The sequence below is a fragment of the Symsagittifera roscoffensis genome, chromosome 3, assembly GCF_963678635.1.
Source record: "Symsagittifera roscoffensis chromosome 3, txSymRosc1.1, whole genome shotgun sequence".
Lineage (NCBI taxonomy): Eukaryota > Metazoa > Xenacoelomorpha > Acoela > Convolutidae > Symsagittifera > Symsagittifera roscoffensis.
In genome coordinates this window covers 23,925,137-23,997,225 of record NC_087064.1, presented here as the reverse complement: position 1 = coordinate 23,997,225, position 72,089 = coordinate 23,925,137, and the positions used below count along the sequence as shown (strand labels likewise).

Below are 72,089 nucleotides of genomic sequence, written 5' to 3'. Positions count from 1 at the left end.
AATTATTTCGAGCTAATTGATATCTGCTCTAGTGTGTTTTGCCGCGCTTTTGATTCCTACGTTTTTTATGCTAGTTTAACACTCAATTGTCGTTTTTGGTATTGGTTTTCCTGATAACAAACTTTACTTGATTTAATACGATTCGAGGCAAAAACCTTTAAAAAAATTTGCGGATCTTGTTTTTTTCCTATATTGAATAATGTTCAATTATCTTTAGTGCTCTCGTTATTTAGTACAGTTTGCCGTGCTATGTTTTTGTTGCATTGAAAGCTCCGTCTTACCTCTTTAAATTATGTTAATCAATTTTCGAAAAAAAAAATCCCGATAGAGGGCAAATTACACGATATTACCGGGCGATGTTCCAATCAATTTCAAAATCATGAAAAGCAGCTAGAGTCTGATTTATTTTTCCCGCAAATTTTGGTGCCCCAAAGCAAGCTAAGAGCTGATAAAGTGTTTTATCATATTTAAGCGCTGTTTGCTGAAGTTTGGATTCTTAATTTTTTTTTGATTTTGTGACTCTTGGCAAAAAGATATGACTATTTTCACTATTTAGATTCTTTTTCTATGCTAGACATTTTTATCTCTGATTTTTTAATAGTTTTCAAATTTCTTAGACCGAAAATTTTTTTTGTTTTTTTTTCATGCTAATCAATCAATTAGCCGAAGTTTCTTTTTTGTTGTTTGAAGTGGTATTGTGAACTGTGGTATTGTCAAGTGGTATTTCAAAAAACTGTTTGAAGTGGTATTGTGATGGTAATGATTTCTCGCGGATTTAACAGCAACGACAAATACCAGTGTTATGGCGTAATTTGAGCACAAATGTTAACAGTTTGCAAAAAGTGAGGCTCCTGACTGGACTCGAAACCTATACACTAAACTCACTGGCATAGTAACAGAAATTCACTGTGGTAATAAAGTAAGCTGATGAAATCTGCGAGCAAAGTACAAGAAAAAGTCTAGTTTCTAGTTGCAGTATCCCTTTCTAATCGCAAGGCTATTGCGACCGGGGACTAAAGTGTTTCCCGCCCGGGCTGAGGTGTTCGACTCATGATTCGACCGACACGGTCAAACAGAGTCCAATTTTCGTCGCAAACTAAGACAGTCGAACGAATACTATTGGCGAACAAAGTCGAATCATGGGTCGAATCATGAGTCGAACAGCGTCGATAGAGTCGAAGAGGGTCAAACCATGAGTCGAACAGAGTCGAATCATGAGTCGAACAGGGTCGAATCATGAGTCAAACAGGGTCGAATCAAGAGTCAAACGGGGTCGAATTATGGGTCAGACAGGGTCGAATCATGGGTCGAACAGGTTCGAATCATAAGTCGAACAGGGTCGAACCATGAGTCGAACATGGTCGAATCATGGGTCGAACAGGGTCAAATCATGAGTTGAACAGGGTCGAGAGAGACGAACAGGGTCGAATCATGAGTCGAACACAGTCGAATCATGAGTCGCACAAAGTCGCAACATAGTTAATTTGGGTCGCGAAAAGTTATAACGTTTCAATTATAAATTAAAAAAACATTCGGTGCAGCTGAGAAATGATGAAGCTCCGAGAACCTATGTCCAATTTCCTTCAATTTCATTATGCGTGTTTTGATTGCACTGAAGATATGGTCAATTTTAAGAACCCACGAAAGTAGAAGCAGCTATAGAGTCAAGTGTTAGGAAATCAAACAGCTTAAAATTAAAGTTTATAGCTTATCAAATTTTCTTACTGAAACTATAAGAGGCCATTCTTAGGGCACTCTGATTGCTATACAGAACATTTTTAGTCGTAATTGAGATACCAAAAAAAACATCTTCCAAAAAAGTCGAGAAAAGCTTGTTAGATTAATTCTATTTTCCAGACTGCTTTTAAGCTAAAGACTGGATATGATATCAAAACTCTGCGTTTCTTACAACAGTTTCTTTTCTGGGACCTAGTGTTAATTTTTCCATCAAATTTTTGCAGGATGTCAAATTTTCGTATGAAATTTTGTCGTTGGACAGTTGATGAAAACTACATAATAATTATAAAAATATTTTTTATCTTCTAAAGTTCATGCAAGCAAATTATGTTTTCAAGTGTTCTGTAACATCAAACTGATAAAACGCATCGGTTTTTCTGGACAAACAAATTGTTAATACTTTAAGTGAACTGGCCATGAAAGTTATCTGACTCAGTAAAGGATTGGATGTTTTACTGACCGACTTTTTCTATATCCTCAATGATAATCATTGGAAATAGTTTGAAATATTGAGTCGGATGTTTTTTCTTTTCCTGTGAATGCCAAGGCTAGTTTATCGAGCATATAACCAGGCCAAAATGCGTCCTTGTTTGGTGCTGATATAAATTGATCTCGCGTGTTGAGTCCTTTGCAAAATTGTACATATTCGTCGAATGTCATCCAGCAATCAGTCTTAGGCTTAATGAGCTTTGTGCCAGTTGATAGTTCCTCGACTCCGCCAAACGAAGAAGGCCTTTTCTGCTTGGGGTACAGATAATAAGGGTTGAAATGTTGGCCTAATCTTTTAGGCTTAGTTAACCGGTAATCTTCAGACTCGATATCTGAAGCTGTTTTAGGAGTGTAGTAATGACCGAGTTTTGACGCAGAATTTAAGTCGACATTTGACTCGGTTTTCAATTCGCTGATTTGACTCTGAGATTTTTTGGGCAAAACAAGCGAATCTTGAGAATCATCAAGATTGATAGTTGTTTGCTTAGTTGCTTGTAATTCAGCGGGAATTTCTTGACGTCTAGGAATTTTAACTATTCTGTTCAGTTGTGCTTCTGTTTTTTCACGCGGGTATAACAGTGCTCGTTCCAGTGCCTTTTCTGACATTATTATACCTTTTTCTTCAAACATTTCTTTGATTTTATTGAAATCTTCCCAACAACGTTTCCGGAAGGCTAAATGAACATCATTATTATTTGCTGCTTCCGAATTCAAAGACGTGAACGTCACTTCGCGATACCTTTTGGACTCAAGTTTTTCTAATTTAACTTTTTGGGTATTTTTTTCCATGTTGCTTGTTGTTTCAACATTTCCAGGATAAAAAGGCCAATTCTCACTGGCTAACTTTGAATCTGAAATTACCTTCAGCTTGCCTGTGTTTTCATAACTTGTTTTTGAAACTGGTTGAAGTTTCTTTGGCAACTTTTGATAAAGAGGTCGTAACACTTTTTCACGCTTTTCGACCTCCTCGTGATCTTTTTGAGTCGTAATTTTTCGATTTGCTTGTCGATTTGAATCATTGCTGAAAACCGACAGTTTTACGGATTGAATTGATTTTCTATGACTATTTTTTGACGTTCTAGAGTGGATATTTTTTAATGTTAATAACTCCATTTTGTACAGATTTGGGTCATCTTCGTAAGCCGCAAAAACTGCCACGTTTTTGTCGCCAATTGTCGCGCACTCAGTTTTCTTACTCCCCTTTCTTGGTTTATCATTTTGATAGCTTTTGATCCCCTCTGAGTTTTCGGTTTCTAAAAACTCATTATTCGATTGTCTGCTTTTGCAATTTGTATCTAATATCAGTTTTCGATGATTTAATCGAGGTTTTCTAACATCATTATCGCGTTTTCTGCTATTGAAGCCAGTTATTCTTTTTTGCTTTTCATTTGCTGATAATGCATTTCGCTTCGACATTAAATCTTTGTAACTCAATTTTCCTTTGCCTCTTTCGTCGAAAAAAGAAACAAAGTCGTGAACCTCGCTTTTTGAAACTCTTGCACCTATGTCATCCAGCAGGTTTTTTATATTATCAGAATCCAGTTCCAGCTTTTCTCGCGGTCAATTTTGGCAAACAGATCCACCCATCTTAAACTGTTCAGTTTCAAATACTGTTCCAAACTGTTGTACAACTCAGGAATTGGTCTTTCTATCGTCGGCAACTCTTCCTCCGAATCGGACTCGGCTTTTGTTAGTTTTCTTCTCGGCGTGTTTGCTGCATGGGTCGGAAATTTCCATTCCATAAAGCGTTGCGCAACAAGTGCTTGAAGTGGGTTTTTATCGGGCCGTCTTGCCATTTCTTCGTAATTGACGATGTTGTCAATATCTTTTCTGAGCTGCATCCTATTTTTGATCCATTTTTGGTAGTTTTCTTCTCGTTTCGCTTGCTCGATTTCAACGTTAAAGTTTGAAATTGATTTTTGCGCTACATTTTGGTGTTGTACACTTTGGCGGTTTATTGAAAAATTTTCCGAAGAGTTTTGGTCGACAAACTCCCGAATGTGATCCTCGCAGATGCCGTGCGAGCTTCCACTTTGAATTTGTTTTAACTTTGAGTCTTCAGTTTGGCTCGGCAGGTCGTCCCGGGCAAGGGCGGCTCTCGTTCGAACAATATTCGGTGCATTTGCTCCCCAGCATCGTCGGCTTATGTTGAACAGTTTTGTTTTCAGCAAGTTTGGCTTCTTGTAATAGCGCAGTTGTTCTGAAATCGGAAGATGTGAAATGTCTGAACCTTTTTCGGGCTCAAAGAGGGTTTTCAGTCCGGTTGAAATCCCATTGCGACCAGTGAATTTGGGCATTTCCATTCGTGTAGCGAAACGACATATTGAAAACAGTAACTGTCAATGTCAATTGTCATTCAAGATCGTTTCCAGACTAAGATTGAAACATAACTTGGCCAGAACTCACATATAAAAGGCAACTCTCACTAAAGATAAAAAAGTGGTTTAAATTTGTAATATAGCTCTTATATGATAACTAATTTTTTGAGCCTGCACCTTGTAAAAAAAAGTTTCGATTTAGGCTTACACGTGCTATCAGATAAATTCCTAGGGATTGGCGGATGGTTTATAAAAATATAATCAATTTGACGTTAGTTCCTATTTAGCTCCAAGTAATTTTTAGCTCCTTTTGTATAAATTTTGGAGAAAAAATCTGAAGATATGGTTTTAGATAGCATTTTTCAGCAAGCAGGATTAATTGTTAAACGTTTGATTATTTACCTTGATGAACAAGCAACAAAATTATGTTTTGTTTGCTGAAACATGTGGCAAAATGTGCCTTTTAAAACTGTACCTTCTATCGGTCGATGATTTTTATTGATTCACACAAATAGTACCAAAAGCATGCTTTCTTTTGTGTTTGTTTTTGTGCGCGTAAATCTCCACGATTATATAAAAAACGTTTTTCAAACACTTTAATTAATGAGTATTTTCTCGGCAAAATAACTCCGGAAGTTTGAAAATATAACGATAATTTATAATTTTCAACAAGCTTTATCATCGGTAACATCGGCCACAAAAAACTGCATAACTCAAAGCAAGCTGCAAAAATGGCCAGTATTTGTCCTTGAGACAAATTGCTCTTTTTAAAGGTCAGCCTTAATCAAGGCTGAACCAAATTAGAGCGAAAAGACGGTTAAAATTGGTTTTGGGGGGACCGAACCTGGTTACGGAGCATCCCATCAGGTTCGGTGCACATTTGAGTTCTAGAAAGGAAATGACCTAGTCGGGATTCGAACCGGCGCCGAACCCGCCGGGACGCACCACGTATACGTTTGGCTACTGTCCCTATATGCATTTACATTTTGGTTCAACTTTATATGCACTTATACTCTCGCTTACATTTGAGTGTATATGCATTTGTACTATTGTTTTATATTTGCGCTGCAACATCCTCCACCCCTAAACAAGGAAGAACGGGAGCGAGCTTTACGGTCGGGCGGGTCAGTTCGCTCGTAACGGTCTTTATGTCGGCGGATCGCGCGCATCCGTCCTTGCCATAGTGCAGTCTTAGAATACGTGCGAGTGGATAATGTCCACGTGGAGTGTCAGGCTCTATGACCCAAACCAAGTCGCCGGCTTTCAACTTAACGTCTGACTGGTTGTGCCACTTTGCCCTCCTATTGAGGGAAGGAACGTATTCCCGCATCCACCGTGTCCATATTGCGTTAGCGTATGATTGCGCTCTGGCGAACCGCTTCTTATGGTCGAAGTTTTCTTCGAAACTTAGCGACGGAAAACTCGCTGCGTGTTGACCAAGGATAAAATGATTCGGGGTCAGCGCCTCTAGATCTAGCGGATCGGAACTAACGGCTGTTATCGGTCTTGCGTTAAGTAATTGTTCAACTAGGCAGAGCGTTGTTCCTAGAACTTCCTCAGTTAATCTCCTGTTGCCTAATATATCGTACAACACTCGCTTAACACTTCTCACTAGCCGCTCCCAGGCGCCACCGTGATGAGGGGCACTGGGCGGGTTAAACTTCCACTTAATGTCTTTGTGGACGAAAACGGCCGGGGCGACTTTGTTCCAATTTTGGACACAGGATAGGAGCTCCTTTTGAGCACCGACAAAATTCGTGCCATTGTCAGAAAGAATGGTTTTGGGGGTACCTCGCCTTGCAATAAATCGCTCTACGCCCATGACGCAGGAACTAGTATCGAGAGATGGAACTAACTCGATGTGAACTGCTCGAGTCGTGAGGCAGGTAAATAGGAAACCCCATCTCTTTTCGGTACTGCGGCGTATTGGCACTTGAAACGGGCCAAAGTAATCAACACCTGTGTTGGTGAAGGGAGGCTGCTTGTAACCCAGTCTTTCAATCGGTAGGTCAGACATAATGGGCACAACTGTTTTTGCTTTGCGCTTACGGCATGTTATGCAAGTATTTTCGATGTTCCCAAGTAACCAGCGCAACTTCAGAACAATGTATTTCAACTGAACTACAGCACGCATGTAATCCAACCCCTGATGTGCATGTTGAAAGTGCATATGCCTAATCAACATATGAGCAACTCGGTGTCGACCATCCAGTATTATTGGATGTTTGCTATCAAAGTCGGTATCAACAAGACGGCTGATACGTCCAGTTGAACGCAGGATGCCAGCTGGGCCGATGAACGGAGAATATTTAGCAATCCGACTTTTCTTTGTTATCAGTTTATCGGACTGAAGTATTTTCACTTCGGCAGGAAATGATTCGGACTGAGCGAGATAAATGAGCTTCTGCTCGGCAATATCTAACTCGGACGGGTCGGTTATTTCAAGCGTTTTTGTACGGAAGTGTTTATGCGATGGTAGCACACGAAGCATAAACGCTAAAACACGTTTGTACTTTACAATTGAGCTGAATTTATCCCAATTTTTAAACAGACGGATCGACGGCGCTTTCTCAGATGAAGCATCAACAACAAACGTAGATGCAGTCTCAAGGCATGTATCAATGTCACAGAGTGGGCCTTTTAATTGGATCTTTTTGATGACATCAGTGTTCGGCTTGAATGGCCAATCACATGTCCTCAATATACTAGGGCCTCTAACCCAGCTGCTATCCTTGAGGGCTTCCGAAGAAATCCCTCGTGTTCCGGTATCAGCTGGGTTATCACCACTGAGTACATGATTCCATTGATCAATGGTGGTGGACTCCAAGATTTCACCAGTGCGGTTTCCAACAAACACAGGAAGTTTGTTGCACGAGTTAAGCCACTGGAGAACGGTGGTAGAATCAGTCCACATGAATACATTGCTTACTTTGAAAGTAAGCGCTTTCAAAATCTCTTCTTTGAGTCGAGTCGCAAGCAGAGCAGCCTGAAGCTCTAACTTGGGAATGGAGAGCATCTTCATAGGCGCTACACGGGCTTTCCCAAATACAAAAGCTAACTCAGTCTTTTGCGATTTAGCAAGTCGGGCTCGGAGAAACGATACGGCGCAAAAAACGTCCTGCGAACTATCACCGAACGTGTGAAGTTCACAGCGGTCGAACGGTTCGGTAAAGTAGCTACGAGGTATCGTCAGAGTACCTAATAGTGGAAGTCCTGAGTGCCAATCTAGAAATTGTTGTTTAATTTCCTCTGGGAGATCATCATCCCACTTTTGACCACTGATTCTCCATATGTCTTTTAGTAAAAGGCGCGCTTTCACAGTATATGGAGCTACCAGTCCTATTGGATCAAAAACTGAGGAAACAAAACTCAACACGGTGCGTTGAGTAATTGCTTCATCTAGTGGTCGATCAACACCTCTACTTACTACTAGGGTATCTTTTACATGATCCCACCTGAGACCAAGAACATGCGACGATTGGTCTGGACTCTTACAAATATCCTTAACTGACGGGTTGGACTCACGGTTGTCCGGATTAAGAGCGGTTGTAACTTCGGGTACATTGCTAACAAACTTTGTCAGGTTAAACCCACCTAATTTGAGCATTGCGACTAAGTCTTTACTTAGGCTAAGAGCGTCAGCGGTATTTTCGAACGAGTCAAGATAGTCGTCCATGTAAAACTTCTGGACAACGGCTGAAGCGGCTTCGGGGTATTCAGTTTGATTATCAGAAGCAGTTTTTTGTAGCGCGAAATTCGCACAAGTTGGCGAATCACGAGCGCCAAAAATATGACGGGTGTATTGGTGAACCACCACACTTGAAGTGGGGTCCTCCCGCCACAAAAAACGGAGAGACGGTTGATCTCGCGCAAGTACTCCAACTTGTAAGAACATACCTTCTATGTCCGCTGAGACGGCGTACTTGTGTTGACGGAACCTCAACAGTACAAAAATAAGATTTTGAAGGAGATCCGGGCCAACCAAGAGAGATCTATTTAAGGAAGTGCCATGAAATTTGGATGCTCCATTGAGCACACGGCGCACCTTGCCGGGTTTGTTCGGGTTCAAAGCCGGATGGTGTGGAAGATACCACTCACGTTCGGCTCGTGAGCTGGGATCGTGCGGGTTGACGGTTATGACATATCCTTTACTTATATCTTCTCTGATTGTTTCGGTATACTTCTCGCGAAGTAACGGATCTTTATCTAATCTTTTCTCTAACGACTTTAATTGGGCTAATGAAGAATAATAATTGTTAGGCAAGCTAACATCATTATCACTCCACAGCATCGGTACAGTGTAACGCTCACCATCGTGAACGGTTTCAGTTTTTAGGATCGACAAAGCACGCTTGTCTGCGGCGGAACGGGCATCTACTTGCTTGAACGCACCATACGACTCTAACTCATACCAAGTTTTGATTTGGTCGGTCAGAGAAGTATCGTCCGTAACGCAGTTAAAGGAAGAAGAATTTAAGGACGAACGATCAGGAGACGGACCACTAATGACCCAACCTATCGGAAGTCGGACGGCGCACGGTGAGTCAAGTTCATCTCCGAAGACATGTTCGAGGGGTCTTATCGCATGATAGAAGTCCTGTCCTATAACTATCTCAATATCTTTGTAATTATACGCAGTCGTCTTTAACGGGGCTAGTTGCGGGTATTTGACCTGCAATTCGGAAACGTTTATAACATCGGGTCTTATATACATGTTGTGCTTAACGAAAGCGACAAACGAAAACAAAAATTCACTTTCATTGGGCTTTGCGGAAACTTTCAAGTGAACTCGTTGAGTTTTAGATACCTTGGCTGAGTTAAAACCATCGGTCGTAACATTTACGGGCGTACCAACTAATTTCAGACGTTCAACGAGTGCCGCGGAAACCCAAGAATGAGTGGAACCGGTGTCACAAAGTGCTAGTGCATTCGAATTTTCCGAACCAGAGGACACATCTACCAACGCAACGGGAAGAATACCTTTTGCAGTTCCCTCACAAGGTTTAACACAAGCTGCGTTATTTGCAGAAGTAGTGTTTGTATTAGTTTGAGTCGATGGTGATCGGTCGGCCTCTTTGGGCGGGAAAACTTTCTCGGCTCCATGAAGAAGCACATTGTGAGTGCTCTCACAGTCCTGTTTTGGGCATTTTCTTGCCTTTTGGCACTTTCGGAAGGTATGGTTGCCTTGTAAACAAGAAAAACAGAGCTTTTGTTCTGCTACATATTTAGCCCTTTGTGTTGCGTTTTTCTCTTTGAACACGGAACAGTTCCAGAGTGCATGCTGCCCTTTGCATAGCGAGCATGGAGGAAACCTTGTCTTTTCTCTACTTTTCTCATCCTTAGAACTTACCTTAGTGTTACCTGCAAGCACTTTTGTAACTACTTTTTGTTTAACTGGTTCTTCAGACTTACCCTTAGAATTGATCGTTTTCAGCCTCTCATGACCCTCCGCTTTTTCTTTGAGCCATTCATTGAAATCTAGCAGAGTTGGTCTATGCCATTGGCGTCTTACGGTTTGCATCGACCATGCCTCCTTAAGGTTCGGGGGAAGCTTACTCACAGCCTGATTCAGTAAGTTAACACTTTTCAGGTCGTCGTTAAAAGAAAGAGACTTGAATACGGCAACAAGTCCAGAAATTGCAGAGGAAAATCCAATTACATTTTCCGAGTTATGCATTTTCAGCGGCGGAAAATTACTCAATTTATCTAGGTGAGCCCCTACTACAGCATGCGGCTGCCCGAATTTTCTTTGAAGAGTTGCTAATGCGTCTTTATATAGTACTCCGCTATAGCTATACTCAGCGATTGCGGATTTTGCTTTACCCACTACGAGCGTTTTCAGATAGGTAAGCTTTTCATCGTCACTGAGTATGGCTGAATCGACCGTCGATGTGAATTGCCCAAACCACTCATGCCAATTAAGTGGGTTGCCATCGAACTGGGTCAGCTTCCACTCAGGGAGATGATCTTTTCGGCTGTGCATGAGTATATTAACCAACTCTCGTGTCGAAAGTGGACGCTCGACGTCTGCACCAGGTGAATTACCGGGAGTTGGCTCTGTGTAATTCGAAGAGTTACCGTGACAATCAGGAACGAACGGTTGATTAGCTTGTGAAAAGTTCTCAGGCTGCGCAAAGAACACAGTCCCTCCACTTGTATAAGGAACAAAATTATTCGTAGGAACAATCGGAGTTACTGCGGAAAAAACAGTTGTCGAAGGAACGTAGTGCTGTTGAGTTGACATTAAAGGGGTAGCAACAGCTGGTCTCCACAAATTACTATAAGGATTGTAGTGGTCACTTGAAAAGTTATAACTACTAACGGGAACACCCATATGTTGTTGTGATGGGGCTACAGGTGCTTGGTAGCCAGCTACTACTGATCCTGCAGTGTGATGACTTAAAGAAACATGATTAACTGCTGTTGATGCAGGAACAAACGGTGTTACACCAGAAGGAACTTCTGCAGATGATGGCGGAGCAAAATAGTTTTCAGAAGTTACCGGGACTACTGAACCTGTGTTTGGATTGCCTAGCCCCGGATGAGTGGACAAAAAAGTTTGCTGAGGCAAATTATTGGAAACAGGTTGCATGACCTGCTGTAACCCTACTGGATTGTTAACGGAAACCTGCGATCGAACAAAATTCGACCAATTATGTTGTTGTCCGTGAATGTGGTTACTGTAATACAATCCCGGATCACTAGAAGCTGCCTGGCCATTATTCACTCCTGTAAAACTTGATGAGACCAAGTAATTTGTTGATGCAGGATAAGTTGCCTCAGGAGCTGTTGAACGAACGTGCTGCTCTTGATTGGGAACTACAACAGCATCAGGCTGATTGTGGTCGACAGATTCGACCCAGTGACGCGTACGATCCTTTTCGTCTATTGTTAGTTGTGGAGAGATTCGAGTTAAACCACTTTCCTCAGCATTCTCGCTGATTTCCGACAACTCATCTTCTAACTCAAGCCCTTTCAACTCAATTTCTGCCAGTTTTTTCCTATGTTCTTCAGCCAATTCTTCCAACTCTAAACTGCTTTGTTGTTCTAAAACATATTGTTTCATCTTGTTTTGCTGCTCTTTCAGTCTTAATGATACCTTTGCCTGCCTCTCAAGTTCCTCTTGTTGTTTCTTTAAAATCATTAAGTCGCGTTTTTTCTCAGAAAGTGTTTTCGACGGAGCGGCGGTATAACTAGATTTCTGAGAACCTGATTGCTGATGGCGGCTGCTTCGGTGCGACAACTTAGAGCGGGTATCTGTTTTATGCGACCGGGGTTTTTCACTTTTTTCAGAATGATGAGAAACTTTTGAGCTGCTATCTATTTTGTCCGGCTCTGTTACTGCCTCAAAACTTGTTTTATATGTGATAGCTTCCTGCAGAACTTTATCGTTGCTTTGAGTCAACTTATGAAGCCACATATCCTGTGCCGGTATCAATTCGTCGGGATTGGCACTTTTTGCAGCCATATCAATCAACTCAGTATTTATCTCGACCGCTTGTTCTATATAGTTCCTACATTTTTCAATATAAGTATCAATTTTTGAGCAACGACTCTGACTCTCTATGTATTCTAAAATTATTTCATGGCATTTATAAAGTTCGTTTTCGAGATTGCTACGTTTCTCAAACAACTTCTTAATTTTCTTCTGAAACTTAACTTCCATGCTTAATAATTTCAGAAATAAACGACTCTCAGAAAAACTGTATTTTCACTCAAGTAAATCCACAAATACTTTTACCTGGCGTTAAAGTCCAAGCTTAAACCGGGCTTTGTGAAACAAGTCTCTTTCACGCGCTTTTGAGACGGCGCGGATAGTGTACGGAGCGCGTGATCTAGAGAACTAGCTCCTAGAATGAATACCATACACTCAAGAGACCTATGCGACGGCTACGTTACGCTAAAGTACCAATGGGGTGGGGAAATTAAGTAGGTCGGTTGAACTCCAACAACGCACACGGAGTAAACCTGAGGATGAAAGAATTCAACGTAACTCACTTAATATCACCGTACCTGGCCACTTAACATTAGTGTCGCGCAACGAAGTCAATAATCGGACGAGCTGAAACGGCTTAGATTCACTTGAACCAATGGGGTGGGGAAATTAAGTAGGTCGGTTGAACTCCAACAACGCACACGGAGTAAACCTGAGGATGAAAGAATTCAACTTAACTCACTTAATATCACAGTACCTGACCACTTAACATTAGTGTCGCGCAACGAAGTCAATAATCGGACGGGCTGAAACGGCTTAGAATTACTTGAAGCGTACTGGCTTTCAGTTTCACCAATGTGGGTATGGGATCAGGCAAATTGGTTAAGTTCCAACAACACACGCGGAAAAAACCTGAGGATGAAAAAACTCAACTTAATTTGCCTGATATTACGCTACCAGACCACTTACTACAAGGTTGGTGTCATGTTACAGCACAGTTTCGCAGAATTATGGGGACGTTTTGAGGAATTTTTGGCAATTTTTTACTTTTTTCCCAAAATTTTTCGGAAAACTTTGGTCAGCAGGTTCGAGTCGTAAACCAATCCAAAAAACTAGTCCAGTACCTCTTGTCTATGTTCCGTTTTTCTGGATCAATATTCTGTTCAAAAAATATCCAAAAATTTTTGGTATCGAGAAAAAATTACCACTTGTAGCTTGCTTTGAGTTGGGATACACAATAAGACACCGTATGTAATTTTATTGCACAAAAAAGTTTATGAAAACTAGATGAGTCTTACAGTTTTTGACGGTTTTGGAGATTTTCGGCACCGGAAGAAGCTTGCACGAGTATGAACAGCTACCGCACGATACCTGTGTGAAGGTCTCCGTTTTACCAGAACAGCCTGAGAATCTAGCACTCGACACCTGTTTTTTAGGCCTCCGAAACCCCGATCTGGCCTCCGAAACTCTTGATCTCAAGCTGAACACTTGCTTTAAATGTCAATCGATTAGCTTCTAAAGCAGTTCGACGGCTGTCCAATTTGTAGGGGTGATGTTTTACTGCACCCGCAAAACGTAAATATAGTTGATAAATGTCTGTTACAGCAGGGCTGACTGTTATTGCAGAAATGTTATTGCAGGACTGTTCGTAATCCGTTGCCTAACTGTTGGTCTGAATTACTCCTGGTCGTATTTCAAAATTCAATCAATTATTGGGAACTTTCAGTCAAAAAAGAAGTCCCTTGTGGGGTGCCAAAATGTGCGCGTAAATCTCCACGATTATATAAAAAACGTTTTTCAAACACTTTAATTAATGAGTATTTTCTCGGCAAAATAACTCCGGAAGTTTGAAAATATAACGATAATTTATAATTTTCAACAAGCTTTATCATCGGTAACATCGGCCACAAAAAACTGCATAACTCAAAGCAAGCTGCAAAAATGGCCAGTATTTGTCCTTGAGACAAATTGCTCTTTTTAAAGGTCAGCCTTAATCAAGGCTGAACCAAATTAGAGCGAAAAGACGGTTAAAATTGGTTTTGGGGGGACCGAACCTGGTTACGGAGCATCCCATCAGGTTCGGTGCACATTTGAGTTCTAGAAAGGAAATGACCTAGTCGGGATTCGAACCGGCGCCGAACCCGCCGGGACGCACCACGTATACGTTTGGCTACTGTCCCTATATGCATTTACATTTTGGTTCAACTTTATATGCACTTATACTCTCGCTTACATTTGAGTGTATATGCATTTGTACTATTGTTTTATATTTGCGCTGCAACAGTTTTGTTTATCCTTAAAAAAACAAATGATAATTTTTTTGCTTGTTTTTATGGCGAGTCGTTGTTCACTCTCAGTTAGAAACGATATGATTTTTACATGGACTTAGTTAAGAAACTATTTATGAAGAAACTGTAACTGTACTTATTTTTTTACAAGACACAAAATTTCTTGAATTATCCATTATATACTAGGATTTTGAGCATTCAGATCAGCCTGTGAAGCATTGGTGGGTCTAACAAAAACATTTTCAGTCTCAAGTCTGGACTTACCTGCTTAGTTTTAAATGGTTGTGTTTTAGTTGATCCGGTTGTGGCGAAAGTTTGAAAACACAAATACTGGAGTTGTATTTTTCTTCGGTCTAAAATCAGTGGTCAGCATATCAACTTTAAACACATTTTTGACGGCATATCAAACATCTTGTTACCCTCAGCCTGAAATCTGAATAAAAAAAAAACAATTTTCCTAAAACAGATTAAGACAACTTGAAAAACAAAAATTTGGATTATTCAACGTTGTCGTGATTATATTGCTATTGTTCTCTGACGTAATTGACGAATACTTGTAGCCGGTAAACTTTTTTCCAATCAAAGTATAACTCATCATTGAAATTTTCCTTTTTGGTAACTTGAAGAGATTTCAATTTGTTAGTTTGGTCAAAAAAAGAACAAATAACGAGTGTTCTCTTTATTTCTTCTTTTGACTCACATGAGGTCAGGTTAGGGGCGGATTTAGGGGGGGGGGGCGAGGATTCGACCCCCTACCTATCCAAAGGGTCCCCCCTTTGTACTCTTTTGAGATATCCATTGTTGGTTTGACGACCCTAAAATTTTTCTAAAGGTGCCTTGGGTGCCAATATATACTAATTTTGAGGGAGGAGCGCGCGCCGAAAAAATGCTATTTTTTGGTCAAAATTTTCCAGAAAGTGCTTAAAAACGCCTTTTTTGGCCATTTTTTTTAAAACTTTGGCGGCGGCGCAGAAAACTAGGCCAAAACAAGGACTTTTTAGTGCTTTGGGAGAGCTCAAAAAATCAGTTTGGTCGACCTCAAAAAAAGGTCGACAAAATTTTCAAAAATCCGCCCCCCCTCGAGAAATTTTTAGATCCGCCCCTGGGTCAGCTAATCGCTCTCTGAACAAAATTTTTTGAGTCAATTAATATAGTACCGTGATAGAAGAAAATTAGAATTTTTTGCTGACATTGTTTATGCGTCATAATAAAAAGCTTCCAGTGTTATCTTGTATAATAAATGAAGGACACAAACATTATAGCCATGTTATCGGCCACAAGGAGCAATGATTGATACCGAGCATCGAGCTCAACGTTTGAGAAAAAAATGTTAGCTTCGCTTGACAAATAATCTGCGTCGCAAACAGCTTAATTATAGCCTAAGCTGCGCAGTTTTTTTCTATAGTAAAGCTGTTTGGGATTTTCTTTTTTTGACCTAGTAATTGTGAATCAAAGTTTTTTGGTCTCTGAATTGCTTGGAAAACTGCAAATTTTTCACGAAAATTTTCAGGCTAAAAAATTGATTTCCAAAGTTTTGCAAATCATTTCAAGCTCTGAAAAATACCTTTCAAAAATTTTTGAGTGTTTGAACTCACTAGCTTTCTTGAAAAAATTTAAGACCCTCCCAAGTAGACTCAATCTAAAAAAAATATTAAATTTATAAAATCTTAGCTCCTCAATACTTTGCTTGAAAACACATTTTTTTTCGAGTTGATTTTTTTCACTGAAAGATTTTGTAAACGCCGGTTTTCTTTTTTAAAGTGAACGAGCTTGAAAACTTTTTGCCAATTCGCGTAACAAACTTAAGTGAAATATAAAATTTCATTGCTTGATGAGCTTGCTCGTAAAAACATGAATTTTAGTAACCGATTTAGGAGCCAGAAACTTCTTGACTAACTCATTGTTTTGGTGGTTGATGAGCTTGCTTGTTTAGAAAAACTTGCTTAAGCATGCTATGAAATATATGAAGTATTTCGATATCTTACTGCTTGATCAAACTGATCATCAAAATTTTGCTTTTGCTAACCAATTTCCGCTATGAAAAATTTTGAAAGATTTTAGAATTTAATATCTCGATGGGCTTGCTTGAAAATTTTTCTTTTTTCCTAAACGTGTCATCCTTAGAAGTAGATTGAAAAGTTTCAGAGTTTCATCTCTCGATAAACTTGCTGGAAACCTAAGCTTTTCACGAACACAAAAATGGTGTGAAATGGTTCGAAAATTTTAAAAATGTCATCTATCAATGAGCTTGAATAAAATTTTTTGCTAACCTGTAGAGCTGTGATTTATCTTAAAAGATTTGAAAATGGGCTTGGTTTGCTCGAAAATTTAATTTTCTTGCGAAACCAATCGCACTCTGAAATCACATGAAATATTTCAAAGCTTCATTTCTTAATAGACTGGGCTTGCTAGAAAACTTCATTATTTTTAAACGAATCATGTTCTGGAGTAAATTAAAACGTTTCAAATTTCTGATAGTTTGGTCTAGCTTGAAAACTTGGTCTTGCTTTGTGAAACGAATCACGCTCTGAATTGACTTGAATTTTTTCAAGTTTTGACTTCGTGATGGACTGATTTTGCTTAAAAACTTGAATTTTTGCTAACCGAATTCAGAATTGAAATTTAGCATGAATATTTTCGAAGGTTTTTTGTTCAATAACTAAGTAGAAAAAGTGTAAGTCTTTGATAAGTAGGCTCAGCTTGAATAAACAATTTTATATATTCCAAAATTTTGCTGCTCAATGCTTTCCCCAAAAAACTTGAATTTTTTGCGAACCGATTATTTTGTTTGAAAGATAGTTTTTTTTTTCTAAGATAAACGCGTTTGAAAACAGGCTTAATAAGCTTCTGCAATAATAATTTGCGCAAAAAAACATCTGAAATACTTCAAAGTTTCATAGATTAATGAGCTTGCTCAAAAAATTTTTAGTAACCGATTAATGCCATAAAATTACATGAAAAAATGAGGTTACGTTGGCTGATGCACCTGCTAAGAAAAACATTTGCAAATCGATCTAAATTATGAAATAGCTGTGAAGATTTTCAAAAATCTTTGCTTGATCAGACTAATTACCAAAAATTGTTTTTGGTTTGGCGGGTTTGCACTATGCAACAATTTAGTAAAAAATTTCATATAGTAAACATGACTGCTCGTATATCAGGGCAAAGCCCCGAATGATCCGTCTGTCCCTTAATTCATATCAAATAGTATTTGGAAAAAGAAATTTATCAAAACCTATACGTTTTAGACAATATCAAAGTGTAAAAATTTGAGTCGAACGAAATTATTAGACCAATTGGCTAGCCTCAGTTCAATTTGAAACGATTTTGTTGAGCGAGATGTTTCGCCGGGCAAAAATAATTTGCGTTAAGCTCTCAGCATTTTGAATTAACTTTTCGAAGCGCGCATAATTTACTCCAGAACATGACAAAGTTGGCAATTTTCAAACCCCCATAATTTACAAAAAATAATCGGAGGTGAACCTAGGAAGTCGATATCTTCAATGAGGTATAACAAATTTTTGTTGAAAATTTTTCTTTCGATCCGTCAAAATTGACTGATTAAAAAAACACACCGAGCATAAATAATCCGTTTTGTTCAAAAGTCAATAGTCGGATAAAACTGGCAAAAAGCAGTTGGTTGGCAGTTTTTTTACAGGTAGCAGTAAACCGCGACGAAGGATTGTTTGCAAGGAAACTTACCTAGAAAACCATGCCTTAACATAATATAGGTTTGGTATAAAATTATTAACCCAACTAGAGGACAACAAAATCAGACTAGATATCTTGCGACACGTTTTCAAGTTTGCTGAGATGCACGAATTATCTTTTTTTTCCCTCGAACCCAAAGAATTGCTTTCTCTCTAATTTATGACCGGTGGTGCTAATTTTCTAATTTCCAGTTCCTGCAAAATGTTAACTTCTGATGTAATCACCTAATTTGATCATATATCCATTCAAAATCTCAAACTAATAATAGTTCTTTATCTCAAGGAAGTCTATAGACAACTTGCCTCAAAATTGAATTAGATTCTTGTACATAATTACCATGGCGAGCTTCATTAATAAAACTGCTTTTCAGAAAATCTCAAACTTGATATACCTCGCATTTTTTTTTAAATTCAAAATGAATAACTATTTTTGGTCTTTGTTTTCTTATTTATTAATTTCTTGTTTAAAGCGGCTGACTTGAGCTGAGTATATTCTAAATTATTACATGCAAATTTTGCGTTTGTTTTGATTTGGTGCAGCTTTTGTTGCACAGCAATGGCAATTTGTTGGCATATGTAGCTGCTTCATTGGTATCTAGTGTTAGAAAGTTTGCAGGGAATTGTGTTGCACATCTGAGGACGTGCGGCTTAAAATCTCTGGGTCGTAGATTAGCAAAAGAATGTTTTCCTTCTCAAGGCTTTTCTTAATTTCGTTTTTCTTAGAACTAGTTTTTTTGGTTTCGCCTCTGTGCTAGAAATTGGCTCTAAAACCTTCTAGTTACACAAACGGAACGGTTAATAATTTTTTCAGGCTCTAAAAACAATTTAAACATTTCCAAACGTTTTTTGTTTGCTCAAACGTTTGATTTCCAAAGTTTTGCAAATCATTTCAAGCTCTGAAAAATACCTTTCAAAAATTTTTGAGTGTTTGAACTCCTTAGTTTTCTTGAAAAAATTTAAGACCCTCCCAAGTAGACTCAATCTAAAAAAATTATTAAATTTATGAAATTTTAGCTCCTCAATAATTTGCTTGAAAACACATTTTTTTTTCGAGTTGATTTTTTTCACTAAAAAATTTTAAAATTTTGTAAACAACGGTTTTCTTTTTTAAAATGAACGAGCTTGAAAACTTTTTGCCAATTCGCGTTACAAACTTAAATGAAATATAAAGTTTCATTGCTTGATGAGCTTGCTCATAAAAACATGAATTTTAGTAACCAATTTTAGTAACCGAAGGAGCCAGAAACTTCTTGACTAACTCATTGTTTTGGTGGTTGACGAGCTTGCTTGTTTAGAAAAACTTGCTTAAGCATGCTATGCAATATATGAAGTATTTCGATATCTTACTGCTTGATCAAACTGATCATCAAAATTTTGCTTTTGCTAACCAATTTCCGCTATGAAAAATTTTGAAAGATTTTAGAATTTAATATCTCGATGGGCTTGCTTGAAAATTTTTCTTTTTTCCTAAACGTGTCATCCTTAGAAGTAGATTGAAAAGTTTCAAAGTTTCATCTCTCGATAAACTTGCTGGAGACCTAAGCTTTTCACGAACACAAAAATGGTGTGAAATGGTTCGAAAATTTTAAAAATGTCATCTATCAATGAGCTTGAATAAAATTTTTTGCTAACCTGTAGAGCTGGGATTTATCTTAAAAGATTTGAAAATGGGCTTGGTTTGCTCGAAAATTTAATTTTCTTGCGAAACCAATCGCACTCTGAAATCACATGAAATATTTCAAAGCTTCATTTCTTAATAGACTGGGCTTGCTAGAAAACTTCATTATTTTTAAACGAATCATGTTCTGGAGTAAATTAAAACGTTTCAAATTTCTGATAGTTTGGTCTAGCTTGAAAACTTGGTCTTGCTTTGTGAAACGAATCACGCTCTGAATTGACTTGAATTTTTTCAAGTTTTGACTTCGTGATGGACTGATTTTGCTTAAAAACTTGAATTTTTGCTAACCGAATTCAGAATTGAAATTTAGCATGAATATTTTCGAAGGTTTTTTGTTCAATAACTAAGTAGAAAAAGTGTAAGTCTTTGATAAGTAGGCTCAGCTTGAATAAACAATTTTATATATTCCAAAATTTTGCTGCTCAATGCTTTCCCCAAAAAACTTGAATTTTTTGCGAACCGATTATTTTGTTTGAAAGATAGTTTTTTTTTTCTAAGATAAACGCGTTTGAAAACAGGCTTAATAAGCTTCTGCAATAATAATTTGCGCAAAAAAACATCTGAAATACTTCAAAGTTTCATAGATTAATGAGCTTGCTCAAAAAATTTTTAGTAACCGATTAATGCCATAAAATTACATGAAAAAATGAGGTTACGTTGGCCGATGCACCTGCTAAGAAAAACATTTGCAAACCGATCTAAATTATGAAATAGCTGTGAAAATTTTCAAAAATTATTGCTTGATCAGACTAATTACCAAAAATTGATTTTGGTTCGGCGGGTTTGCACTATGAAACAATTTAATAAAAAATTTCATATAGTAAATATGACTGCTCGTATATCAGGGCAAAGCCCTGAATGATCCGTCTGTCCCTTAATTCATATCAAATAGTATTTGGAAAAAGAAATTAATCAAAACCTATACGTTTTAGACATATCAAAGTGTAAAAATTTGAGTCGAACGAAATTATTACGACCAATTGGCTAGCCTCAGTTCAATTTGAAACGATTTTGTTGTGCGAGATGTTTCGCCGGGCATAAATAATTTGCGTTAAGCTCTCTGCATTTTGAATTAACTTTTCAAAGCGCGCATAATTTACTCCAGAACATGGCAAAGTTGGCAATTTTCAAACCCCCATAATTTACAAAAAATAATCGGAGGTGAACCTAGGAAGTCGATATCTTCAATGAGGTATAACAAATTTTTGTTGAAAATTTTTCTTTCGATCCGTCAAAATTGACTGAATAAAAAAACACACCGAGCATAAATAATCCGTTTTGTTCGAAAGTCAATAGTCGGATAAAACTGGCAAAAAAGCAGTTGGTTGGCAGTTTTTTTACAGGTAGCAGTAAACCGCGACGATGGATTGTTTGCAAGGAAACTTACCTAAAAAACCATGCCCTTAACATAAAATAGGTTTGGTATAAAATTATTAACCCAACTAGAGGACAACAACATCAGACTAGATATCTTGCGACAAGTTTTGAAGTTTGCTGAGAGGCACGAATTATCTTTACTTCCCTCGAACCCAAAGAATTGCTTCCTCTCTAATTTATGACCGGTGGTGCTAAGTTTTTAATTTCCAGTTTCTGCAAATTGTTAACTTCTGATGTAATCACCTAATTTGGTATCTAGTGTTAGAAAATTTGCAGGGAATTGTTTCGCACATCTGAGGACGTGCGGCTTAAAATCTCCGGATCGTAGATTAGCAAAAGAAAGTTTTCATTCTCAAGGCTTTTCTCAATTTCGTTTTTCTTAGAAATAGTTTTTGTGGTTTTTTCACTAGGTCTTATAAAGCGCAGCTTCGCCTCTGTACTATAAATTGGCTCTAAATCCTTCTAGTTACACAAACGGAACTGTTAATATCGAAAAAAAACTTAATTTAATCTTCATCAAAACTTGTTTGAATCATTTTCAAAATGTTTTGTTTTCAAATTGAAAACACTGTAATATTCAAAATCAACCGTTTTTGTAAGAAATGAGGATTTTATTCGCTTAATTACGCAAATTGTTAATGAATAAATGATTTTTAAGTAGCCAACTTTATTAACGAAAAAAGTCAAAAATCATCAATAGCAGCCAAAAATGAAATTTTTCTTTGTCATTCGTCATCATCATCATAAAAAAACACCTTTTGTATACAGTATGTTTTTTTTCAAGTTTACTAATTTTGTCTCAACTCATTGAATTTAAAAAGATTGATGGACTTGATGTCTGAATCAAATTTGATTTTCCACGCTGAAAAAAGCTTATTCTAGTGAGTAAACTAATTTGGTAATTTTAATCTAACATTATCAATCCGATCTTGGACAGTGGGGGAAAAATTGCCGTCACGTTTTTTTTTTGTTTTTTTTTCTAGTTTCACTAGAAATTTTCTACTTTTTTAAATTCGAAATTAGGCAGCAAAAATTACCAGAATGGATTCAATGATATGTCCCATTAAGTTCACTTAAGCCGTGGTTGGAACGAAATCAAAGTATAAGATTTTCATTATAAGTTTAGAAAAGTTGGTCGGAAAAATTATTGAAGCAAGTTCAAAATTTTTAAGAAGTTTATTCCTTTTTTCTAGAAAATTGTATCGAATTTTTTCTTTGTCAAATCTAATTTTGAGCGAGTAATTGTTATGTGAAAATTCGTTTATTTTTTCAAAGTAACGTGCAATTTTAATGGTTTTGAAGCGAGTAAAGCAAGCTAGTGACGTTTGGTAATTGAAAAATGGTTTTTTCAAAAAATGAATTTATCTCCAGAAATTAATTTGCTGAGAATAGCTGCAAACAACATTAGGTGTTTTAGTAAATTGTAAGCGCTTGTCTTTTCTTTGATCACATCGTGTACAAAAATTGACACAAAAATCTTAGTTTCTTATTTAAGATCAAGACCAGGATTTTCTGTGCTACTCGTGTTTTACTATATGAATTTCGATGATATATCTATTGTTTTGATCAATATGGTAGAGTGGATGCAAACAACATCCCCAATATCCTCATTTCAGGTTTTTCTCATAAGTCGGAACAAAAAGAGAAACGTTGCACTGAGTTTTTTTGACCAAGAAGGTTCAATCAACGGAGATTTTTATAAACAAAAATAAGGTAATACGAGATACCTAATTGATTGAGTTTTCAGAACTAGTAGATATTGGGCGTTGAAAGGGACTGCAGAGAAGTTTTGAGTGTTCGAATGTTGTATTAAATATCAAAAGTGGGGCCCTTTGAATAGTAAGCAGGCTTAACCCCCCCCCCCCCCATTTTTTGCCCCTGACAATACTGTCATTGTTTTCAATGCATCAGAATTGATTTTTTTTCTATGTTGAGATCTTTTTCCCCAATCATCAATTGCGAACAATAAAAGAGGGGAAGAGCTTTGAAACTGAACAATGGCTGGGCGGAAGATTTTTGCAGTTCTAGTTTTTGCAGGACGTTTCAGTAGAGTTGTTTTTTGTGGAATGAAATATTCTCTACACAATAGTTCTTAAACCTTCCTCATATATCCTTTTATTCGCACCGCGAAAATTTCAATTTATTTAAAAATCAAAACTAATATGTTTTTTTTCCCGCTCTGTAATAGCTAGCAGCTATATGCATATAGTCTTGGACAAAATATTGAGTTTTATCATAGCACCTTTTTTTCTGGGTCAAATTTCTGTTCAATATTTAAACACCATTAGCAGCTGACTAAATGATTTTTCATCTTGAAAGGAAACAAACCATCAATCATCGAAAGATTTTAAAAGCATCAAATACCACTTTGTTCATATTTTCAGATGAATTAGAAAAAAAGAAAGTGAAATCCATTATAATATAAAACTGTCGTTTTTGCTTGAGGTCGCAATTCAAATAAGCGTTTTTTAAAATTCGTTTTTTTTTCTTGCCCACAGTACTCATCAGGAGTTACCGTAAAAATATAAGCAGAATTTGAAACTAGAAAAATCTGAATAGCTAAAACTTTGTTCGAGATCATTGATGTATTTAATTCAAAAACTTACGTTTTTTTCCTAGCATAATTATTAACTTTGATCCCCAAAAATAACTATTATTACAATTTGTCTGATATTTGGTTTTAACGGCAGAATTTCTTATCGATTCTTCTTTTTTGTCCTTTTGCGCAGACAAAATTTCCATTTGATCGAAGAATTTTAGAAAAAAGCATTCAAAGACGCTCCCTATCTCCTCATTGATTTTTGTAACTGATTCGGAAAAAAAACACGACAATTTTTTTAGCAGGTTTGTGTTTTCTTTAACCCGACTTTAAAAACCCGACTTTTCCTTTTAAAAAGTTAGCTTTAGCAATAGAAAAACTGCTTTATGTCTTTGCGTTTTGTTTTGTCTTATACTTAAGTTCTAAAGACCCTTGTTTTGATGGAAAATTATTCAGTGTTAAAAAATCAAAAAGTCTCAACGGTTCAGCCTCTCTCTGATTAAATGAAAAGAAGTCTGAAAAATCAAAACAATTAGGCCCCCTTTTCTGTACCTTTGATTTCCTAAACATATCAGGCGAGTATTTCTACTTGCAAAAGACTTAGAAACGCCGGACAAAAAGATCGGTAGGAAAAACGGATTCTTTTTGCTTTCTCTTTTAAAGTCTAATAGTAAAACTCCCATAAAGTCTCTAAAACAATTAAATATTTAATTTAGAGCATCTTTAGCCTGAAAATTATTATTAAAAATGAGGTTCAACAAACTACGTGTCGGCCTCATTAGATACTACTTCAAAACTATTTAAATGAACAAAGTCAGCATTCGATGTAGCCAATCAGAAATACTTCTGTAAAAAGAGATCGTCAGCGGTTAAAGACTTTGCTTCGAGTAGTTAATCGGTTTCGCGGGGGTTTGGATAAAATTAAGGGTAGCAAAAACCGGTAGTTTTCCGCTCCTAAGGCGTATTTTTTGGAATTCAGCAACATTAGTGAAATCTCTTTTCCGGCAACCAATGAAAACTTAACAACTGGTAAACGGCGTCCAAAGTATTCATTGCTCCAATTTTCGTAACGAAAGTAACGGAAGATGTGTGCTCGGGTTGCGTTTTTTTCTTCAGACAAATGTTGACTTTTAAACTAGCCATTTTTGACAGAAGTTTTTTATTTCATTCAAAGGTATTCTTGTCCTGAGCTTAAATTTGAAAAGATATTTTATCTGTGATAATTTTTTCACCCCACGATAATTAACCACCTATGTTTACATTCCCTACTTTATAACTTCGTAACAAGATAACCCCACAACAATTTAACCCCCTTTTAATGACAATAATTTGTTTCAAATTAACTTCTTTTATTAAGTTTTTTTACACTCATAGTAGTATTATAATGAGGTGTACTAATTCAGGCCAGAGAAGCCATTCTTAATTCACTTCATTATTTGTCGGTCAAAAATAATTGCATTTCGATTAGCTTAAGAAATAATCCCTCATTCACCTCATTCACGCGTTTAAAACAGAGATAACCTACATGGTGGTAATTGAAGGCAACAAAAAACGTTTGTGAGTTTTATAAAAAAAAACTCATACTGCCTATTTGTTTAACCATTGTCATACCATTCCATCAAATATAAAGTTTGAAGCGTCTTTCCATTTTATTTTATTTTCGAAAGACAAACAAATGATAGCGGTATCTAGCCACAAGTGTTATCTTACACGCAAAAACAAGACAACTAGTTTTGAAAAACATCAAGGATCTGAGCGATAGTAAAAACCCAATCATCGCAATCGCAACCGCATTTCATTCCATACCAGATGACAGTGCCACTCAACTAGCCCTACCAACCAAAGACAATTTAGCTTGCACCGCACAACGAGCGCGCGCAAGCAACGAGAAGAAGTCTCAGCAGTCTCCTCAGCAAACAGAAGTTTCGAAATACCCGATCTTTTCAAAAACTTTATAAGATTAATAAGAGTGGGCAAAATGATCGCAAAATGACATGGGCAAAATGATCAGAGGATTATTTTATTCGGCGACACTGAAATGCTACGTGTGCTTGAAAAATCCAACTTTTAGTTGGCTGACAAAAATTTGAAAGTCACCCCGAAATTATTTTATCAACTTTACTCGATACATTTAGTCTTTCAGGAATAGCCCCCGCTTGCATATATGCGTTACCGCCAAATAAAACAGAAAAAACCTAGCACCGTTTCTAAGAAGCCCTCAAAGTACTAGCCATTGATAGTAGACCTGAAAAAAAATTGCTGGATTTTGAGCAGGCCGTTCAGAAAAAGTCATGGCATACAAGCATTATGGCATACAAGTCCTAAGTTTCAATTTGATTCTAACAATTGGTAGTAAAAAAGGGTTATTTTGTAGTGGGGTTATCTAATTTTGGGGTTATATGAGAGGGGGTTAAGAAAAAGGGTTAAAAACACGGGATGATAAGCTTGAGAAACCATTTTTCGTGAAGTTATGGGGGTTTAAAAATAGCCAATTTTTTCGCGCTATTAACGCGTAAGTGGAGATTTAATCGGTCGTAGGAATCGTTCCAAATTGGTTGAAAGAAGCTTATTTGTCATAAATGATTTGTTACAAGGAGCGAAATCTATCCTTTTTGTACTTTATATGGCGTGTGGGGAATGATTTTCTCTAAAAATCTCAAAATTTAGAGAAAAAAAATTAATTTTATTTTATTACTTTTAATTTTTTTAATGTTATTACTGGTCCATAAACCTCAAAATGCAGTCGCAACATTCAGGGCTTCAGTTTGATACGAGCAGTGTCGTTTCAGTTTCTTTGCTAATTCAGCTAAGAAATAAGAATAAGAATTAAATGAAAAGTGTACATTGTCCTTTCAATATAAATAAAATTCATATTTTGTTTCAATCAGAACATACCATACCCACTTTCGTAAGAAAGTCATAAAATTACAGGGTGCGATTATAAATTATTGAAGTTAATTTAATAAAAACTTCGATCAGTTATATCACATAGCTTGAGGTCATTTGTATGTTAGTTTTGCATGTATTTGATAGATATAACTAGTGTATAAATGCACATGGTTCAGGCAGTTACTGAGGTAAATTAAACCATTTAAAAGATAGGTTTGAACTTAGGACTACTTTGGCAACAATTTGTTTGAGGCAAGCTACTTGGAACTAATAATACGCGCTCATTGGAGTTTCAAAGATATTCATCAATTAAATTGAGTTTAAGTTGTGAGTCTCAAAAATTTTCAGTTATTATTTTTTTCAAATTATCTCATTTCCTGTTTAGTGCAGTTGCGGAAAAAATTTGTACCAGTTGCGTGCAAAATTAGGTACCACAAATAATCATCGGAATGATTCATGTGATATATCATATCAAAGCCTTTTTATTCATGATTCGAATTACAATAAAAAACGTGTAAAAAAATTCTCTGCGTCTAGAAAAACTGATATGATAATTTTTTTGTGTCGAAAAAAATGGTTTGAAAACCGAACCGGTTTGGTCTAATATTTAACTGATAAAGCTTGTCAAAAGGCAGTTTGCAGCTTATTTAAGCTTGTCTATTTTTATCACTGAATGTGTTTCATTTTCTTAACAATTTTTAAAAGATTTTCTTGATGTTTTTTTTTCCAAAAACTGTTTTTCATTTGTCCTATTTTACTATGACTATCGAATAGAATGGATGAGCGCGGAGGGCTATGAGTCAGCGTAAATTTCACCGCCTCTTCTAACCCCCTGCCAATTTTACACCCCCTGCCCCTCCCCGCCCAGTTCAATGGTAAAAACTTGAGGGATGGGAGTGGGGGTAAACTGTAAACTGGGGTGGGGGAGGTGAACCAAAGGGCAATCAAAAAGCAGCCAGAAAAAAAGTTTGTGAATTCTAAACTTTGTGCCAGAGTTTGTGAATTGATTTTGTTTTTTTTTGTTTCATTTTGTTTATTAATTAGTTACAAATTTATCTTAAGTATGTCCTAGTTCTGCAGAAATAGGTAACAAGCTGAATAAGTAATTTTTATGCCGAAAAGAATAATTTATAAGGGGTTTTTGTGCAGAAAAACGAGCATAACTTTCTTCTACTTAAGTAAAGAAAAAAATAGAGAAAAAATGTACTACGTTTTTTTTGGTATGGAAAAGATTTGAAAACCATTATGATCCACCAAAAACTAGATTATGAAAGTAATTATAATCCATTAAAAATGAAATGATATTTAATATTTGGCATCTATAATCGACAATATTGTTCAATACTTTTGTCACTGAAAATCCATTATAATCGATACTTATCGGTGAACTCCAGTGCTAGACGCTTATTAAATCAATTGTACAGTCAATTTTTCTCTCTTTTTTGAATTTTTACCAGTTCTTATGTTTATTTTTTATTCTTCATTCCTTGGACCTTCAAGTGGCAGTCGGAACATTCAAGGCTATGCCTTAATATGAGCACTCTTGGTCACTTTTATACTTCCTTTTGTTTGATATTTTTGTAAATTTCTACTTTACGATGTTTTCAGAATATTATATATTTCAGTCTAAATAGTAAAATTAATTAGAGTTTAAGCTCAGTGGCTTGCGCAGAAATTTTTTGCGCAAAAAAAATTGAAAAGTTTGTTGACCTTTTTTCTAGGTCGACCAATTTAATTTTTTGAGTTCTCCGAAAAAAAGTACTATAAGGACTCTACGTCAAAAAAATTTTGCGCCCACAGGCAAACTTAAAAAAAAATCAGGCTGAAATGGACGTTTTGAGGGTTTTTAAATGTTTTTTGATCAAAAAACTGCGTTTTTGGCAATCTACCCCCCCCCCCCCCTCAAATTCATTTATATTGGCGCCGGAGGCCTTTAGAAAATTTTTCATATTAGTCAGCCAAAAATAGGGACGGGGACCCTTTGGAAAAGTTTGACAACCATAATTGAGTCGCCATCCTTCGCCACAGTCCCGCCACCCTTCGGTACAAAAACAGTACCCCCCACCCCCACCCCAAATCCTTCGCCACGCTACTGAGTGCGCTCATAACACGCTTATCTTTCCGCAGCACGCAAGGTAGCTTGCACGCAACACACAGCTTTTTTTGCAGAGTTTTACTATGTAATTCGCGGCTAACACGCAAGTGGATTACCGTGTTCACAGTAACATAAGCAATTTTAGTGCCCCGGGTTATGCTAAGATATCTGGCCTGAATTGAGGTCTTTCTGTTCATAAGGATTGTTTTATTGTCGCCGTAGCTAAGTACAAAAAGTATAATTCTTAACAATATGTTTCAGAGCAGGATACTTTTCACCACTTGTGAATATAGTGCCGGGTTTAAGAAGCTCCACTTTGGCACGCGTGTTCTAAAGGGAAGAGAAAATGCGGTGAACCTAGGCGAGTTGGTAAGCCATGAGGGGAACTAATAAAAAAGAAAGTCTAGTTCGCGCAGTAGAACCCATCTTTCCATTAACAAATTGTAAAGTAAAGATCCCCCCTGCTGATAAACTTGGTTTCAAAGTGCATAAATTTTTTCACAGTTTCATTGGTTTATACTTGATTGAACCAACAGGTCAATGGAAGTAGCATGCGTTAGAAAAATCCATCAACAGGGCGTTTGAAGAGTTTGAAATCTGGTCCGTTGCGAATTTGTGTTTTTACAAGCCTAAGAAACAAAGACTTAAAACACCGACGGAATGATGTCATAAAAGTGAAACAATCAAGCTGTCATAAAAAAACCTCTTCAATAGAACAGATTTTATGACCTTTTTAAGAAAAACGACAATAATCATAGCTTTTAATAAAAAAACAGGGTGTTTTCAAAACACGTTTTTATGTGCTCTTTGATAAAAAAGATTTCCGAGCAAATAAAAACCATATGGCTTACCAGCTTATTAAAGAAGCGCAATTTTATAGCAGTTTTTTTTATCGGCATTTTTGTTCAAAAACAATTGTTCCTACTAAAGCTTAGAATGCATAGCTATATAAGTAAGTAAACCTGTTGTCTGAATCTGAAGTTTATAAAAAAATATTTTCGCTCAATTTTTTTCAAAGTATATTTACCGAACAAGCCTACTTGGCAAACCTGTGAATCATTCCTAAATCGTTCTTTTTTCAGAAAAATTTAGAGTATTCCATTCCAGACAAGGTAAATAAAAACTATTGAAAAAATTCGCCTTATCTATAAAAGCATTCTTAAGTCGCGCCGCTTAGGTCACTTCTTAAGTCGCGCCGTCGGTCTTGTCTTAAGTCGCTTTGCTCAAGTCTTTTCTTAAGCCGCGGCGCTTAAGCCTTTTCTTAAGTCGCGCCACTTAGGTCGTTTCTTAAGTCGCGCCGTTGGTACTATCTTAAGCGGCGCGACTTAAGATAAGGCCGACGGCGCGACTTAACAAAATACCTAAGCGGCAACTTAAGAAAAGACTTAAGCGCCGCGGCTTAAGAAAAGACTGACGGCGCGACTTAAGTAGAAAATGACGGTGCGACTTAAGAAAAGAAGGAAATTTGTCAACGATTTCTGGTTGACCATCTTACAATATTTTTCTATTTATAGGTTTTTTATAAGATTTGTGGGTATTTTCTTGTTTTTCTTTTAACTGTCTTAAAAACTCTATTTTTTTTGAAATTTTGAAAAAACTGGCCAAAAAAAATTTGATTGCAATTTATTACCGTAAATACGAAAATAATTTAATTTTGAAAATTTAACGAGTCTAAACATTTTTAGACAGTGGTTTTAATACATGCATTTCAAACAAAAGTAGCCGAATTTTTTATTTTTTAAAATTCAATCTCTTATATAAAATAAGCGCTCTGAAATTTCTTGGGCACCATAAAACGCCCATTTTGACGGTTTGTGTGATATAGCTTAGGACGTGTTGTATGCGTTGTTCAGATAGTTGTTGCCAAGAACTTCCTTCGGTTCCCTCAGTTAGGACTAAACCAGACTAAGAGATTCCGTTATTGAACTTTGTGACAGAGGAGAATACTGTGTAAAATAAAACACCGTAGTTCTAAAATGCCGTATATATAATGCCGTGTAAGTATCAATGGGGGACTTTTTGGTGGAAGGGGGTTATTTCCCTGGGGGTATGGGGATCGCAGCGGACTCTCATCCTCCAGCCGACCCCCCATCCTCCTCATCCAACTGCTCCCCCCTCAAATCAATCCTTAACTACATCTCAGTAGTATAATATCTTACAAAAGAAAGAAGAGAAAGTAGATATTAAGATACTGAGCTTACAAAAACAGATTTTCTTTCCTTTTGTCAAGAGATGTTTAGTTGGTTGCTTGGAAAGTCGCAGAGATTGTTCCAGTAAGCAAATAAAGCTTGCAAAAACTATAGCCGACTGCTTCCTAGTGATGTTATGAACGCAATTATCCAATTAAAGTACCTTAAAAAAATAACATTTAAAAAATTACTAAATTCGATTTTTCAATTTTTTAGAGCCCATTTTTGTAAGATGACGTATAGTGCTAGTTCAATTTGTTTCAATTCCAACTGTCAATCATGTATCATTCTATCGGTGCCAATTGAATACCTGCAGGTACCGGCCAACGGCGTGTCTGTCACCTTTGGTGTGACCTCTAGCTCTCACTCTTGTGCTATACTTTGGAAGATTAAGTTATTTACATTTTGATTTGGATTCCGGAATTTACTATTGTCAAACCGACATTTCACATGGCGCAGTCAGCAGGTCCAAGTGATGGAAGAAGTCATTGGCCATAACTACATTCTGGCCATCGAAATGCAGTGAGAAGCCTATGCTGTGGGAATTTTGATATACACATTTTCAATGGGGGATGGTCGCCAAACACGAAAAAAAACCCTTAAAACTTCTATTTCGATGGATCACTTAGGCGGCTCAAATAACGGCCTTACCAGACGAGGTGGATGGCAAGAACCGATTGACATGTGAGAAAACGTTGATTTCAAATCTATACCTGTTGCTCGGGCGACACGATATCCCCGAGTAGACGAGGCACTAGAAGCGGAATTTAAGAAGGAGCGGAATGAAACTTATGAAACTTTCCAGTTACGGTCGAGGAAGCAACAATTAGCGAGGCGCTCGAGCAATTTTACCCGGTGCTCAACTGGTTGGCATCGAGGTGCATTTTTGGCACATTGGAAGACCGGATATTGGGGGACGTTCTCATTGTCAGTATGAATAATCGGGAAGCCCAGAACTAACTTTGCCGATCAACGAAGAGGAACTTTGTCGGCACCATCGGGAGGTGGTATACGAATCAAAGAGGAACCAGTTGGAATTATCCGAGGAGGATACCGGAACTCTCGTCACCGGTGGAGGGGATCGTACCCCAGGCGCAGGTTCGCAAGAGGAGGAGGACTGAAGCAGACAAGCAGGAAGTGTTACAACTGTGACCAACCACGATTTACCCCGGATCACATGACCAAGTGCCCAGCAAAGAATGTTACTTGCAATTATTGCATGAAAATTGGACACTATGAACGTACCTGCTGGGGAAAATAAGCAAGTAAAAGGGGACGAGAAGCAGTCAATCTCATTCAAGAACAGGACGATGGACCACTGGATTATGCCGATACACCGCAAGACGGCTCAACACAACACGGAATTTCGGTTGGCTGGGTAAATCAGCTCGCGGTGCCGGCACATTCACATTCTTGGGATTCGGATAGTTCTGGCGACTACTTGGTAATGGCAATTCGATCCAAAATGTCACTGAACTCAAGGTCGCGGGGGTGCAATTGTTTTTGAACATTAATGGAAAGACCACACGTGTATGAATAGACAGCGGATCACCCATCGCAATTTTCATCTTTGGCATTTCAGGAGCACCCTGGGTGCACAAAATGTCAAGTAGGAGAATCTGACAGTAACAAGTTCCGCGACTACGGAAATAACCCGCTTAAGATAATCGAGCGATGAACGTGCAACTTGAACCGAATGGATGGAAAACAGCGGCCAGAATAAAGATGATAGGACGCAACAGACTATCGATCATTGGAGGGGACCTAATGTAGAATTAAGGACTAAAATTGGTGCAACAACAACCAGAGGGCATGGTGATGGTGATAGACCAGGATGCGACCGGGGGCCCAGAGATTCAACTAAGCCCGCGGCAGGAATATTTCACTAAGCAACTTAGAAACCTCCTTTGCAGGGTAGGAAAGATTAGCAACTATAAAGCACTGGCAGATTTTTTGAGAGCTTTACTCCGGTGTAACAAAAAGGACAGTGGGTCCCAATCCCTTTGGAAGAAAAGATGGATAGGGAGATTACAAAATTACTGAAAAATTGGACGAATGTTCGGATAATTACTTTGTTTCACCGATCGTTATCACGGTCAGAAAGGACGGGTCGGTTAAATTAGCACTGGAAGCGAATTGAACAAACAAGTCCATAAAAACGAATATCAGATGTCAATTAAAGAGGAGTTAATTGACACCGTCTGACAAACCATCAGTGAAGGAAAGCCGGTGGAGATTTTTTTCACAAATGGATTTGACGTACGCGTATAAGCAATTTCCCTTAAGTGCGGATGCGAGCATTCAACGCAAGTTTTCACTAATCGGAAGAAAATTGAGCGGTACGCACCGTTTCAAGTCCGGGTTCTACGACCTTACAACGACGCTGGCGGAGTTTCAACGAATAATGGATAGCAATCTGTCGGAATTTCCTCAGGCTCACTCGTTCATCGATGATAAACAAAAGGCTCAGAAATTGATCATATAGCGACCGTAGAGAAGCCCCTACGGAAATTAGACAAAGAAAACCTGTCGCTAAAACTGACAAAAAGTAAATTTGCGCAAAAGAGCTGTGAATGCCTCGATCATAAGGTTACACTGACGGGCATCACACCGTTGGTGCGAAAAACCAAACCGATCGAAATGCTAAGCCTCAGTGAGCGTTATCGCAGCTGAAATTTTTTATGGGCTCCATAAACAGCTTACACAAGTCTTTGCCCGTGCTTGCTGAGACCTTCGCCCCACTGCGCTCACTACTAAGTCGAAAAAATGATAATATATGGACAACGGAATTCCTTACCTTCGGCATACGTCGGCGAAACTATTCCTCCGGTTGATCCTAATAATCTGATTATGTCGTTCAAATCTTCATAGATTAATGAGCTTGCTCAAAAAATTTTTAGTAACCGATTAATGCCATAAAATTACATGAAAAAATGAGGTTACGTTGGCTGATGCACCTGCTAAGAAAAACATTTGCAAATCGATCTAAATTATGAAATAGCTGTGAAGATTTTCAAAAATCTTTGCTTGATCAGACTAATTACCAAAAATTGTTTTTGGTTTGGCGGGTTTGCACTATGCAACAATTTAGTAAAAAATTTCATATAGTAAACATGACTGCTCGTATATCAGGGCAAAGCCCCGAATGATCCGTCTGTCCCTTAATTCATATCAAATAGTATTTGGAAAAAGAAATTAATCAAAACCTATACGTTTTAGACAATATCAAAGTGTAAAAATTTGAGTCGAACGAAATTATTAGACCAATTGGCTAGCCTCAGTTCAATTTGAAACGATTTTGTTGAGCGAGATGTTTCGCCGGGCAAAAATAATTTGCGTTAAGCTCTCAGCATTTTGAATTAACTTTTTGAAGCGCGCATAATTTACTCCAGAACATGACAAAGTTGGCAATTTTCAAACCCCCATAATTTACAAAAAATAATCGGAGGTGAACCTAGGAAGTCGATATCTTCAATGAGGTATAACAAATTTTTGTTGAAAATTTTTCTTTCGATCCGTCAAAATTGACTGATTAAAAAAACACACCGAGCATAAATAATCCGTTTTGTTCAAAAGTCAATAGTCGGATAAAACTGGCAAAAAGCAGTTGGTTGGCAGTTTTTTTACAGGTAGCAGTAAACCGCGACGAAGGATTGTTTGCAAGGAAACTTACCTAGAAAACCATGCCTTAACATAATATAGGTTTGGTATAAAATTATTAACCCAACTAGAGGACAACAAAATCAGACTAGATATCTTGCGACACGTTTTCAAGTTTGCTGAGATGCACGAATTATCTTTTTTTTCCCTCGAACCCAAAGAATTGCTTTCTCTCTAATTTATGACCGGTGGTGCTAATTTTCTAATTTCCAGTTCCTGCAAAATGTTAACTTCTGATGTAATCACCTAATTTGATCATATATCCATTCAAAATCTCAAACTAATAATAGTTCTTTATCTCAAGGAAGTCTATAGACAACTTGCCTCAAAATTGAATTAGATTCTTGTACATAATTACCATGGCGAGCTTCATTAATAAAACTGCTTTTCAGAAAATCTCAAACTTGATATACCTCGCATTTTTTTTAAAATTCAAAATGAATAACTATTTTTGGTCTTTGTTTTCTTATTTATTAATTTCTTGTTTAAAGCGGCTGACTTGAGCTGAGTATATTCTAAATTATTACATGCAAATTTTGCGTTTGTTTTGATTTGGTGCAGCTTTTGTTGCACAGCAATGGCAATTTGTTGGCATATGTAGCTGCTTCATTGGTATCTAGTGTTAGAAAGTTTGCAGGGAATTGTGTCGCACATCTGAGGACGTGCGGCTTAAAATCTCTGGGTCGTAGATTAGCAAAAGAATGTTTTCATTCTCAAGGCTTTTCTTAATTTCGTTTTTCTTAGAACTAGTTTTTTTGGTTTCGCCTCTGTGCTAGAAATTGGCTCTAAAACCTTCTAGTTACACAAACGGAACGGTTAATATTTTTTTCAGGCTCTAAAAACAATTTAAACATTTCCAAACGTTTTTTGTTTGCTCAAACGTTTGATTTCCAAAGTTTTGCAAATCATTTCAAGCTCTGAAAAATACCTTTCAAAAATTTTTGAGTGTTTGAACTCCTTAGTTTTCTTGAAAAAATTTAAGACCCTCCCAAGTAGACTCAATCTAAAAAAATTATTAAATTTATGAAATTTTAGCTCCTCAATAATTTGCTTGAAAACACATTTTTTTTCGAGTTGATTTTTTTCACTAAAAAATTTTAAAATTTTGTAAACAACGGTTTTCTTTTTTAAAATGAACGAGCTTGAAAACTTTTTGCCAATTCGCGTTACAAACTTAAATGAAATATAAAGTTTCATTGCTTGATGAGCTTGCTCATAAAAACATGAATTTTAGTAACCAATTTTAGTAACCGAAGGAGCCAGAAACTTCTTGACTAACTCATTGTTTTGGTGGTTGACGAGCTTGCTTGTTTAGAAAAACTTGCTTAAGCATGCTATGCAATATATGAAGTATTTCGATATCTTACTGCTTGATCAAACTGATCATCAAAATTTTGCTTTTGCTAACCAATTTCCGCTATGAAAAATTTTGAAAGATTTTAGAATTTAATATCTCGATGGGCTTGCTTGAAAATTTTTCTTTTTTCCTAAACGTGTCATCCTTAGAAGTAGATTGAAAAGTTTCAAAGTTTCATCTCTCGATAAACTTGCTGGAGACCTAAGCTTTTCACGAACACAAAAATGGTGTGAAATGGTTCGAAAATTTTAAAAATGTCATCTATCAATGAGCTTGAATAAAATTTTTTGCTAACCTGTAGAGCTGTGATTTATCTTAAAAGATTTGAAAATGGGCTTGGTTTGCTCGAAAATTTAATTTTCTTGCGAAACCAATCGCACTCTGAAATCACATGAAATATTTCAAAGCTTCATTTCTTAATAGACTGGGCTTGCTAGAAAACTTCATTATTTTTAAACGAATCATGTTCTGGAGTAAATTAAAACGTTTCAAATTTCTGATAGTTTGGTCTAGCTTGAAAACTTGGTCTTGCTTTGTAAAACAAATCACGCTCTGAATTGACTTGAATTTTTTCAAGTTTTGACTTCGTGATGGACTGATTTTGCTTAAAAACTTGAATTTTTGCTAACCGAATTCAGAATTGAAATTTAGCATGATTATTTTCGAAGGTTTTTTGTTCAATAACTAATTAGAAAAAGTGTAAGTCTTTGATGAGTATGCTCAGCTTGAATAAATACTTTTATATATTCCAAAATTTTGCTGCTCAATGCTTTGCCCAAAAACCTTGAATTTTTTGCGAACCGATTATTTTGTTTGAAAGATAGTTTTTTTTCTAAGATAAACGCGTTTGAAAACAGGCTGAATAAGCTTCTGCAATAACAATTCGCGCAAAAAACATCTGAAATACTTCAAAGTTTCATAGATTAATGAGCTTGCTCAAAAAATTCAAAAGTTTTAGGAACCGATTAATGCCATAAAATTACATGAAAAAATGAGGTTACGTTGGCCGATGCACCTGCTAAGAAAAACATTTGCAAACCGATCTAAATTATGAAATAGCTGTGAAAATTTTCAAAAATTATTGCTTGATCAGACTAATTACCAAAAATTGATTTTGGTTCGGCGGGTTTGCACTATGAAACAATTTAATAAAAAATTTCATATAGTAAATATGACTGCTCGTATATCAGGGCAAAGCCCTGAATGATCCGTCTGTCCCTTAATTCATATCAAATAGTATTTGGAAAAAGAAATTAATCAAAACCTATACGTTTTAGACATATCAAAGTGTAAAAATTTGAGTCGAACGAAATTATTACGACCAATTGGCTAGCCTCAGTTCAATTTGAAACGATTTTGTTCTGCGAGATGTTTCGCCGGGCATAAATAATTTGCGTTAAGCTCTCTGCATTTTGAATTAACTTTTCAAAGCGCGCATAATTTACTCCAGAACATGGCAAAGTTGCGATTTTCAAACCCCCATAATTTACAAAAAATAATCGGAGGTGAACCTAGGAAGTCGATATCTTCAATGAGGTATAACACATTTTTGTTGAAAATTTTTCTTTCGATCCGTCAAAATTGACTGAATAAAAAAACACACCGAGCATAAATAATCCGTTTTGTTCGAAAGTCAATAGTCGGATAAAACTGGCAAAAAAGCAGTTGGTTGGCAGTTTTTTTACAGGTAGCAGTAAACCGCGACGATGGATTGTTTGCAAGGAAACTTACCTAAAAAACCATGCCCTTAACATAAAATAGGTTTGGTATAAAATTATTAATCCAACTAGAGGACAACAACATCAGACTAGATATCTTGCGACAAGTTTTCAAGTTTGCTGAGAGGCACGAATTATCTTTACTTCCCTCGAACCCAAAGAATTGCTTCCTCTCTAATTTATGACCGGTGGTGCTAAGTTTTTAATTTCCAGTTTCTGCAAATTGTTAACTTCTGATGTAATCACCTAATTTGGTATCTAGTGTTAGAAAATTTGCAGGGAATTGTTTCGCACATCTGAGGACGTGCGGCTTAAAATCTCCGGATCGTAGATTAGCAAAAGAAAGTTTTCATTCTCAAGGCTTTTCTCAATTTCGTTTTTCTTAGAATTAGTTTTTGTGGTTTTTTCACTAGGTCTTACAAAGCGCAGCTTCGCCTCTGTACTATAAATTGGCTCTAAATCCTTCTAGTTACACAAACGGAACTGTTAATATCGAAAAAAACTTAATTTAATCTTCATCAAAACTTGTTTGAATCATTTTCAAAATGTTTTGCTTTCAAATTGAAAACATTGTAATATTCAAAATCAACCGTTTTTGTAAGAAATGAGGACTTTATTCGCTTAATTACGCAAATTGTTAATGAATAAATGATTTTTAAGTAGCCAACTTTATTAACGAAAAAAGTCAAAAATCATCAATAGCAGCCAAAAATGAAATTTTTCTTTGTCATCCGTCATCATCATCATAAAAAAAACACCTTTTGTATACAGTATGTTTTTTTTCAAGTTTACTAATTTTGTCTCAACTCATTGAATTTAAAAAGATTGATGGACTTGATGTCTGAATCAAATTTGATTTTCCACGCTGAAAAAAGCTTATTCTAGTGAGTAAACTAATTTGGTAATTTTAATCTAACATTATCAATCCGATCTTGGACAGTGGGGGAAAAATTGCCGTCACGTTTTTTTTGTTTTTTTTTCTAGTTTCACTAGAAATTTTCTACTTTTTTAAATTCGAAATTAGGCAGCAAAAATTACCAGAATGGATTCAATGATATGTCCCATTAAGTTCACTTAAGTCGTGGTTGGAACGAAATCAAAGTATAAGATTTTCATTATAAGTTTAGAAAAGTTGGTCGGAAAAATTATTGAAGCAAGTTCAAAATTTTCAAGAAGTTTATTCCTTTTTTCTAGAAAATTGTATCGAATTTTTTCTTTGTCAAATCTAATTTTGAGCGAGTAATTGTTATGTGAAAATTCGTTTATTTTTTCAAAGTAACGTGCAATTTTAATGGTTTTGAAGCGAGTAAAGCAAGCTAGTGACGTTTGGTAATTGAAAAATGGTTTTTTCAAAAAATGAATTTATCTCCAGAAATTAATTTGCTGAGAATAGCTGCAAACAACATTAGATGTTTTAGTAAATTGTAAGCGCTTGTCTTTTCTTTGATCACATCGTGTACAAAAATTGACACAAAAATCTTAGTTTCTTATTTAAGATCAAGACCAGGATTTTCTGTGCTACTCGTGTTTTACTATATGAATTTCGATGATATATCTATTGTTTTGATCAATATGGTAGAGTGGATGCAAACAACATCCCCAATATCCTCATTTCAGGTTTTTCTCATAAGTCGGAACAAAAAGAGAAACGTTGCACTGAGTTTTTTTGACCAAGAAGGTTCAATCAACGGAGATTTTTATAAACAAAAATAAGGTAATACGAGATACCTAATTGATTGAGTTTTCAGAACTAGTAGATATTGGGCGTTGAAAGGGACTGCAGAGAAGTTTTGAGTGTTCGAATGTTGTATTAAATATCAAAAGTGGGGCCCTTTGAATAGTAAGCAGGCTTAACCCCCCCCCCCCCCATTTTTTGCCCCTGACAATACTGTCATTGTTTTCAATGCATCAGAATTGATTTTTTTTCTATGTTGAGATCTTTTTCCCCAATCATCAATTGCGAACAATAAAAGAGGGGAAGAGCTTTGAAACTGAACAATGGCTGGGCGGAAGATTTTTGCAGTTCTAGTTTTTGCAGGACGTTTCAGTAGAGTTGTTTTTTGTGGAATGAAATATTCTCTACACAATAGTTCTTAAACCTTCCTCATATATCCTTTTATTCGCACCGCGAAAATTTCAATTTATTTAAAAATCAAAACTAATATGTTTTTTTTTCCCGCTCTGTAATAGCTAGCAGCTATATGCATATAGTCTTGGACAAAATATTGAGTTTTATCTTAGCACCTTTTTTTCTGGGTCAAATTTCTGTTCAATATTTAAACACCATTAGCAGCTGACTAAATGATTTTTCATCTTGAAAGGAAACAAACCATCAATCATCGAAAGATTTTAAAAGCATCAAATACCACTTTGTTCATATTTTCAGATGAATTAGAAAAAAAGAAAGTGAAATCCATTATAATATAAAACTGTCGTTTTTGCTTGAGGTCGCAATTCAAATAAGCGTTTTTTAAAATTCGTTTTTTTTTCTTGCCCACAGTACTCATCAGGAGTTACCGTAAAAATATAAGCAGAATTTGAAACTAGAAAAATCTGAATAGCTAAAACTTTGTTCGAGATCATTGATGTATTTAATTCAAAAACTTACGTTTTTTTCCTAGCATAATTATTAACTTTGATCCCCAAAAATAACTATTATTACAATTTGTCTGATATTTGGTTTTATCGGCAGAATTTCTTATCGATTCTTCTTTTTTGTCCTTTTGCGCAGACAAAATTTCCATTTGATCGAAGAATTTTAGAAAAAAGCATTCAAAGACGCTCCCTATCTCCTCATTGATTTTTGTAACTGATTCGGAAAAAAAACACGACAATTTTGCAGCAGGTTTGTGTTTTCTTTAACCCGACTTTAAAAACCCGACTTTTTCTTTTAAAAAGTTAGCTTTAGCAATAGAAAAACTGCTTTATGTCTTTGCGTTTTGTTTTGTCTTATACTTAAGTTCTAAAGACCCTTGTTTTGATGGAAAATTATTCAGTGTTAAAAAATCAAAAAGTCTCAACGGTTCAGCCTCTCTCTGATTAAATGAAAAAAAGTCTGAAAAATCAAAACAATTAGGCCCCCTTTTCTGTACCTTTGATTTCCTAAACATATCAGGCGAGTATTTCTACTTGCAAAAGACTTAGAAACGCCGGACAAAAAGATCGGTAGGAAAAACGGATTCTTTTCGCTTTCTCTTTTAAAGTCTAATAGTAAAACTCCCATAAAGTCTCTAAAACAATTAAATATTTAATTTAGAGCATCTTTAGCCTGAAAATTATTATTAAAAATGAGGTTCAACAAACTACGTGTCGGCCTCATTAGATACTACTTCAAAACTATTTAAATGAACAAAGTCAGCATTCGATGTAGCCAATCAGAAATACTTCTGTAAAAAGAGATCGTCAGCGATTAAAGACTTTGCTTCGAGTAGTTAATCGGTTTCGCGGGGGTTTGGATAAAATTAAGGGTAGCAAAAACCGGTAGTTTTCCGCTCGCAAGGCGTATTTTTTGGAATTCAGCAACATTAGTGAAATCTCTTTTCCGGCAACCAATGAAAACTTAACAACTGGTAAACGGCGTCCAAAGTATTCATTGCTCCAATTTTCGTAACGAAAGTAACGGAAGATGTGTGCTCGGGTTGCGTTTTTTTCTTCAGACAAATGTTGACTTTTAAACTAGCCATTTTTGACAGAAGTTTTTTATTTCATTCAAAGGTATTCTTGTCCTGAGCTTAAATTTGAAAAGATATTTTATCTGTGATAATTTTTTCACCCCACGATAATTAACCACCTATGTTTACATTCCCTACTTTATAACTTCGTAACAAGATAACCCCACAACAATTTAACCCCCTTTAATGACAATAATTTGTTTCAAATTAACTTCTTTTATTAAGTTTTTTTACACTCATAGTAGTATTATAATGAGGTGTACTAATTCAGGCCAGAGAAGCCATTCTTAATTCACTTCATTATTTGTCGGTCAAAAATAATTGCATTTCGATTAGCTTAAGAAATAATCCCTCATTCACGCGTTTAAAACAGAGATAACCTACATGGTGGTAATTGAAGGCAACAAAAAACGTTTGTGAGTTTTATAAAAAAAAAAACTCATACTGCCTATTTGTTTAACCATTGTCATACCATTCCATCAAATATAAAGTTTGAAGCGTCTTTCCATTTTATTTTATTTTCGAAAGACAAACAAATGATAGCGGTATCTGGCCACAAGTGTTATCTTACACGCAAAAACAAGACAACTAGTTTTGAAAAACATCAAGGATCTGAGCGATAGTAAAAACCCAATCATCGCAATCGCAACCGCATTTCATTCCATACCAGATGACAGTGCCACTCAACTAGCCCTACCAACCAAAGACAATTTAGCTTGCACCGCACAACGAGCGCGCGCAAGCAACGAGAAGAAGTCTCAGCAGTCTCCTCAGCAAACAGAAGTTTCGAAATACCCGATCTTTTCAAAAACTTTATAAGATTAATAAGAGTGGGCAAAATGATCGCAAAATGACATGGGCAAAATGATCAGAGGATTATTTTATTCGGCGACACTGAAATGCTACGTGTGCTTGAAAAATCCAACTTTTAGTTGGCTGACAAAAATTTGAAAGTCACCCCGAAATTATTTTATCAACTTTACTCGATAGATTTAGTCTTTCAGGAATAGCCCCCGCTTGCATATATGCGTTACCGCCAAATAAAACAGAAAAAACCTAGCACCGTTTCTAAGAAGCCCTCAAAGTACTAGCCATTGATAGTAGACCTGAAAAAAAATTGCTGGATTTTGAGCAGGCCGTTCAGAAAAAGTCATGGCATACAAGCATTATGGCATACAAGTCCTAAGTTTCAATTTGATTCTAACAATTGGTAGTAAAAAAGGGTTATTTTGTAGTGGGGTTATCTAATTTTGGGGTTATATGAGAGGGGGTTAAGAAAAAGGGTTAAAAACACGGGATGATAAGCTTGAGAAACCATTTTTCGTGAAGTTATGGGGGTTTAAAGATAGCCAATTTTTTCGCGCTATTAACGCGTAAGTGGAGATTTAATCGGTCGTAGGAATCGTTCCAAATTGGTTGAAAGAAGCTTATTTGTCATAAATGATTTGTTACAAGGAGCGAAATCTATCCTTTTTGTACTTTATATGGCGTGTGGGGAATGATTTTCTCTAAAAATCTCAAAATTTAGAGAAAAAAAATTAATTTTATTTTATTACTTTTGATTTTTTTAATGTTATTACTGCTCCATAAACCTCAAAAAGCAGTCGGAACATTCAGGGCTTCAGTTTGATACGAGCAGTGTCGTTTCAGTTTCTTTGCTAATTCAGCTAAGAAATAAGAATAAGAATTAAATGAAAAGTGTACATTGTCCTTTCAATATAAATAAAATTCATATTTTGTTTCAATCAGAACATACCATACCCACTTTCGTAAGAAAGTCATAAAATTACAGGGTGCGATTATAAATTATTGAAGTTAATTTAATAAAAACTTCGATCAGTTATATCACATAGCTTGAGGTCATTTGTATGTTAGTTTTGCATGTATTTGATAGATATAACTAGTGTATAAATGCACATGGTTCAGGCAGTTACTGAGGTAAATTAAACCATTTAAAAGATAGGTTTGAACTTAGGACTACTTTGGCAACAATTTGTTTGAGGCAAGCTACTTGGAACTAATAATACGCGCTCATTGGAGTTTCAAAGATATTCATCAATTAAATTGAGTTTAAGTTGTGAGTCTCAAAAATTTTCAGTTATTATTTTTTTCAAATTATCTCATTTCCTGTTTAGTGCAGTTGCGGAAAAAATTTGTACCAGTTGCGTGCAAAATTAGGTACCACAAATAATCATCGGAATGATTCATGTGATATATCATATCAAAGCCTTTTTATTCATGATTCGAATTACAATAAAAAACGTGTAAAAAAATTCTCTGCGTCTAGAAAAACTGATATGATAATTTTTTTGTGTCGAAAAAAATGGTTTGAAAACCGAACCGGTTTGGTCTAATATTTAACTGATAAAGCTTGTCAAAAGGCAGTTTGCAGCTTATTTAAGCTTGTCTATTTTTATCACTGAATGTGTTTCATTTTCTTAACAATTTTTAAAAGATTTTCTTGATGTTTTTTTTTCCAAAAACTGTTTTTCATTTGTCCTATTTTACTATGACTATCGAATAGAATGGATGAGCGCGGAGGGCTATGAGTCAGCGTAAATTTCACCGCCTCTTCTAACCCCCTGCCAATTTTACACCCCCTGCCCCTCCCCGCCCAGTTCAATGGTAAAAACTTGAGGGATGGGAGTGGGGGTAAACTGTAAACTGGGGTGGGGGAGGTGAACCAAAGGGCAATCAAAAAGCAGCCAGAAAAAAAGTTTGTGAATTCTAAACTTTGTGCCAGAGTTTGTGAATTGATTTTGTTTTTTTTTGTTTCATTTTGTTTATTAATTAGTTACAAATTTATCTTAAGTATGTCCTAGTTCTGCAGAAATAGGTAACAAGCTGAATAGGTAATTTTTATGCAGAAAAGAATAATTTATAAGGGGTTTTTGTGCAGAAAAACGAGCATAACTTTCTTCTACTTAAGTAAAGAAAAAAATAGAGAAAAAAAGTACTACGTTTTTTTGGTATGGAAAAGATTTGAAAACCATTATGATCCACCAAAAACTAGATTATGAAAGTAATTATAATCCATTAAAAATGAAATGATATTTAATATTTGGCATCTATAATCGATCATATTGTTCAATACTTTTGTCACTGAAATTCCATTATAATCGATACTTATCGGTGAACTCCAGGGCTAGACGCTTATTAAATCAATTTTAAAGTAATTTTTTCTCTCTTTTTTGTATATTTACCAGTTCTTAAGTTTATTTTTTATTCTTCATTCCTTGGACCTTCATAGTGGCAGTCGGAACATTCAAGGCTATGCCTTAATAAGAGCACTCTTGGTCACTTTTATACTTCCCTTTGTTTGATATTTTTGTAAATTTCTACTGTACGATGTTTTCAGAATATTATATATTTCAGTCTAAATAGTAAAATTAATTAGATTTTACGCTCAGTGGCTTGCGCAGAAATTTTTCCAGCGCTGCGGTTTTTCGAAAAAAATTTTGAAAAGTTTATTGACTTTTTTTGTAGGTCGACCAATTTAATTTATTGAGTTCTCCGAAAAAAAGTACTATAAGGACTCTACGTCAAAAAATTTTTGCGCCCACAGGCAAATTTAAAAAACATCAGGCTGAAATGGACGTGTTGAGCGTTTTTAAACATTTTTACACCCCCCCCCCCCCCCCCTCAAACGTATTTATATTGGCACCGGAGGCCTTTAGAAATTTTTTTATATTAGTCAGCCAAAAATAGGGACGGGGACCCTTTGGAAAAATTTGACAACCATAATTGAGTCGCCATCCTTCGCCACAGTCCCGCCACCCTTCGGTATAAAAACAGTACCCCCCACTCCCCACCTCACATCCTTCGGCACGCTACTGAGTGCGCTCATAACACGCTTATCTTTCCGCAGCACGCAAGGTAGCTTGCACGCAACACACATCTTTTTTTTGCAGAGTTTTACAATGTGGATTACCGTGTTGTTCACAGTAATTTTAGTGACCCCGGTTTATGCTAAGATATCTGGCCTGAAATGAGGTCTTTCTGTTCATAGGGATTGTTTCATTGTCGCCGTAGCTTAGTACAAAAAGTATAATTCTCAACAATATGTTTCAGTGCAGGATATTTTTCACCACTTGTGAATATAGTGCCGGGTTTAAGAAGCTCCAATTTGGCAGGCGTGTCCAGAGGGGAACTAATAAAAAAGAAAGTCTAGTTCGCGCAGCAGAACCCATCTTTCCATTAAACGAATTGTAAAGTAAAGATCCCCCCTGCTAATAAACTTGGTTTCAAAGTGCATAAATTTTTTCATAGTTTCATTGATTTATACTTGATTGAACCAACAGGTCAATGGAAGTAACATGCGTTAGAAAAATCCATAAACAGGGCGTTTGAAGAGTTTGAAATCTGGTCCGTTGCGAATTTGTGTTTTTACAAGCCTAAGAAACAAAGACTTAAAACACCGACGGAATGATGTCATAAGAGTAAAACAATCAGGTTGTCATAAAAAAACCTCTACAAAAGAACAGATTTTATGACCTTTTTAAGAAAAACTACAATAATCATAGCTTTTAATAAAAAACAGGGTGTTTTCAAAACACGTTTTTATGTGCTCTTTGATAAAAAAGATTTCCGAGCAAATAAAAACCATATGGCTTGCCAGCTAATTAAAGAAGCGCAATTTTATAGCAGTTTTATTATCGGCATTTTTGTTCAAAAACAATTGTTCCTACAAAAGCTTAGAATGCATAGCTATATAAGTAAGTAAACCTGTTGTCTGAATCTGAAGTTTATAGAAAAAATATTTTCGCTCAACTTTTTTCAAAGTATATTTACCGAACAAACCTACTTGGCAAACATGTGAATCATTCCTAAATCGTTCTTTTTTCAGAAAAGTTTACAGTATTCCATTCCAGACAAGGTAAATAAAAACTATTGAAAAAATTCGCCTTCCCTATAAAAGCATTCTTAAGTCGCGCCGCTTAGGTCACTTCTTAAGTCGCGCCGTCGGTCTTGTCTTAAGTCGCTTTGCTCAAGTCTTTTCTTAAGCCGCGGCGCTTAAGCCTTTTCTTAAGTCGCGCCACTTAGGTCTTTTCATAAGTCGCGCCGTTGGTATTATCTTAAGCGGCGCGACTTAAGATAAGGCCGACGGCGCGACTTAACAAAATACCTAAGCGGCAACTTAAGAAAATAATAAAGCGCCGCGGCTTAAAAAAAGACTGACGGCGCGACTTAAGAAGAAACTGACGGTGCGACTTAAGAAAAGAAGGAAATTTGTCAACGCTTTCTGGTTGACCATCTTACAAAATTTTTTCTATTTATAGGTTTTTAAAAGATTTGTGGGTATTTTCTTGTTTTTCTTTTAACTGTCTTAGAAGCTCTATTTTTTTTGAAATTTTGAAAAAACTGGCCAAAAACAATTTGATTGCGTTTTATTACCGTAAATACGAAAATAATTTAATTTTGAAAACTTAACGAGTCTAAACATTTTTAGACAGTGGTTTTAATACATGCATTTCAAACAAAAGTAACCGAGTTTTTTATTTTTAAAAATTCAATCTCTTATATAAAATAAGCGCTCTGAAATTTCTTGGGCACCATGAAACGCCCATTTTGACGGTTTGTGTGATATAGCTTCCGACGTGTTGTATGCGTTGTTCAGATAGTTGTTGCCAAGAACTTCCTTCGGTTACCTCAGTTAGGACTAAATCAGACTAAGAGATTCCGTTATTGAACTTTGTGACAGAGGAGAATACTGTGTAAAATAAAACACCGTAGTTCTAAAATGCCGTATGTATAATGCCGTGTAAGTATCAATGGGGGACTTTTTGGTGGAAGGGGGTTATTTCCCTGGGGGTATGGGGATCGCAGCGGACTCTCATCCTCCAGCCGACCCCCCATCCTCCTCATCCAACTGCTCCCCCCTCAAATCAATCCTTAACTACATCTCAGTAGTATAATATCTTACAAAAGAAAGAAGAGAAAGTAGATATTAAGATACTGAGCTTACAAAAACAGATTTTCTTTCCTTTTGTCAAGAGATGTTTAGTTGGTTGCTTGGAAAGTCGCAGAGATTGTTCCAGTCAAAATAAAGCTTGCAAAAACTATAGCCGACTGCTTCCTAGTGATGTTATGAACGCAATTATCCAATTAAAGTACCTTAAAAAAATAACATTTAAAAAATTACTAAATTCGATTTTTCAATTTTTTAGAGCCCATTTTTGTAAGATGAAGTATAGTGCTAGTTCAATTTGTTTCAATTCAAACTATCAATCATGTATCATTCTATCGGTGCTAATTGAATACATGCAGGTACCGGCCAACGGCGTGTCTGTCACCTTTGGTGTGACCTCTAGCTCTCACTCTTGTGCTATACTTTGGAAGATTAAGTTATTTACATTTTGATTTGGATTCCGGAATTTACTATTGTCAAACCGACATTTCACATGGCGCAGTCAGCAGGTCCAAGTGATGGAAGAAGTCATTGGCCATAACTACATTCTGGCCATCGAAATGCAGTGAGAAGCCTATGCTGTGGGAATTTTGATATACACATTTTCAATGGGGGATGGTCGCCAAACACGAAAAAAACCCTTAAAACTTCTATTTCGATGGATCACTTAGGCGGCTCAAATAACGGCCTTACCAGACGAGGTGGATGGCAAGAACCGATTGACATGTGAGAAAACGTTGATTTCAAATCTATACCTGTTGCTCAGGGCGACACGATACCCCGAGTAGACGAGGCACTAGAAGCGGAATTTAAGAAGGAGCGGAATGAAACTTATGAAACTTTCCAGTTACGGTCGAGGAAGCAACAATTAGCGAGGCGCTCGAGCAATTTTACCCGGTGCTCAACTGGTTGGCATCGAGGTGCATTTTTGGCACATTGGAAGACCGGATATTGGGGGACGTTCTCATTGTCAGTATGAATAATCGGGAAGCCCAGAACTAACTTTGCCGATCAACGAAGAGGAACTTTGTCGGCACCATCGGGAGGTGGTATACGAATCAAAGAGGAACCAGTTGGAATTATCCGAGGAGGATACCGGAGCTCTCGTCCCCGGGGAAGGGGATCGTACCCCAGGCGCAGGTTCGCAAGAGGAGGAGGACTGAAGCAGACAAGCAGGAAGTGTTACAACTGTGACCAACCACGATTTACCCCGGATCACATGACCAAGTGCCCAGCAAAGAATGTTACTTGCAATTATTGCATGAAAATTGGACACTATGAACGTACCTGCTGGGGAAAATAAGCAAGTAAAAGGGGACGAGAAGCAGTCAATCTCATTCAAGAACAGGACGATGGACCACTGGATTATGCCGATACACCGCAAGACGGCTCAACACAACACGGAATTTCGGTTGGCTGGGTAAATCAGCTCGCGGTGCCAGCACATTCACATTCTTGGGATTCGGATAGTTCTGGCGACTACTTGGTAATGGCAATTCGATCCAAAATGTCACTGAACTCAAGGTCGCGGGGGTGCAATTGTTTTTGAACATTAATGGAAAGACCACACGTGTATGAATAGACAGCGGATCACCCATCGCAATTTTCATCTTTGGCCTTTCAGGAGCACCCTGGGTGCACAAAATGTCAAGTAGGAGAATCTGACAGTAACAAGTTCCGCGACTACGGAAATAACCCGCTTAAGATAATCGAGCGATGAACGTGCAACTTGAACCGAATGGATGGAAAACAGCGGCCAGAATAAAGATGATAGGACGCAACAGACTATCGATCATTGGAGGGGACCTAATGGAGACTTAAGGACTAAAATTGGTGCAACAACAACCAGAGGGCATGGTGATGGTGATAGACCAGGATGCGACCGGGGGCCCAGAGATTCAACTAAGCCCGCGGCAGGAATATTTCAGTAAGCAACTTAGAAACCTCCTTTGCAGGGTAGGAAAGATTAGCAACTATAAAGCACTGGCAGATTTTTTGAGAGCTTTACTCCGGTGTAACAAAAAGGACGGTGGGTCCCAATCCCTTTGGAAGAAAAGATGGATAGGGAGATTACAAAATTACTGAAAAATTGGACGAATGTTCGGATAATTACTTTGTTTCACCGATCGTTATCACGGTCAGAAAGGACGGGTCGGTTAAATTAGCACTGGAAGCGAATTGAACAAACAAGTCCATAAAAACGAATATCAGATGTCAATTAAAGAGGAGTTAATTGACACCGTCTGACAAACCATCAGTGAAGGAAAGCCGGTGGAGATTTTTTTCACAAATGGATTTGACGTACGCGTATAAGCAATTTCCCTTAAGTGCGGATGCGAGCATTCAACGCAAGTTTTCACTAATCGGAAGAAAATTGACCGGTACGCACCGTTTCAAGTCCGGGTTCTACGACCTTACAACGACGCTGGCGGAGTTTCAACGAATAATGGATAGCAATCTGTCGGAATTTCCTCAGGCTCACTCGTTCATCGATGATAAACAAAAGGCTCAGAAATTGATCATATAGCGACCGTAGAGAAGCCCCTACGGAAATTAGACAAAGAAAACCTGTCGCTAAAGCTGACAAAATGTAAATTTGCCCAAAAGAGCTGTGAATGGCTCGATCATAAGGTTACACTGACGGGCATCACACCGTTGGAGCGAAAAACCAAACCTATCGAAATGCTAAGCCTCAGTGAGCGTTATCGCAGCTGAAATTATTTATGGGCTCCATAAACAGCTTACACAAGTCTTTGCCCGTGCTTGCTGAGACCTTCGCCCCACTGCGCTCACTACTAAGTCGAAAAAATGATAATATATGGACAACGGAATTCCTTACCTTCGGCATACGTCGGCGAAACTATTCCTCCGGTTGATCCTAATAATCTGATTATGTCGTAGTAGCGTTGGCCGTCGGCTATGATGTGCGGAAATAATAGATCGGATAAAATATTGAAATTCTGAAAAGATTACATAGTAACCCATGGTGTGCCTGGAAGGACTCATATAGATCAGGGAACGAACTTTACATCAAACTATGTTAAAACGTTTTGTAACACTGAGAGAATCGAAATTAGAAAATCACCTGTAAATGATCATTGCGCTACTGGATGTGTGGAAAGGACAATAGGTAGTTTTAACAACTCTATTCTCACGTACGCGAAGAAGAAAAATCCCGGGGAACATGGTTGAAGGAGCCTTCGGTGCGCTTCGCATTTCAGTTAACGCCACTACAAAACTAACGCCATTTGAGGCCCATCATCGACGCGAGGCAGATACTGTTCAGGAAATCTCACATAGAAACCTTCGTTTCAACATTTGAATTGATGGAAAGCACCAAAAGAGAAATCTGCATGTTCAGATAGTAACGATCTGGCGGGGAATGATTTACCCCACCCGGCAGACACCAACTGGGGTGTGCGCTCGGACTTGGTGTATGACCCGAAGAGCCGGAACCACCCGTGAAGGCTCACGGAGGAGCTGCCATCATTTCCGAACCATCGTTTCGGAAATCGGACTATGTGGACCAGAAGCCAGGCAATTCAAGTCATTTTTATCAGCGCACTGGAGATCGGAATCTCCAAAGGTATAGAAAAAAATTAATTCAAAGGTGAAAGCAACGAGCGCATATACAATTACTCTAAACAATGGCGTTGTTCTTAGGAAGTCGGCGGTGGCAATCTCAAAAAATTCAAAAAAGGTTTCAGCTATATTTCCTCAGCCGCCTACACCGGAAACAATTACTTATCAACAACCATTATCGGAGCCAAAGAAGCCAAGGACTCTCAATCAAACCACTACAAGCCGACAATTCAAATCGATTGGCGAATCAGACAGCGAAAACGAAAGCCAAAACATCGCGCTCTCAATCAAGCGAACGTTTATCAGGCACAGTTAATTTGAAGAATCGGAACGAGAGCCCTCTGGACCCCTGACGCAACGCAAACCATTGGCACTGGCTTCGTCTGAATTGGTGGAAGTATAGACACCTCAACCAACGGCAACAACCCAGATCGGAATCCAGGAACCAGAAACAGCAGCACCAGCGACAGGCGTAGCGGAAAAAGTGGCGAATACTTCGCAACCGACTGAAACTAAAAAATGTGTACGCAAACAACGACTGGTGTCGTACAGTAGCAACGACTCGAACGACAGTCAAGAAACAACGGCGTCCCAAAAAAGTGGGCGTAAGCGAACGGCGGTCAGGAGGATGGGAGAGGTGATGATAGACCATCTTTGTAAAAAAATCGACCAAGGAAAAGAGTAAAATAGAAACTTATACTGTCCAAAAACTTTATCGAAGTTCAGGGAGAGGGATGGTTTTTTTAAAGGTCTTCCTAAAACTCAAATTCTTTCATCGCCTGCGGCGGTATTTTGGTTTGTGAAAACTCCAGCTGCAGCAATAGTTAATATCATTTCAATTGAGTACTTCAAAAATAACTATCAGTTAAATTTAATTATTTGCATTTTTCAGTCAAGAAAACTTTACAATTTTCCAATTTTTAGAGAGAGGGAATGTCATATAGTGCTATTTCAATCCGTTTCATTTCATCATCTCTTAACTACTCTTACTGTCAATCATGTGTCACTCTATCGGTGCTAATTAAATACCTGCAGATACCGGCCAACGGCGTGTCTGTCACCTTTGGTGTGACCTCTAGCTCTCACTCTTGTGCTATTCTTTGGAAGAGATTAAGTTAGTTTTATTTTGATTTGGATTCCGGAGTTTACTATTGTCGAACCGCCTTTTTACAAAGACTCAAAACAAAAGTTGCAATAGATTCAGGCAGGGGCGGATCTAGTCTTTTCTCGAGAGGGAGGAGGGTGGCGGATTTCGAAAACAACTTGGAATGTTTTTGTCAAACGTTTTTTTATGTCGACCAAATTGATTTTCGGAGGTCTGCCAAAGCCCCTAAAAGACCCTGTTTTGGCCAATTTTTGTGCGTCGCAGGCAAATTTTCCATAAAAAAAAACAGGCCAAAAACGGCTTTTTTGTGCTTTTCGAAAAATGTTCACAAAAAATTGTGTTTTTTTTTTGGCGCGCGCTACCCCCTCAAAATGAGTATATTTTGGCACCGAAGGCGCCTTTAGAAAAATTTTAGATTCCGTCACTAAAAATGGATATCTATAAACAGTACAAAGGAGGAGACACTTTGGGTTGGCAAGGGGTCGCATCCCTGAGAAAGGAGGTGGCCGCCCCTCCCCCCCTAATTCCGCCCGTATATTCAGATATGGAGTAGAGTCTTATCAACTCTTCGATGTAACATAGACGATCAAACAGCAAAACGGTGAATAATTTCACTTATCACTGAAAGAAATTTTTTTTCTAAACCGATTTACGACTGACTGAACGGACTTTAATATGATATCACACTAATCGCCCTACCAGTTTTTTTTGGTTTAGCAAGCAGGTCAAACAGCTCAACCCTGGAAAGGAGCTCATGGAAAATTTATTTAACTCAACTATTTTTCTGTTCTAGATGGGGGTGTCTAAATGGTTGTCGTGGCTGAGAGTGAGCAAACTACTCTTAGCCTATCTCTCCTTCCTCCTTCTCTTCTCATTCTTCTTCATCTACTTTCTTATGTGCAGCCAGGTAGCTCACTTTTCAATCTCTCAACTATTAGCAAAGGGGGATCTCTTTGCAAATCGGAGTGGGGGGGGGCGAGATTCTTTACTAAGTACAAATTTCAGATATGCTTAAAGGTTGAATTATTTCCTTACAGGGTGACAATTACTTAGAAGGTACCAAAAGGGGGGCTAGTTTAATGAGATCTATTATTTCTTGTTGTCAAATTCATCAATATTTTTCTTGTTCTTTTTTGTCAAATAGTGCCTATTGATTAAAACGGACTGTTTTCATCAAGTATTTTTTATTTGGAAATTACAGTGGTGTACTTTAGGATTAGGTTTAACATTAATCGAGTTTCAGATTATCAATGTCGAGGGGTTTTGTAGGCGTTTTTAGTTCGAGCTAAATTCTTTTGTAAGCTTTTGTAAAACAGCTGAAAAACCTGAGTTTCTGAGAAAACATGCTAAAATGACTAATTTTACCCCAAAAAATGCGTTTTATAAAACGCACTTTACCAAAATTATTAGCCCCAGTCGAAACTTTTTTGGCAAGTTTTTAGACTCATTGTTGATGGTTAGACGGATTCCAGCACTTCTTCGCATTTTATCGATATTTAGAGGTAGTCATTTTTTTGACCAAAACGACCCTGTCATTTCCTTTTTTTTCTGCCGCTAGCTGCCGACAATTTGAGACTTAGTTCTCTACTCGGTATCCTGAAAATTTTGATCCCATTTACAGGTGTACTCCAGAGTGAGATAATTAGCCTCGGGAAGATCAGGGCACTTTTTCACAAAGTTATGCAAAACTAACCTGGACTAGAACATTACTTGGGGGCTCGGTCAAGAAACCTTAACTCACTATCTTCATTTCGGAAATGGTATTGTCGCTTTCATAAATAAAACTGATCTGAGCGTTTCTGAAAAAATGGCGTTGTCGGGGTTCCAACTCTCTGAAGATATAGAAAAAGCGACTGAGGAGGGCACAGTGTATTCAGTGTCAAAGTTTCAAAAATTGACCTGGTTTAGAGTGGGTAGTACAAGTGACATTGTAGAACGATTATTCAGCTTGGCGGAACACGTGTTCGCGAATTATGATATTAAGATAATTAGTATGATATTATGATAATTATGATATTAATTATCAGAAAGACATCACAAAAATCATGATTAATTCTCAAAATTAATTGAGATTCCGACCAAAATTTGCAGTAAATTTTTGTCGGAATTTCAATTAATTTTGAGAATTAATCATGATTTTTGTTATGTCTTTCTGATAATTAAAATCATCAGTAGGAGTCATTGATTTTTCTTCAAACTGAGAGCAGCTGATAATTTTTCACAAGATTATTTATGATTATCTAGATAATCTGTTTGAGTTTTGGAATAATCGATATGTCTATCTTTATCTAAAGCAGTAGCGTACCGATGGGCGACATCCATTTTTCAGGCGACATACATCTTTATCTAAAGCAGTAGCGTGCCGAGGGGGGACATCCATTTTTCGTTGATTGACCTCAAATTTTTTCTAAAGGCGCCTTGGGCGCCAATATCACTAATTTTGAGGGGGAGCGCGCGTCGAAAAAATCGCAATTTTTCGGTCAAAATTTTCCAAAAAGTGCCTAAAAACGCCATTTTGGTCTGTTTTTTTTTTAAAAGTTGCCTGCGTGTCCTTTGGGTCCTCAAAAAATTTGGCTAGGGTCCTTATAGTTTTGAGAGAGCTCCGAAAATCAAATTGGTCAACCTAAAATTTTTCAAAATTGCAAAAATTTCAAAAATTTTGGAAAAACCACCACCCCCTCTAGAAAAACTTCACTGATCTAAACGTAACAACTACATAAGGTTTTTAGACCATTAAAAAATAAAAAATGAGTCTTGAAAAAGTGAGAAATGAGAGAAATTAGCAGACCAACATAATAAGACGCTTGACTGATTCAAGATGGATATTTGTTTGACAGCCGTAAAATCACGCTCACTTCTGGGTCAAGCTTACTTGTTTTAGACAATTTTCTCACAGCGTTTAAACAAAATTGATAACTTGAGAAACATAACAGACTGATTATTTGGCAAGAAAAAAAAACAGACTTACGCGCCCAATAACCCTCGTTTCGCATAATTTCGCAGCGGAGCAAGCGGTCGCTAGTCGCCATAACTGCGTTTGAAATTAGCGTTCTCACATGAAAATTTTTCTGAATCACTTACAAAATAAGACTGCGAAAAAAACCGCTTTGATAAAATTTCTAGCGTGGGTAGAGTTTTTACCAGACCGACCTTATACCAGACCACAATGCAATAATTCAATTAAGATAAATTTATATTAGTGGAGATTTTGAAAAAAAAAAACAGTTAAAACAAATAAAACTTCGCCAAAAAACCCCGTGAAAACATTGTCTTTAACCAGACTAAAGGCATCATTACATCTGTCAATCAAATTTGTTTATCGAGACTGGTAAAAGGTCCATGTTATAACTTTTCTGATAAAAGGTTGTTCTGGTAAAAAGTTGGTCCTCATCCCTAACACCGGCCGTATACAGACAGTAAAATTAACAACGAATAAAACAAACAAGATATTTTGGCGGGCAATTGACCGAATTAGGCGTTAACCGAATAATTAGTCCACAACTTGCTCACATTCAAATCGAACGAAAACAAGACTAACTGCAGTAATAAATAGTGACTCACTATTCGGCTAATTGTTTTCTTCTAATTGGTTACCTTGCTTCTGATTTGTTTCCTTATATATCTCTCATAAATGCCTATTATATTCACTGTCTGGATCAGACCCGTCTCCTTGTCATTCACCTGTTGCACACAAAAATCTGTAGCCGTTACTACTCATTTTAAAAATTCTGTATAATCGAGTCGTTTTGACGATTCTTGAGTTGGTATCTTTAATTACAGAGAGCCCTAATAGCCAGTGGGAGTCTTACAATAGCCTTATATGGGGGATCTGGTGTCGTGAACATCACTCATCAGCTGCCGAGGAGGTCAGAAGACAAGAACTTCTTCGACAGAAGAAGAGCTACTGTTTCTCCGTTTTTACTTCAAAACTTGTGAGTTTGTGCAATTTTTATACCAGGGTAGTGAATCGCAGAGGCATTTGCAGGATGGGGAGTTTTTAGGAGAAGGAGGAGCGTTTTTGATAACAGAGGCATGTAACTAAGTTTTGATAACAGTTTAAGACGATATTTTCTTTAATACACCTTGGTACAAAGTAAAGAGTATATAAACCCCTACAAAGGACCAACACAACGGTTTAGCACACGTGAGTTTTTTTAGAGCAACATTTTTTTTGTAAAGAAAAGGAAATTTGAGAAATTTTTTTAAAATTGATTAGAGTTTTTCTGGGCTTCAGAGAGAGCTTGACATTTTACTAGCTGCGTATTTAGAAAAATATCAAACATTAAAAAAAACATATTTAGTCGTAATAGTTCTCGTGCACGCCAGTTTGATGTCACAGAAATGTGTTTTTTAGATCGGGGAGCGCACTCAGTCGACTTTATTTAACGAAACCAGAAATAACCACGAAGTGGAAAGCAGTTCAGAATTTTATCAATGTGGTCTCGCTGCCAGAGACAAAACCAGGCGAAACGTGTGTTATTGTGGGGTCTAGTGGAATCATTCTTCTTCATCTACTTTCTTATGTGCAGCGAGGTAGCTCACTTTTTAATCTCTCAACTATTAGCAAAGGGGGATCTCTTTGCAAAGCGGAGTGGGGGGGGGCGAGATTCCTTACTAAGTTTAAATTTCAGACATGCTTAAAGGTTGAATTATTTCCTTACAGGGTGACAATTACTTAGAAGGTACCAAAAGGGGATCTAGTTTAATGAGATCCATTATTTTTTGTTGTCAAGTTCATCAATATATTTCTTGTTCTTTTTTCTCAAATAGTGCCTATTGATTAAAACGGACTGTTTTCATCAACTAGTTTTTATTTGGAAATTACAGTGGTGTACTTTAGGATTAGTTTTAACATTAATCCAGTTTCAGATTATCAATGTCGAGGGGTTTTGTAGGCGACTTTAGTTCGAGCTAAATTCTTTTGTAAGCTTCTGAGAAAACATGCTAAAATGACTAATTTTACCCCAAAAAATGCTTTTTATAAAACGCACTTTACCAAAATTATTAGCCCCAGTCGAAACTTTTTTGGCAAGTTTTTGGACTCATTGTTGATGGTTAGACGGATTCCAGCACTTCTTTGTATTTTATCGATATTTAGAGGTAGTCATTTTTTTGACCAAAACGACCCTGTCATTTCCTTTTCTTTCTACTGCTAGCTGCCGACAATTTGAGACTTAGTTCTCTACTCGGTATCCTGAAAAATTTGATCCCATTTACAGGTGTACTCCAGAGTGAGATAATTAGCCTCGGGAAGATCAGGGCACTTTTTCACAAAGTTATGCAAAACAAACCTGGACTAGAACATTATTTGGGGGCTCGGTCAAGAAACCTTAACTCACTATCTTCATTTCGGAAATGGTATTGTCGCTTTCATAAATGAAACTGATCTGAGCGTTTCTGAAAAAACGGCGTTGTCGGGGTTCCAACTCTCTGAAGATATAGAAAAAGCGACTGAGGAGGGCATATATGCTGAGCAGGCACTGTATTCAGTGTCAAAGTTTCAAAAATTGACCTGGTTTAGAGTGGGTAGTACAAGTGACATTGTAGAACGATAATTCAGCTTGGCGGAACACGTGTTCGCGAATTATGATATTAAGATAATTAGTATGATATTATGATAATTATGATATTAATTATCAGAAAGACATCACAAAAATTATGATTAATTCTCAAAATTAATTGAGATTCCGACCAAAATTTGCAGTAAATTTTTGTCGGAATTTCAATTAATTTGGAGAACTAATCATGATTTTTGTTATGTCTTTCTGATAATTAAAATCATCAGTAGGAGTCATTGATTTTTCTTCAAATTGAGAGCAGCTGATAATTTTTCACAAGATTATTTATGATTATCTAGATAATCTGTTTGAGTTTTGGAATAATCGATATGTCTATCTTTATCTAAAGCAGTAGCGTACCGATGGGCGACATCCATTTTTCAGGCGACATACATCTTTATCTAAAGCAGTAGCGTGCCGAGGGGGGACATCCATTTTTCGTTGAATGACCTCAAATTTTTTCTAAAGGCGCCTTGGGCGCCAATATCACTAATTTTGAGGGGGAGCGCGCGTCGAAAAAATCGCAATTTTTGGTCAAAATTTTCCAAAAAGTGCCTAAAAACGCCATTTTGGGCTGTTTTTTTTAAAAGTTGCCTGCGTGTCCTTTGGGTCCTCAAAAAATTTGGCTAGGGTCCTTATAGTTTTGAGAGAGCTCCGAAAACCAAATTGGTCAACCTAAAATTTTTCAAAATTGCAAAAATTTCAAAAATTTTGGAAAAACCACCACCCCCTCTAGAAAAACTTCACTGATCTAAACGTAACAACTACATTAGGTTTTTAGACCTAAAAAATGAAAAATGAGTCTTGAAAAAGTGAGAAATGAGAGAAATTAGCATAATAACAACATAATAAGACGCTTGACTGATTCAAGATGGATATTTGTTTGACAGCCGTAAAATCACGCTCACTTCTGGGTCAAGCTTACTTGTTTTAGACAATTTTCTCACAGCGTTTAAACAAAACTGATAACTTGAGAAACATAACAGACTGATTATTTGGCAAGAAAAAAAACAGACTTACGCGCCCAATAACCCTCGTTTCGCATAATTTCGCAGCGGAGCAAGCGGTCGCTAGTCGCCATAACTGCGTTTGAAATTAGCGTTCTCACATGAAAATTTTTCTGAATCAGCTACAAAATAAGACTGCGAAAAAAACCGCTTTGATAAAATTTCTAGCGTGGGTAGATTTTTTACCAGACCGACCTTATACCAGACCACAATGCAATAATTCAATTAAGATAAATTTATATTAGTGGAGATTTTGAAAAAAAAACAGTTAAAACAAACAAAACTTCGCCAAAAAACCCCGTGAAAACATTGTCTTTAATCAGACTAAAGGCATCATTACATCTGTCAATCAAATTTGTTTATCGAGACTGGTAAAAGGTCCATGTTATAACTTTTCTGATAAAAGGTCGGTCTGGTAAAAAGTTGGTCCTCATCCCTAACACCGGCCGTATACAGACAGTAAAATTAACAACGAATAAAACAAACAAGATATTTTGGCGGGCAATTGACCGAATTAGGCGTTAACCGAATAATTAGTCCACAACTTGCTCACATTCAAATCGAACGAAAACAAGACTAACTGCTGTAATAAATAGTGACTCACTATTCGGCTAATTGTTTTCTTCTAATTGGTTACCTTGCTTCTGATTTGTTTACTTATATATCTCTCATAAATGCCTATTATATTCACTGTCTGGATCAGACCCGTCTCCTTGTCATTCACCTGTTGCACACAAAAATCTGTAGCCGTTACTACTCATTTTAAAAATTCTGTATAATCGAGTCATTTTGACAAGTCTTGAGTTGGTATCTTTAATTACAGAGAGCCCTAATAGCCAGTGGGAGTCTTACAATAGCCTTATATGGGGGATCTGGTGTCGTGAACATCACTCATCAGCTGCCGAGGAGGTCAGAAGACAAGAACTTCTTCGACAGAAGAAGAGCTACTGTTTCTCCGTTTTTACTTCAAAACTTGTGAGTTTGTGCAATGTTTATACCAGGGTAGTGAATCGCAGAGCCATTTGCAGGATGGGGAGTTTTTAGGAGAAGGAGGAGCGTTTTTAGCAGGGACGGGGGTTTTTAGGAAGAGGCATGTAACTAAGTTTTGATAACAGTTTAAGACGATGTTTTCTTTATTACACCTTGGTAAAAAGTAAAGAGTATATAAACCCCTACAAAGGACCAACTCAACGGTTTAGCACACGTGAGTTTTTTAGAGCAACGATTTTTTGTTAAGAAAAAGGAAATTTGAGAATTTTTTTTAATTGATTATAGTTTTTCTGGGCTTCAGAGAGAGCTTGACATTTTACTAGCTGCGTATTTAGAAAAAGATCAAACATTAAAAAAAAACATATTTAGTCGTAATAGTTCTCGTGCACGCCAGTTTGATGTCACAGAAAATATGTTTTTTAGATCGGGGAGCTCACTCAGTCGACTTTATTTAACGAAACCAGAAATAACCACGAAGTGGAAAGCAGTTCAGAATTTTATCAAAGTGGTCTCGCTGCCAGAGACAAAACCAGGCGAAACGTGTGTTATTGTGGGGTCTAGTGGAATCATTCTTCGCTACCCGGAATTGGGAGCCAAAATAGGGGAGCCACTCATGCTAATAAAACGGCTGTAACAATATGTATTTCCTACAAAATGAACAAAAACACAAAAAAAGGTTATAAAAGGGTCAGATTTAGGAATTTCTCGAGTGGAGATTCTCTCAAACAATTTTCAAAAATGTTGTAGACTTTTTAAGGTTGACCCAATGGATTTTCTGAAATCTCACTAACGTTAGAAACTTTATCTAATTTAATTTGGCAAAAATTTCTGCGCTGCAGGTAACTGTATTTTAAAAAAAAACTGTATTTAAAAAAAATTAAAATTGTTTTGGAAATTTTTGGGAAGGTTTTGATGAAAAAATTTCATTTTTTTTGTCGTGTGCTTCCCCTCAAATTTGGTATCTATACTAATCCTGAAGGCGTTTTTTTAATGTTTTGGGTGTGGTCAACCAATAGTTTTGTGTTCCTTTGCGATCTAGTTAAGTTAAATTTCTCCACTCTGAATTGGATGTTTTGACAGGAAATAAAATCGTGTTTTTTTCGGCATATGCTCCCCTCAATTTTAGTAATAATTTCGAGGTTGGTCAAACAAAAATGGGATATTGTGAAATGGTACCAATGAGGGGACACTTCAGGTGATCGAATCCTCGAGGAAGGAGGGAACGCCCCTAACACTCTGTTTGGCCTGGCCTGTCCGTTAACCTCGACTGCCACTTAAAAGGTCTCGAAGAGTTATTGGTAAATAAAACTTGGGTAAAAGTATGATTGTGGTGTCCTAAGAAACTATCAAGGCCCTTAACTTAAATATAGAGCCTATGCTTTCGTTCCGGCGATGTCAATTAAAGCATCAAATAAATTAGTGCTGAAGTAGCATGATAAAAACATGAGGAAACAAGGATAGCCGGTTGCTGTGCAATTAGCACAGAATGTTCCGACCAGGTTTTCAGAATGTTTCTCTTAAAGTTAGTGTCTTTTTGTACGTCGTGTGATAATACCACTATATGAAAAATTTTTTTAAACGAAGATTTATAACTAGGTTATAAACGAACGCAAGGGTCTTCAAAAACTAAATGAAAACAAGGGTAGCCGGTTACTGTGCAAGTAGCTCCGAATGTTCCGACCAACCAATTTTTTTTCAAATTAGTGTAGTTTTTTCTGCTTTGTGTGATAAAAGGATCTGACGTAAAAAAAAATAATTTAGGCATAGTAGACAGTCGTAGTAATTTTAGGCAATATGAACAAAAATTTTTGTCGAAAAAAGACACGAAAAACTATAGAAAACTAAAGAAGTTTATGAAACTTTTTTTTTCAAATTTTTTACAGAAAATCGTTGTTCAGAAAAGTTTTTGAAGTTTTTGCTTTTAAAATGAAGCTGTGGTACAGCACATACTGCATGTGCAGTAACCAAGTAACTTCTGTTGCACACTAAACTTGGATTGCTATTGGTATCTATAATTATATATTTTGTTATTATGTAATGACCAAGGTCAGGCAGTGTTGATCGCTGCATAGATTCTATAATTTTAGTTGTTGTTAAGCTTGGCGTACCGAGTTACGTTTAACAAGCTGGTTCACACAACCGCGATTGAAGTGAAAAGAAAAGAGAGTTTCAAATTGCATTGAAGAATTGAAACCGATCAGTTTCATTTACAAGCAAAGTATCACTTTACGTTATCACATGGCGCAGCCAGCAGGATTTATGGCACAGGATAACAAAACCGACATGGGTATCCCAGTGTTCTGGACATCCACTTGTTCGGATCCACTGTGGACTTTCAAAATTTGGTTGGATCAATTCATGTTAGCAGTGACAGTCAAAGAAAGTGTGAATCCTGATATATTACTTGAAGAATCAAAAGAAGTAATTGAGGAGCCAATGCCCCGACCAGAAACTCCAGGAGAGCAGGAAACTGTACAGGCAACTACAGATAGGGAGGCGAGAGATAGATTACGAAGAGACAGAGTATTACTCGAAAATGAAGAAAGAAGAGAACGAGGTCCGAAAGTAGGACATAATGTGTTCAATAACGAAGTTCAAAAGCAACTTACGTCTCGTCTATTCTTGGTATTAGGCACCGAAGGAAAGAAAAATTTTGTACAGAAAAATCCACACATCGAAATCTCAAAGATTGAGTTCAGAGAGATGGTGAGATTAGCTAAAGTATCATTGGAAAAGACGAAAAATGTTACGTACGAGAGATATAGATTATTCACCAGGACACAAGAATCTGGAGAGACGTTGGAGTCTTTTCACGCTGCTCTAACTGCACAAGCAGCTACCATCGAATTGGGTGGTTTATTGGAAGAATTGGTGAGAGATCTATTTAAATCACGAATGAAGAATACTGCATTGCAAGATACATTGACTTTTGAAACTTCCACACCGGATGAAGTATTGAAACGGGCTATTAAATTTGAACAAAACAAACAAACGACGCAAGCGTTTCAAAAATCGGTGGTGGGAAGTTCAAAGGGAGAAAAAATTTTCGAGCCGCAGACTAAAATAAAACAGAAACCAATTATGGCAGATGGGAACAAAAATCAGAATTACAAACGACCGAATCGAGACCAAATCAAAAAAAAAATGGAACGATAACAAAGATAAAAACAGAACTGAAAAAAACCATGTACTAGATGTGGTAGAACCTTTGGAGAAGGACATCTGAAAATGTGTCCAGCAATGGGGAAAAAATGTAAAAATTGTAATAAGCCAAACCACTTCGCAAAAATGTGTAGATCCAACCAGGTGAACAAAATTGCGGAAGAAAATTCTAGTTCAGAAGAAGAATGCAATTTAATTTGTAGTTTTGATTCATGCGAAGAGTTTGAAATCATGGCGGTGGAAACAAAATTACGAGTCACAGATGACATATTCGACAAACCAACATCAGATATCACATGCGAACAAATCAGATCGGATAAAAAAAGATGTTCGAAAAATAGACATTAGAAGGGATCCAAGATCACACAAAATAAAATCTTTGAAAGCGTTGGTAAGAATCGATACACATATTATCAATATGACAATTGACAAAAGAAGTCCAGTATCTTTTCTGAATTGGACAACGGCCAAACAACTGATGGAGGGAGCTACAAAGATAAAGTTTATTCCACCTGAAAAACTGAATCTGTCGACGCAATTTGTAGATTATAAGAAACAACCAATTCAAAAACTTGTTGCATTATGTACTAGTATTCGGTCAGCAGGTGGGGAAGTGACGGACTCAACATTCTTGCTTACAGAACGTAGAGCAAGATGTATTCTAGGATTAGATTTGCAAGGAAAACTGGGAATACAGACAACACAGAAGTCTGCACCATCACAAACATCCAGGTTTGACGTGTTACTGTGTGAGCAGCCGGAAGGTAGGAAAAATCAGTTTTACGAAAAATTCCCGTCCCTATTTGACAGAAAAGGGGAATCGAAAACCCATGTAGTGAACACCAATATCAAATACCCACTATGTCCCATTCAGGAAAAAGGTAGGAGGATCCCTATTCGTATATAAGACAAAGTGCAAGCTGAACTATCGAAACTAATATCGGAGGATCATATAACAAAATTGGACAAATGCACGAGTGACTGTTTCATTGCTCCGATAGTTATTACTGTGAAAAAAGATGATTCTATTAAGCTAGCGCTAGATGCAAAACCCATAAATAGGCAACTGTATAAGAACAAATATCAGATGCCGAATGTGGATGAATTACTGGATGGAGTCAGTCAGATAGTAACTGCAAATACAGTCTGCATGTTGTATTTCGCTGTCTTGGATTTGAAATATGCCTATAGTCAGATCAAACTAAACGCAGAAACAGCAAAGCTGTGTAATTTTAACATAGTGGGTGAACAGGCTACAGGAACATATAGGTTTTTAACCGGGATCTATGGATTAGCAGACATGCCTGCAGAATTTCAAAAACCTATGGATCGAACATTGAATCATGCAAAAAATACTTTCTATTTCCTGGATGACATTTTAATTGTGTCTAAGGGAGATGAACATGAACATGAACAGGTGTTAACAAATGTTTTGAAGAAATTGGACAATGAGAATCTAGCGTCAAAATTGGAAAAATGCGCTTTTTTTCAATCAGAAGTTAACTGGCTAGGCCATAAACTCACGTCAGAGGGCATAACACCAAAAATCACCAAAACAGAGGCAATTCTAAAATTTCAACATCCGAAATCTTTAAAACAACTAAGATCCTTTCAAAATTTATTCCGAGCGCTGCAAGTTTAACTGACAAACTTAGACCATTGTAAAGGGAAGAAAATGAGAAATAGAAGATGAAGAACGTTAATTTACCTGTAAAATATTCGAGTGGGGTGAAAAACACTCGAGAACTTTTGAAGAGATAAAAACAGCAGTGGCACGAATAGCACAAATTCATTGCTATGATCCTAAAAAGGATACTCGCGTAAAATGTGATGCCAGCCATAGCGGTCTCGGGGCAACATTAGAACAAAAAACGGAAGATAAGGAATGGGTACCTATTGCATTTGCATCACGTTATCTAAACGTTCAAGAAAAGAGTTTTCGACAAACGAATTAGAACTGCTCGCAGTAGTTTGGGCAGTAGATAGATTCAAACACTACCTACTGGGGAAAGAATTCACTCTGGCTACAGATCATAAGGCTCTTACATCAGCCTTAGGTGAATACAAATCTAACAAAGCGTACCAATCCCGACTTACTAGGTGGGTGGATAGGTTACTACCTTACCAATTTAAGGTAGTACATATACCAGGTAAGGACATGGGGATTGTGGATTATATGTCAAGAGAACGTAACGGGGAGCCGTGGCCAGAGTCTTAATTGGGTGAAAAATTCGTTGTGGCATCGATTGAATGTTTTCATAAAGCACTCGACTGCTTAAGCAGTCGGCTAAATGATACATCAAAAGAAATACAGAATGACAATATTCTGGAACATTCTGGATTAAGAGACACATTGAATGAATTGATAGATAAGTCATCCCATGGTTGCTATAGCAACCGTTTTGTCCAAAGACAAACACGGCTCGACCGGAACGAAAACCGTTCAAATTCAAGTCTTTCAAAATTTGAGCAGAACAGTTTACGTAAAATCTCTCATTGCAAACAGTCGGTTGACAAAATTAGTAACAAGCATATCTGGAATCGAAAAGCAGAATGGAGGAGAAGCCCAAAAAGACAGTCAAAATAATGGAACGGCATAGAAGTAGAGACCAGTTATTAGAACAAATGACGGAAACAACATACAGGAGAACAAGGACAGTGCATCGAGAACAAGATTCAGACAGTTCGGAGGACGATACGCCACAGGTCGAACGGAAAAAGATGGACATTATTGATCGAAGAAAGGATTGGGGTCAATCGAAATCAACACCGATACCCTTAGAGACTACACAAGCAAAGCCACAAGGACTGATTTTGTCTTGGGATCTAGTAGGATCCGAGCGGAAGGATAGAGTAATTCCGGCACGCTTGCTGGAATTGGAAGCATCAACCAGTACGCTCAGCCCACAGGAGGACATCTCAGGAGGGATCGCTCAAAAGATCATCGACGTAGATCTTACGGCAGACAGCTCGATCTCAAGCCCGGAGGTCAGTCTAGTTGGGGGACAGAAAAGTGTTCGAAAGTCCAGGAAGGAAGAATTCAGACTAGCAGAACAAATAGAGGACAATACTCTGAACAACTTGTCGAATCTGTTCGACAGAACTTTATTGGCCGAGTTAACCACGGAGGACACATGGATGGATAGACTTAGGAGAGTAATAGACCGGAAAGATCGCCATTCATTTGAACTGATGGGTCCTTACACAAACTCACTCTGGCACCAGATGGCTGTAGTAGACGACTGCATAGTAGTAGATGGGAGACTTGCCGTTCCGGGACAACTACGCCCTGCAGTACTTAAACGAATTCATCGAGGCCACCCAGGTCAAGAAGCGATGTTAGATGTGTCAAAGTACCTGTGGTGGCCACACATGCACAAAGACATTGTGAACTTGGCAGAAGAATGTCGTAGTTGTACTCGCTATGGTAAAAATATTAAATATATTATACCAAAAAATGAGTCAAAACCTCTCCTACTGCTCACGCAGCCGCGGCAAGAGCTACAATTAGACTACAATTTCCATCAGTAAAAATAAAAAAATCAACTGGGGGAAAATCATCAGTGAAATTTCTGCGTACTTACATTGATACACACGGAATACCAGAATCAATAAGAACCGATCAATTCTCAGGATTTAAAGGAAAAAAATGAAAAAGTTTGTGTTCTGAAAATAATATCGAACAAAAATTCTGTCCGGTAGGGGACCACCGGGGATGCGGGCTTTTGAAAGAACTATTCAAACAATAAAACGGAGACTAGGAGTCATGTTATTGGATGAAAACGTCACATCAATAAAATTTCCTCTTAGCACGATAATTAGAGACCTTAGATGGAGTAAACAGAAAACGATTAAATGTTCGCCATTCGAGGCACACTTCGGACGCCTTCCAAAAACAGAATTCAAGATATTAAGGGATAAATTCATTGAAAATTCTGATCGCTTAGATAAGAAACAACTGGAACGCTCCGCACTCACAGCATCGCAGTTAAAAAAGAGGATCGACCAGTCGCGGGAACTTGTGCAAATCGTGAAAAAAGGACAAGATAACAGAGACGTCAGTCCCAAGTTCAAAGTTGAGGTAGAATCGGCTAAGAATAGAGACCAGGCAAAAGTTTTAAGGACACTATTGGAGGTGAATGCACGTTGGAACACGACAAGACGAGATACGTCGGCGAATGACATTAGAAGAATAGTAGACGAAACGAGCACGATTAACCCGGAGTTACGGAAGGAGTTATCGTATTCATGTGAATACGGGTTTCTCGAAGATAAACCTGAGGAGTTAGAGCCAAGTACTAATCTCCTGAGAAAAGATGAAAATCGGAAAAGTGGAAAAGCATTGACTAATCCATTAAAAGGGAAAGTTGTTTTAGAAACCCCACACACAGTTAAAACAGCTGCAGTAGCAGTATATAGAAAAAGCGACATTGCCCGAGCGAAAATCGATACTAACGACACGAGAAATAAAAGTCCGAAAAAAGAACATTCCAGACGAAATCCACATGCAGACGAGCCTAGATCAAAGTCGAAGAAAAAGGAAGGGGGCTCAAAGAAAAAGACTAATGATTCTGACGAAATGACGGAGTTACAACAACGTTCGAACTTGGAGAAAACAGTGGAGTTTTATCAGATTAGTCAACAGAACGTAACGTCAAAAGAATTGGAGGTGAATGGAGGCCTTGATCTAGCGGTAAGGAGAGCCAAACCAAACAATGCCTGTCCAGTGTCGGGCATCAAAGAGAGTGTGGAATCGAAAGGTGCTGGAAAGAAAGAGAAAAAGCCCACAGGTCAAGAGAGTGGCAAACAAAAAGCTGCAACAACAGCAGAATTGTCAAATAACATGTCTCCTCCCGAAAAGGCTCCGAATCTAAACACGTCAACTCCGAGAAAAGAGTTGAAGGACAAGAGCAAAGAGGTCACTCGGAATACTTCAGCAGAGAAAATATTAGAGACCTTTCAAAGCCGGGACCTAGTTACGGAAGATTGGAATCTGCTGGCGGATCAGGTTCTAACACGGGGAGTCCAGAAAGAGGCAGAGGCAATCCTGAAGAATGCGGATGGAAGCGAGGATGAACGAAGCAGCGCACCTCCAGGTTCCTCAGATGAGTCAGGCGAGACGGAAGCACCAATCAGACGGAGCGGAAGGCAAACGAAGAATTAGGGACCAATTCGTTTCGGAAATCCAGTGACACACTCCATTCAGTTAATTACGAGCGATCAAGACATAACGATCTTAACAAGGCGGCGCTAGAGGCATACAGAGTCAGACTAGCAACACTAAAACCAGATGTCAGTAGGCCGATTGAGACAAAGTTGGGACTGTTGGAGAAGCATTTAATTCGACGCAAATTCTGAAGTGAGGCACTGGATATCCCAAAGATGTGGAATGCGGAATGGAAAGTATCATTATATGTGGAAGAAAATGAGTCAGTAAATCAGAGACGAGAAGAGGAAAAGTAGAAACAAAGATTATACAAACTCATAACTGTTCAAACCAATTAAACTGAGTACCAAAACTCATAACTATTTAATTTTTATATGTGTACTATATAAAATTTTTTTAGGCCTAGGGGAGTGTGGTACAGCACATACTGCATGTGCAGTAACCAAGTAACTTCTGTTGCACACTAACCTTGGATTGCTATTGGTATCGATAATTATATATATTGTTATTATGTAATGACCAAGGTCAGGCAGTGTTGATCGCTGCATAGATTCTATAATTTTAGTTGTTGTTAAGCTTGGCGTACCGAGTTACGTTTAACAAGCTGGTTCACAGAACCGCAAATGAAGTGAAAAGAAAAGAGAGTTTCAAATTGAATTGAAGAATTGAAACCGATCATTTTCATTTACAAGCAAAGTATCATTTTACGTTATCACACGTTTTACGTTTTACGCTAAGAAACTCCAAAAACTACTTTTACTTGTATAAGTTTAAGCTTTAAGGTCTTAAATTGGGTATAATTTAGCTGTTGTAAGCCAGATCGTTTGCCTTTTTCGCTCGATTTAAGACAAAAAATCAAAAACTTCAAACGAGTTTTTCTAGACACTGGGAGAACTTTTTCCAATTTTTTAAATTTTAGTTTGAATCTCGACTGTTAGGGATTTAACAAAATATGTCACTAGATAAACTAAAACAGAACCAAATCAAAACTTACTCCCCATTTTTCAAATGGTCGTAACAAAAATGAACAGAAGTTGAAAAATTTTTAATTGATTTTTCAATTTGTAGCACTGAAAATCTTAATTAGCCAGAGAAGAGCTATGTGAACTTTTCAAAACTAGTTTTTTTTATTGTAAAATTAAGTTTGCTTAGCCTAAATTTCTAATTTTCATACAAGCGTTACTCGATCACTTAACTGGATCAAAAATTTCAATCCGGTTTTCATTGACACAAAGATTTCAAGGTCGTTCAAATCACGACTATAAGGGCTTAATATGGTATATCACTCGACCCTGCCCGATGATTATTTTTATTACCTGATTTTGCGAGGAAAAAAAAGAAACAAAAACTAAGACACCAGATTGTAAAATTCCTCCCCATTTTCAATGGTCGGAACAAAAAGTCTTGAAAATGACTGAGTGAAATTTTTCAAGACTTCAATTCATTGCAGTTTTTGATTAGTGGGATATAGGACTCACTTGGTTTTGGCAGCGACTCCTCGATCACAGTTGTACCAAAACTTAGATAACTTGTGGATCACTTATTTCAAAATTAAGTCTCACGCGGAATTAAAATGACAATTTAGTTCGCTTGATTTTAATTTTAGAAAAATCATGAATGCATGATAATTCGCCACCTTCAAATGTTTTGCTTACTGAAGCATTTATTTATTAAACGAGAAAATATTCTCACAGCAGTAAGGATAATGTAAACACACTCGTAGGAACCCGCAAGATTCGAGGATCGATCCTGTCGCTGTCAATTTATCCTTTGTGAATTGGTCTGAAAAAAACCATTCGCTAGCATATAAATTTCACAGTTTTTTGGAAAGTTTCCACAAATTACAACCTTTTTCTCTAACTGAAATGTCTAGTAAACGAGACGCTACCCTAAAACAGACAAGTACGACCATGTGATACGAATTAACTTCCCTCCTACTATCGGATACGAACAGTTCGCGGGCAGAAAGACCACTCTGCAATTCGGCTATTTGTCATCTATCACCAAAGCCGTCGGAGATGCCCGAGAGCCGAATGCAACTCAAATTTTATACACAGGTGAGAAGTTTCTCCATTGCAGAACTACGATACAATCAACCAATTTCATACAACTGCTGCGGTCTTACCGTTCAATTAATTGAACTTAAGCAGTAACTAAAAATCAGTTCATTCAATTTTTATTTTTGAGGAAAAAACTTATAACTTTTCTGAAAAAAGAGAAAAAAGATATCAAAACCATGCTAGTCCATACATTTTTAAGTTTTTAAATTTTTATGCTAGTCGAGCTTTATGCTAGTCCAGCGGTCCCCCTATAAGTTTTCTTTTGTTAGAAATTCCTTCGTTAGCGAGTTTTTTGGAGGCTCTTAATACACTTTCATAGTATCAAAAAATTTTCTTGTTATACAGTTTCATAGTATAAACAAGGATAGCCGTTTACTTTGCAAGTAGCACAGAATGTTTCGACCACAGTCTTAAAAAGTACAAAAAAAGTTTTTTACAAGTTGGTGTAGTTTTTTCTACATGTTGTGATTAAAAAAATTTAAGCAAAAAAAAGAAATTAGGCATATTTAGGCATTTAAAATAGGTCAATTGAAAAACAGTTTTTGAAGAAAAATCACTAGGCATTACGAGGCCAAACTGTGTATTTTGTGAACTGTGAGCGGATTCCGCAACAGGCAAAAATCAGATTTGTCGCGGAATTGGCAGCTTTGCAATTTTTCATTGATCTTCTCTGTTTTTTGGATTCCGCGAACAAATAGCTTAAAAACTGTATCGCTCAAAATCGCTCCAAAAACAGGCATTGTAGTCAATTTTTTCTATTGTAGTCCTACTAGGTACAACTGTATTTTCTTTTTCATTTTTACTTCCAAACATTGTTTTTACTTCAGCTAGTTCCACAGAATTATCGTCTTTGTTTGAGCGCAATTCACGAGCAAAGAATGATTTGGTATATCAATTTTCCATCAAAAAAATCTTCAACGAAATATAAAAATTGTTTAAGTATCTCCACAGATATATATGAAATTTCTTTTTTTAAAAGACTTCAGTTAAGCAGCATTATTCAAAAAACGTTGCAGAATTTTACTTCAAGAAGAATGCCAAAGTTTGTAATCAGCGTATTTTTTACATTGACGTTCTTCAGGATTAATAGTCCTTTTGCAAAAAGTCTCAATAATCGCTCTTGTAGATGTTTTAAATAGATCCATTGGTAGTTAAAGCACAGCTGAGGTAAAACAAATTGAATTAATTTATTTTAGGTTCCTGAAGTTTTTAACATGCGTTTTTGACGTTTTTGCAGAATTTATGCGTATGCAAAAGATGACTTGGACTTCAAGACTCAACTTAGATGATTAGTTTTGCTTTTTTTTTCTAAATCAGATCATTTTTAAACTTCTGCACAGAAATCCAAGACCTCAAGCAGTGCTTGTTTGTTGGAGGATGTGCTATAGATGCAAATACTTAAGCGAAGAGAGAATCCAGAGGAAAATTAAAACGTCTGCTTTTTCTGTTTCAGGAACGTACATAACCGAGTTCAGAATGTTGGTCTCTTTGCTGACCGAGCCGAATGAGAAGACAGAGCCAGTCTCGAGAGTAATGAAGTCCAACATGTTTACCTTCTATGGGCACTACACTCGCAAATGGATCTACAGCCACCTTCATGGACACAACAAAGCGAGACCCACCACTGGACTGGAAGCGTAAGGAACATCAACGCACATCTTAAGGCAAACCGTATAAAATACAAAATATCAACAAAATAACGTACAAAATATAAATCTTACCGCCTTGAGTAGTAAAGAAACTAAAATTAAAACTAATTGTATCAGGGGTTGAAGAGGTGCTGAAAAGCAAATATCTGCTGTTCCAGGGACAGTAACAAGATTCATAAAAAATAGAGGTTCAATCTGTTAATTCATCAGTAGTTATTAAATGCAGTAAATCAGGGCTCTGATATAGAGGTCAGAGTTAGCTAGACAGTTCACTTAATGATTGACTGGCTGGAACCTGGTAACTGTTTACAAAGATAGATCACACTCCATAATTAGAATGAAGTAACTCAAAAGATTGATATCCAATCAGTAACCCTTCACATTCCCCTCTGGTTGTAAAAGTTGACTAAATGTAAACCGAAATTTAATTTGGTAGTTTAGCAGTAGTTTTTGAAAATAAGGGTTTGCGTCGTCCCTCTCCCTGATTCTTCTACTTGGATGCAGTTTGGCTGGTGCTACCTGGAAGCCAATGCTGGTATGATTGGATTGTAGTCTTTCAGTTTCTTGTTCTGGTTCTTCCCCTTTTCTTCTTCCCCTTTTCGGGCTTGTCACAGTGGGTGGCCCGTTTCGCACTTGATAAGATCTCGCTCTGCTTTGTCGGATTCTTTTTTATTCACTGAGAGTGGCGACTTCTGTTTAATTGCTTTGGCACATTACCTAAATACAAACTCATTATTTGGCTCTATGGTTT

The 72,089-nt window shown here is 37.1% G+C and overlaps 1 long non-coding RNA gene across 1 annotated transcript; it reads left to right on the top strand.

Moving 5' to 3' along the window:
* The first annotated feature begins 40,156 nt into the window (after positions 1 to 40,156).
* LOC134841072 (uncharacterized) lies at positions 40,157 to 56,213 on the top strand. The gene is made up of 4 exons (XR_010162450.1): positions 40,157 to 40,324; positions 52,539 to 52,652; positions 55,526 to 55,677; positions 56,100 to 56,213. It is a non-coding gene; the product is annotated as an uncharacterized LOC134841072 (long non-coding RNA).
* Positions 56,214 to 72,089: the final 15,876 nt, after the last annotated feature.